This window comes from Myotis nattereri (assembly GCF_964212035.1).
Source record: "Myotis nattereri genome assembly, chromosome: 2".
Taxonomy (NCBI): domain Eukaryota; kingdom Metazoa; phylum Chordata; class Mammalia; order Chiroptera; family Vespertilionidae; genus Myotis; species Myotis nattereri.
This window is the reverse complement of record NC_138076.1, coordinates 90,339,325-90,407,264: the sequence shown is the minus strand read 5'-3', so window position 1 is coordinate 90,407,264 and position 67,940 is coordinate 90,339,325. Positions and strand designations below refer to the sequence as shown.

Genomic DNA, 67,940 nt, shown 5'->3' with positions numbered 1-67,940 from the left:
GTGTTTTCAATCTATTGCATCTGTGTAACATCAAAATATCCAGATGAAAAGCGAAAAATTGAGGATCCTCAAGAAGATGGTTAGAGTAACACCAAGCATCCAGCTGTGGGAAAATAAAGTGTCAAGGTGATTGATGAGTCACCTTTATCTAGACATTTTGAAGTGAAGTAGGAACTGCCAGAAAGCAGATATTGGCAGTCAATGTCCTAGAAATGAAATTTGGAAGTTACATCGAGCCTGAGAGCCTACAGAAAATGGGGTCTTCATATTAGACAAAATTAAAGCTGGCCAAAAAGATGAAAGGCAGACTAGAGCCTCGGAAGTCTGTCGAAGGAATGATTTTGAAATTTAGCAGGAGATGAATGACAATGTCACAGCTAAGATGAAACAGCCTTGGAAATGAAACCAACATAAGAAGCAAAGGTCAAGAAATATAGAAAGATAAAGTTCAAAGTACTTTGGTGATAGGGGCCTATAGGGAATATTCTGAAAATAAAATGCAATGAGACATCAAAGGGGGACTTTACAAAGTTTAAAACCTTATTTTTACCTGTGGTCTAAGATAGGATTTAAGTTTTACTGGTGCAAGGTACAGATGAAAAATAAATAAAATTTAAGTGCACTACATAGCTTTCTTAACTAAGTAGAAGATGTCAAAACTTTGTATAATAGGATTAGAGAAAAGAATGACCATCCCCTGTAGATGTTTCTTTAAAAAAATATATATATATATAAAATTGAGTTTTTACAGAGAGGAAGGGAGAGGGATAGAGAGCTAGAAACATTGATGAGAGAGAAACATTAATCAGCTGCCTCCTGCACACTTCCTTACTGGGGATGTGCCCGCAACCAAGGTACATGCCCTTGACCAGAATCGAACCTGGGACTCTTGATTCCGCAGGCCAATGCTCTATCCACTGAGCCAAACTGGTTAGGGCTGTAGATGTTTCTTAAACGCTAAAGTGCAGACACTCGCCTGGGGTCTTTGCTGCAGATTTTGATTTATTATGTCTGTAGTGGAGCCAGAGATTTTGCATTTTTAAGAAGCTCAGAGAAAGTGATGCCAGTGATGCTTGTCTTCAGAGCACACTGTCTGTGTAGAGCAGAGGCTTCCACATCTGGATTCCAAGGAAATTCTGCAGGGAGTACTGATATGCAGCAGGATATTGGAACCAAAATGATTGAAAAACTTGTTGTAGATTAATTAATGCAAGAAACAGAGAAATCAGGACATTCATGAAGATTTTTCAAATAAAACTTTTTTTTTCCTAAGCAGAATGTGGAAAAATATTGTAGATGTTTGTATAAAATATCTAAAGCAGCCATCAAGAAATTTTGAATGGGGTGATAGGTTTTTAATAAACTGTACAGTGTTTGTTTAAAAAGTGTTGATGGCCTGGAGTGCCTAAAAGAGAATAGAGCAAATGGGTAAATCTGTAGACACTTGAACACTTTTGTGGCTCCTTTGATACTATTCTAATTGTTTGGATAATAAATGTGGCTAGTGCCCTGGCTGGTTTGGCTCAGTGGATAGAGCGTCGGCCTGTGGACTGAAGGGTCCCAGGTTTGATTCTGGTCAAGAGCATGTACCTTGGTTGCGGGCTCGATCCCCAGTAGGGGGCGTGCAGGAGGCAGCCAATCAATGATTCTCTCTCATCATTGATGTTTCTATCTCTCTCCCTCTCCTTTCTTCTCTAAAATCAAGAAAAATATTTTAAAAAAATAAATGTGGCTAGTGACTTTTAGGCATTTAAGGAGCAGGGAACACAGACAGAGTGAGGATGGGAGGGAGGGAGGAGAAGAGAGAGGGAAGAGAGAGAGAGAATCTGAGTGCATGTCTGTATAACTGGGTATGTGTGTTTACTCAGAGAAGCCCTACCTTCAAGAACCCAGGGCCAAGAGATGCTGACATCCTGCATGAGTGCCATGCCTTCCTTCTATTACATTCAGGTGGTGAAAGTAGGATGCTCTGCAAGCACCTACCCTCTTACAATTCACCAGACCCTTCTGACTTTTCTAGACTCCCTTACTTCTTCAGGACTCAACACAATTCAGTCTGTGCTGCATCCAATTTTGTTCCTTTTAGTGGAATGTAATTAGATGCAAATGCACATCACAACTATTGTCAGAATTCAAATGAGTTTTGATGAGAATTAATATTTTCCACTCATAGAAGGACTGATTCAGAGCACACAATAAGGTAAAAATTCAAAATTAGGCAGAAACCACTTATTTTTCAAGCAGAAATAGCTATATTATATTCATCTTATAGAGATTAGAATTTTGCAATCCAGATATCAGAGCTTTATGCTATAATTGATTTCTTATCTGCCTTTCAAATCTTTCCTTCCATAACAATTGAATAAATGACTATGGGACAAAATTAATTGAATGCTATTATCTTCACTTTATAGTTTTAATTTCAGAACTTGTCTCATTAACACAATTATTCAGGAAAGCATTATGTTGAACAAACAACTGTGATATACTGTATGTATTAATCAGAACTTTTGTGTTTGTAAGTGACAAACTCTACTCACATGGATTTAAACCAAAGGAAAATGAAGTAATTGACTTATGTAACTACAAAATTGAAGAATACATTAGTAGCATTGGACCCAAAGAGTCTATTTTTCAATTTCTTTCTCTATCTTCTATTTCCTTTATGAGTGTTGGCTTTATTCATTCCTACACCAGACAGTTTTTTCCAATTGGGGAAGGTGTTCAAAGTGGCATGCACTTATGGACATTGGGGCTCAAGATCTCAGAAGAAAACAAAAGCACTTTTCCCCATACCCATGGCAGGAAAATCCTTGGGAAGATGTGGTTTCAGCCCAGCTCAATGCCCTTCTCTGTACCCATCGCATACCATTGGGCTGCAGTCCTCTCACTTGGGTCACATACCCGTCTCTGGTACTACAGTGAGGTCAGTATTGTCCCCGTCTTGACAGCCCTGCAGGAAAGGGTGACAGGCAATCTGCTCTTGTATTTCCACCCCGTTACCGGCCTAGCTTGAATGGTAGGTAAGATGAGACTCACAGAGGTGCTACCAAAGACAGGAAGAGAAGTATGTGGAAGGGGCTCAGGGAAGTTTAATGGACAAGACATGTACATAATAAAGGAGTCTCAAATTAGCAGGTGTGTTAATGTGTGTGCAGTAAGATTCATATCTATTGGTAGTGTACTTCAGATACGCTGTCAAGGGTATAGTAACCTGTAATGGACAGTAAAATTGGCTGCCTGCAGTGGGTTCTCATAGGAGATTAACAAGCATGAAAGCAGTTATTATTAAGTGCAAAGAATAGTTCATAATGATGTGTGATCTTCTATATAAAATTAACCTCAAATATTTCTGAAGCATGATTATGTGTTGTGTTAGCTCAGCTGAGCTCAAGAGAGCTGAGCTCTCAGGTGTCAGAGTAGCTGACTAAAGCAACAAGCCAAAATGAAAGTAACAATGAAGCTTCTAATCACTTACTGTGATGGTGTAAGCAAGAGGCTAACACCGGAGAAAGCACCGACTCCCCTCTGATCCACTTTTCCTAACAGAATAAGTGCACCTGGCAAGGTTCAAGTGGATCCATGCAGACGTGGGGGTTGCCTCATATTGAGGGAGCCCTGAACACAGCACTCCTGAAGCTTTATGGCGCCTGTGGTTTTATGGATCATATATCAACATGATTGGACTCATGTTTAGTCTGGGGGCTAGAAGGAGGGAAGAAAGGGGGTGCTAGAAGTGGAAAAGTACTGAATACCAAGTCAGCGTGGGGAAAAGTGTCTTCAAAGTGTCCCCATAAAAAGACCTCAAATCAAGGTGCTTGGGCTAGAAATGCAGTTATGTGTAAGAGTAGGGCCAGCCAGGAGGGCCGGAGCCTTTGAGTACACCTTCCTTCAGAGCCTGCGGTGCCCTGGCTTTGTGCTAAGTGTTGTGTGGCAGGGCAGGCTTCCTCCACAAGACTCCCAGGGAAAGCCTTTGTGATTGCTTATGGCTGAAAAATTGCACAAAGGGTTTTAGGTAGAAGCTAAACTCCTCAAATTTGTTCCTATTAAACATTTTAATAGAAATGTTTAAATGATAGCATTTTATAATACAAAAAAGATGTTTTTCTCACAGATCACTCTTATCATGGTGAGGAAGTTAAGAGTTGATATAAATGAGTTATTTCTATAGCTCCTGGTCCCAGGGATCCTTGTGCTAGCAGAATAATAAGAATTCTAAAAACCTCAAAGCTAAAAGAACCTATAGATTTCATTCACCCAAACTTTTTAAAACTTATATGTTACCCATCCCCAAGTGGTCTTCCCACTTATGACTGAATTCCAGTGACAAGAACCTAGTACTTTCTAAAGTAATTCATCACATTTTCTCAGACTCTGATGGTCAAAAAATTCTTTATGAGGCAAAATTTGTCTTCCTGTCTCTTCACCCACTGATTTTGGGACCATTTAGAACAACTATATTCTCTCTTACAACAGGCTGTTTTTCAAATGTTTAAGTTAATGGTCACATATCTTTCAGTCTAGTTTTTCCAGAGTAAATGTCTTTAGTTGCTTCATTATTCCTTTTATACTAAGGTTTTGAGAACCTTCACTCTCTAGTCCAGTGGTTCTCAACTTTGGCTACACATTAGAATCACCTGGGAATCTTTTTAAAATCCTGATTTCTGGGCCTCATCCTCCAGAAATTCTGTTTCTTTGTTATGGCGTGGGGCCACAACATTAGTAACAAAGAAACAGAATTTCCAGAGGATGAGGCCCAGAAATCAGGATTTTAAAAAGATTCCCAGGTGATTCTAATGTGCAGCCAAGGTTGAGAACCACTGCTCTAGTCCATCTCCTTTGAGCTACCCTGCCTGTCAGTAGCAGTATCAGTATGGAGCCCACAACCATTCAGGGTGGAGAGCAACCATCATCTCTGTTGTTTAGTTTTGTATCTTTATCACGGTGACTAAAGACCAGGCTAGCTCTTAGGAATTGCTTTAGCATAGTGTTAATGCATATTGAGCTTACTATAAAAGAAACTCCCAAGTTCTTTCATGCAAATCTTACATCTTTATTTCCATTTAGTCAGTTGGTTTTGGACTCAAAATTTTAGTGTAAACAAATGAAGCCTCACCCTGCGGGTGTGTCTCCATAAAAGAGCAAGGACCTATGAACCAGGAGGTCACATTCCTGGTCAGGGCACATGCCCAGGTTTCGCTGGATCCCCAGTAGGGGGCGTGCAGAAGGCAGCCTATCCATGATTCTTTCATCATTGATGTTTCTATTTCGCTATCCCTCTCCCTTCCTTTCTCTGAAATCAATAAAAATATATTTTAAACTTTTTTTTAAATGCAACCTTCTTTATATCTGACATTTATCATAAGGTCCCCATATCTTAATAGCACTACAGGAATCAATAAACAGTTGTAGTTAAACACAGACTTAAAAAAACAACTTCATATTTTAAAACAAGCCTGATGCAAAAGAAACTGCAGAACAAATGTTTGCTTAAAGAGCTATAAGCTGAACAATCAGGTCAGGAAATAGAACTTGGCCAGTCTCCCCAGAAGTCCTTGCAAAGCAGAGGGGCAGGCAGGCCAGAGAGCAAGGGGAGGTGGGGTGGGGGGGGAGGCAATTGTGGAGCTGGTGCAGGGGCAGAGCAGTGCAGGGGCTGCCTGGATGCCCTGCACCAGGTCCAGCAGATTGCTGCTAATGGATTCAGCTTCTCACTTGAATAATCCCACACCTCTAGTGGCCCCTTCAGGGTATGACTACAGAGTACAAGAATGGCTTTTGGGGCCTTGGTACATCAGAGGGTACTAATAACAGAAGAATTCAAAGTGCCTGATTAAATAATTGGATTTACTATTGGCAGGGGAGGTGAGCAGATTTCACGGATTCAAGCACAATCTGGTTGCTCAATTCAGATGCTTCAGAGCGTTCTGGAATTCCAGAGGGGCTCTGTGTAATTAACCAAACCCCAGAACGTATTGAACACGCCGCACGGCTCCTCGGTCAGATCGTGGACCGCTGTCGGAATGGACCTGGCTTTCATAATGACATAGCACAACCCAGGAGATGCTTGTCCCTGCGTCCAAGTTGGGTCTGGCCGTCGGCAAAGGAGGGAAACAGCAAAGCAGGTGCAGGAGCGGATGGGTGTGATATGGTCATAATCCAGGACGCCCATTGCCCATGGGAGCGGACAAGCCTCTTCGCATCCTGGAGACCCGTTTGAAGTACAAGCAAGAGAAGTGGTATTAGAGAGCATCGGAGAAAAAGACCAAGCTGACGCTCGCGGGGTGCGGTGACGTCACATCCCAAACGGGAGGAGGCAGTACAGAGTATCTGGCCTTGCTGCTGGGATGGCACAAGGAAGAAGCGGAGAAATGATCAAGAAGAGCCAGAGTGACGCTGGTGTGAGCACTCAGTTCAAACAGACGGTGCAGTATTAGCCCAGAGAGCTGCACAGGTCAGGGGCCCTCCACCGACGGCAGCGCACAGCGCTCGTCCTCAGCGAGCTTATTCTCACAGCCCCGCAAAGAGATGACTTTGAGGCCCCGCAGTGGTAGACGAGGAGTCCATGGCTGTGCCTGGAGCGTGGGAATCCCTGGTGGTATCCAAGAGATAACACAGTCCTCGGCAAAGGGGGTGAGGGCATCAGAAGCGTAAGCCAGCGGTCAGGAGCACCATGCAGCTGCATCGGCCCCCTCCCAGCACCGAACCAGCCTGCGAATGTTCCTCAGGGGTTCCTCAGCAGATCCAGGGGCCACACATCTCCTAGGCGAGAAAGTTGGCGGTTCCATCTTGGAGCACCTGGAGCCTTGGTCAGCGCTCCTTCAGCCACAGCCACCTGCCGCGCCTCATCGAAACACCTCTCCTCCAAGGAGCTCGGGGAGCTTCCCAAGCGCTGCTGCTGCAGTGGACAAACCCTCACCGCACCCCTGGGAGCGGTCCTCCGGCTTCCTGACCCGAGGCTGGGGCAGCCCCTACCAGGCGCGGCGGCTGCCCACACAGAAGTCCCACGTCCGCTGCCAGCGCGCCCCCGACTGCGCTGTGGTCTGGGCGAACGTCACAGGCAGCGGGTCACTTTCTGCCGCCAGACGTCAGGGCAAGCGCAGGCCCACAGCCCCGAATAGTAGCACAGTGACCCTCCTCCCCAAATCGTTGTGAGCGAAACGTATTTTTAACAGAGGTTTTTAGATTTGCAAATCTTTTAATGAAGAATCTTTGTTTTGTTCTGTGAAACATTATATTTAAATGAACAGATTTTTTCCCCCTAAAAACCAGGGAATTAGTTACTAAAATTTGCTGATAGTTTTTGTTATTTCAAATGTGGAAGCTCTAAGATTCTTTTTGGAGCAATTTCTGCAAATTCAGGCACTAGAATGTGCCTCATAGAGTGACATTTTAACTTGTGTTTTTGTTGTTGTTTTGTTTGTTTGTGTGTTGTTTTTTTGTGTGCCTTTATTTACAGTTGTTCCTGTTGCAAAGTATCTTGGAAGTCTTAGGTGGGATGTAACATACTATTTTTTTAAAAAATTTTAAACAGTATTTAAAGTTCTTAAATGTGCAAATTCATTAAATGTTTTATTTCTAATTTTTTATATCTTGACTGTCTGGCTTTATTGCATTAAAAAAAAAAGACCTGAACTATTATGTATTGTAATTATGTGAATTCTGAATAGAGAATTGTATTGCTGTCCAACAGGGGTTAGGAGGAGGCATTTTATAGGGTTTGTATAATTTCTAGCATGCTAATGGGTAATAAAAATGTGTTCAGTGGTTAGCATGCTATTTTCATATCTCCATTACCAGTTGCAATTGTGTATCTAAGACCTTCATGCTTGTTTTAGAAACAAAACAAACAACCGTTCTCTATTCTCTCAGAAATATAAATACTGTTATTTTTAATATTAAAAAGAAATTTGATATAACTTTTAATAAACACTGTGGAACAATAAACTGCATAAAAATGTAGTAACTATTTTTCAATTCCAAGGCATTCTTTGCTTTTTTCTTTTAAATATTTTTAATATTTGTCAAATAATCTAGATGAATGACGAATACATAAATCTAGTATTAACCACAATGTGAATTAAATAATTTTGATTTAATAAAAGGGCTAATATGATTTTCAATGTTTACTGTAGTGTGTCTTGTACACATAACATGCATTTTTAAAGGAAAGAAAAATGGAATTGAAGTTATTTTTTCTTTCATTTTTAATTGACCTGGGGGACATTCTGTTTGAAATGTAGTGAAGTTATAGTTTCTGGGTTTTTCTCCTTATTTTCCTTATAATACTTGAAATGTCTGTTTAAAAAAGCTGTTGGAAAATGTTACACATGTTGTTGTTTTTTTAAGTGTTCTTTTTATTTGACTGACAATTCATTTCACATTCTAGCTAATAAAATTTCCACAAGACATCTTGTGGGAGAAGAAAAAAAAAGTCCTTCCACTTGGCCCATAGGACACTACTATATTAACATGGTAAATATAAACTAATCTAGTAATCAATTATTTATTTTGTTCAAATATCTTTATTATCCAGATACATCCTAAACACATATTTCTAATTTAAAAAAAAACTATGACTAAGCCTTTTTTAGTCGCTAATTTCTCCTTTATCTCTTCACTTATCTTAAAATTGATTTGCTGCATTGGGCCTGAAGAATTATGTATGGCATGGAAACTTTATTGTATAATCGTGGTGCAATTCAGCATGGTCTTCTGTCCTTCATATTTCTTGCAAATTGATGATTGGATCCAAAGTCTCAATCAGACTCAAGTTTAATCCTTTTGGCAAGACTACAGGTGGTGCTAAGTTATTTCCCCTACCCCTTAGCTTTATTGAGATTCCATTGGCATAAACATTGTGTAAGTTTAAGGTGTACCATGTGTTGATTTGATACACTTATGTGTTGATTAGATACATTTATATATTGAAAAATGATTTCCATCATAGCCTTAGCTAGCATCACATCACATAATTACCATTTCTTGTTTGTAGTGAGAACATTTAAGATCTGCCCTCTTAGCAATTTTCAAGTCTATTATTAACTACTAGAGGCCCAATGCATGAAATTTGTGCACTGGTAGGGTCCCTAGCAGCTGCCGGCTGCCAGCTGGGTACTCCCTCCCTTCCCCCAGCCACCTGCCCCCCTTCCCCCCATCCCCCCCCCCGCCGCTGCTGCTGGTCACTGTCTGTGGGGGCCCGATTGCCCCCCACTGCCCCACCGCTGCCCAGCTCCCAAGCACTGAGGGAGCCTGCTGGTGGTCCCACCCCCCTCACTCCTCTGACACCACTGGTTGCCCTGTGATCAGATGGGAGGGGCATCAGGCCCCCTCCTGGCTCCCTCAGTGCCTGGGAGCCTGGTGGTGGTGGGGGGGATCAGCGGGGTGATTGGCCCCCACCTGGCGACCAGTGGCTCGCACCCTCCTTGGTCTGGTGCCACCCACTCACCTGCTCCACCATCCTGCCCTGGTCCCACTCTTGTTGGGGCCCATTGGAACCTGCAGTGCCTCCACTGCCACCCCCTGCCAGCGCCGCATGCCAATGCCTGCCATGTTCCATGCCTCCTCCTAGTGGCCAGCGCTTATCATAGCAAGTGGTCAAAGTCCTGGCAGAACTCCTGGTTGAGGGTTCAATTTGCATATTAGGCTTTTATTAGATAGGATAATCATTATGCTATGCATTTGACCCCCAGACCTTAATCATCTTATAACTGGAAGTCTGTACTCTTTGCTTAGTGCCGTGTTCTTTAACGAGAAGGCACATCTTGTCTGGACGTTTCTTTCTGTGATGTTAGCAGCTGATGATGCTCAATGCTTATAGATCTATTAATTCACTGGAATTTGGAAATAGTGCTATTTTAATTCTATCACTTATCACAATTTATTTATTGTAGAACTCTTTATAAAGAAACATTTTACTCACCTATAATTTTGTTATTAAGTGGCATAATTTACATGGAAAGCCAGGATGAATATTTTTTCTTTCCCTTTACTTACTAGTTTCCTAGATGATACATTGCTTTCCTATCATTCTTTGAAGGTGAGCAATTAGATTTTCAAAATATCATTATGAATCCATTGATTTAATGGACTTAGTCAATTCCAATTTTCCCTTTGAAGCTCAAATTGTTCCTCTGGCTAGTGGGAGCCTATTTAAGTTGGTTTCTGAGTATTTTTGACATAAATATCTTAGTCTTTGATATCTTTCTTGATATCTGGTATTCTAGGTTCATTTTGTTCATTTCTTACCTTAGACCTGAAATCAGTCATTTTCCCCAAGAAATTCTGTCTTTTTGGTGAAAAGGTTAAGATTAGGGTATTTTTAAGGACATGATCTGGGTATTAATTGTTTCTAGGCTTAATAGAATAAGTTATTATGTACCTTTGCATACTATATGCTATATAATCTCATGAGTTCATATAGACTTTTAATTCAAATTGAATTCAGATGTAGAGGTTTTTTCCTTAAGATTCTATATTATTTCTCTATCTTAATTTTTCACACAGAGAATCTGAAAATCCTGGTTCTCAAGGACCTGAGGAATGATAGAATTAAAAATTTTCATAAATACTTATTTTCTTTTCCCCACATTACACACATAACAGTCTAACCATATTTATAATAATACTATGACCACCAGTTACATTTTTTGCATGTGCTCCCCATTCTGACCCCATTTTTTCAATTTTATCATTTTTACACTGTCTGAATATATAGGTACTAGGGGTCCAGTGCACGAATTTGTGCACCTTGAAAAAAACTGGGCTGCGAGGCTGTGGTGGGCACAGGGGCGGGTCTTGGCCCATCCTCCATGCTCCCACCTGGCCCCTCCTGCCACTGGCCCCCAGTCCCCTGTCTGCCAGCAGTCCCGCTCTTGCCACAGCCACTCCCACGCACTGAAAGCGCTGGCCCCGCTCGCAACCACTGATGATGCAGAGCAAATGGGGCTGGTGCCAGCAGCAGGTGTGAGCTGCAGCAGCTGCCCCAATTGCCCCTCAGGAGCAGGGAAGGTGAAAAAGCCCTCAGGGGTGATCAAGGCTGGCAGCCGCCGCTCACACCTGGTGATGGTGAGGAGTGATCGGGGCCAGTGCTGGGCATTGGCAGCAGATGCGAGTGGCGGCTCCAGCACCAGCTGTGGATGTGAGAGGTGGCTGCTGGCCCTGATCGCCCCTCAGGAGCAGGGGGAGGTGGAATAGCCCTCAGGGGTGATTGTGGCCAGCAGCCGCCATTCGCCTTGATGACGGCGCCAAGCGATCCGGGCTGGTGCCAGGCTCTGGCAGTGGGTGCAAGTGGTGGCGGCTGTGGCGCTGGCAGCGGGTGCTAACGGGGCCAGCACAGGCAACAGGTGTGAGCAGTGGGTGGGACCATGGCACCTGGGAGCAAAGCATTTTCAGTAACCACTGGAGACTCACCCCGATGACAGCAACTGGTGCTCCGTCTTGGTCTGGTGCCCTGTTCACCTGCTCCACCATCCCACCACAGCCGATGCCCACCATGTTCCGCGCTCTGCCACCTGCTGCCAATGCCCACCATGTTCCATGCGTGTCCCATGGTGGTCAGTGCACATCATAGTGACTGGTTCTTTGGTAGTTTGGTTGTTCAGACGTTCTGCCGTTCTATCTATTTGCATATTAGGGTTTCATATATATAGATTGTATATTACTTTCTCTATATTTTATCTTCAGCTTCATTTAATTCTACAAATAAATGTGTATTTAATATTTACCACTCCTTATTTTGATGTTTAATTATTTGAAGTTCATTTTTTAGTATATATTTGATTTCTCTGTAATCAACTGGAAGTTCATTATTTTGCATATCTATACTAATAATAGAGAAATATGAAAATTGGCCGGGACACCATCATGTAATGAACAATCAGAATGGGGTCGGGGCTGCGGTGGAGAGCTCTCAGCATGCCTGTGCAAGGGATCTGAAGGGTGCGGAGAGGAAGGGAGAGCAGATAGGCAGTTAGGGGCATCAGGCCAGGAGGGGAGAGCAGTTAGGCAGTTAGGGAATCAGGCCAGCAGGGGAGAGCAGTTAGGGCCATCAGGCAGGCAGGCAGGTGAGTGGTTAGGAGCCAGTGGTTCCAAATTGTGAGAAGGATCCTGGATTGGAGAGGGTGCAGGCCGGGCTAAGGGCCTCCCCGCCGCCCGTACACAAATTTTGTGCACCAGGCCTCTAGTTCAGTGGTCGGCAAACTGTGGCTCGCGAGCCACATGTGGCTCTTTGGCCCCTTGAGTGTGGCTCTTCCACAAAATACCACGTGAGGGTGCGCATGTACAGTGCGATTGAAACTTTGTGGCCCATGCGCAAAAGTCAGTATTTTGTGGAAGAGCCACACTCAAGGGGCCAAAGAGCTGCATGTGGCTCACAAGTCGCAGTTTGCCGACCACTGCTCTAGTTCTTCAGTAAAGGCTTATGGTCCCACCTGCTGCTCACACCTGTTGCCTGTGCTGGCCCCGTTAGCACCCGCTGCCAGCGCCACAGCCGCCACCACTTGCACCCACTGCCAGAGCCTGGCACCAGCCCGGATCGCTTGGCGCCGTCATCAAGGCGAATGGCGGCTGCTGGCCACAATCACCCCTGAGGGCTATTCCACCTCCCCCTGCTCCTGAAGGGCGATCAGGGCCAGCAGCCACCTCTCACATCCAGCACCCTCTCCAATCCAGGATCCTTCTCACAATTTGGAACCACTGGCTCCTAACCACTCACCTGCCTGCTTACCTGATGGCCCTAACTGCTCCCCTGCCAGCCTGATGGCCCTAACTGCTCTCCCCTGCTGGCCTGATTCCCTAACTGCCTAACTGCTCTCCCCTCCTGGCCTGATTACATATATCCTAAGTTCTTGCCATGTTAGTTTACCTGTTGCCTCTATATTTGAAAGTCAGGTTAGCTGATTATTTAACAATTGTTCATAGTTTTCCTTGAGTATCTAAAATATGTTACTCCACTTTCTTCTGCCATAAGCATTGATGTTTAAAATTCTGGTGACAATTTACTCTTATTTTCCTTATGTATTATTTACTAGTTTTGCCTAGATGACCATAAGGTTTTCCTTTTCCTTTAAAATTTAATAGTTTATCCGATATGACTTACTGTGATCATTCGGAGTCATTATTCTCAGGCCCATGGCATACTACTTCAAAATGCACTTTCAATTTTTTTTTTTAATTTTAAGAGCTTTCTTAAATTTTATTTTTTAGTATTTAGTCTATTCCCATGTTTTATGTCTCCTCTTGTGTGACTCCTATTATATATATAACAAATTTTCTTTGCCTAATTTCAATATCTGTCACATTTTCTTGAGGCCTTTAAAAAAATCTACTTATTTTTAATTTAAGAATTTCCTCCTTTCACCATCTTTCCTCTTAAGTTATCACTGTTGTGTTTATTTGCTTTGTGTTTCTTCCAGTTTAGCCTTAATTTCTAAAAAGAATTTTTTTAATTTCTTTCCTGAGTCTTATAACCTCATTTATGAGGTGAAGATATTGGTATACTGTTGGCCCGATTAGATAACAGCAAACCACACCAAGATGTCATTTGGAAAGGAAAGTTAGGAAGAAATTTATTTGCCTCAAAGAAAAAAAAAGTACTGAAAGAGACTTATTTAAAACATATGAGAGCATATTACTTTAACTGGTAAATTTAAGTCCTTATGTTGTTTACCCATCTCATCTTCCCCCATTGAGTAGGAGGTAAACCAATTATATAAGAAAGAGAAGCTGTTTCCTTTAGACATCTGATACATTTTCTATAAAATGTTGATCTCACTAATTAATGCAGTCCCTAGTCTAGAAAAAAGAAGGGATCTATATGTCATGCCAGTTCAAACATTTGCACTGAGAACAAGAGAGAAGGTAAAATTCTGAAATAGTTTGGGTTCATTTTTATTATGCCAGTAAATCTAATTTTTAAGCTGTTAGTTGGAATTATGCTTCTCCTGATGAGGATAAAAAATAAGAGTGATAGAAGTGATTGTGGAGTGGAAGTAATTTTGAGGAGATCTTTACCATTCAAAATAATGAAAGAAAGGATATCTTTTTCTGAAATATTCTCTAAGAAGTATGAAGAGAGTATAATCGCTGGAAGAAATGAGATGAGCTAAGGATAAGGAAGAGAATAAGATACATAATTAAGCAAACATTTTGTATTTAAATATTCATTCAAAAATATTAATTATGCAGATATTCTTAAGTTAATTTTTAATACAATTTCTGTGCAATTACGACAGTTTCAAACCACATCAAGATGTCACATGCTCCCACACACTTGCTTCTGTCTACAAAATTCACTTGTGATATTCTTGAAATTCTACAAAGAATATGGTCAAAAGTTTAATAGCCCAAACAAAAAGGTAAAAATATAAATATGGTTATGTGAGAATCAATCCATACAGTATTACATCAGCTTCTATTAAATGGAAATACCTCAAATTTCATTTTTGGCCTCTTCTAGACAATTGGGGAATAAACAAAATCAAATGCACAATAAACAAATCTTCACTGAACACTTTAAACTAGAGGCCCAGTGCACGAAATTCGTGCGGGGGGAGGGAAGGTGGCCCTCAGCCCAGCCTGCACCCTCTCCAGTCTGGGATCCCTCTCACAATCCAGAACCACTGGCTCCTAACCGCTCACCTCCCTGCCTGCCTGATGCCTCTACCTGCTCCCCTGCCAGCCTGATCCCCCTCACTGCTCTCCCCTCCTGGCCTGATTGCCCTAACTGCCTAACTGCTCCCCACTGCCAGCTTGATCCCCCTAACTGCCTATCTGCTCTCCCTTCTTCTTCACACCCTTTGGACCCTTGGGGCAGGTGTGCTGAAAGCTCTCTGCCGCAGGCCCGCCCCCGCCCTGATTGGTTGTTACATGACAGCATCCCAGCCCATTTGCATATTCCTCTATTATTAGTATAGATGACTATACTAGGTACTGTGGGATAAACAATGATGTGTGAGGTGACTAATTCACAAGTACAAATAAAGCTATCACCTAAGAGAACCTTTTTGTACTAAAGTTTAGAGCAAATTTCCAAGCTCTGTGTGTGATTAACTGAGTATATAAGAATTAAATGGAAATCACATACTAAAAGTTGCTTCAAAAGTAGAGCTTTAATGTTCTTACCATAACAACAACAACAACAAAATGGTAATTATGTGAGGTAAAGGATGTGTCAACTAAACTTAACGTAGTAAACATTTTACCATATATAAATGCATCAAACGATCACATTGTACACCTTGAATTCACACAAAGTTGTTTGTCAGTTATATCTCAGTAAAGCTAGGAAAAATGTATTGAAGATATTGATTGAGATAAAGATGATTTCTATGTCTCCAAGAAGTTACCTGTCAAAAATGCAATCAAAGTTAAAGCAATTAAATATTTTGTACATGTTTATCATTTATTCATTCATTAATTTAATGGGCTTTTAATTACTGTGTGCCAGCAGCTAAAAAGAGAGTACTACTAAAACTGAAGATGTATCTGTGGAGGTCTGTGGCATGTACATAGTAATTAAAGATATGGCAATGTTCAGAGAGAGTTTCTGGAGCAAGACAGTCTTTAAAAAACATCAACACTTAACGAAAGAGTAGTGTAGGAGAAGCTGGCAAAGGAGACTGAAAGATTTGATTTGGCCTAAGAGGAAGGAAGAAACAGGAGAACAAGTATATATAAAAAAAAAAAAAGCCCAGTGGAGAGAGTTTTCCTGGAGAGTGTCAAATTTTGTCGAGAGTTCAGTCAAGATAAATATTTAAAAGTTCCATCAGACTTAGTGATAAGGGGATCACTGGGGTAGACCCTGGTCAAAGTTCAGAAAAAGAGCAGAAAAAATATATGGACTAGTGATGTAATTTTAAAATTGGATTGAGTATTTTTTGGTTATTGGGTTATATGAATTATTTATATATTTTGACTATTAACCCCTTATCAGATATATCATTTGTACATATATTCTCTCATTCCATTTTTAGGTTGCCTTTTCATTCTGTTGATTGATTTCTTTGATGTGCTGAAGCTCTTTGGTTTGATGTAGTCCCACTGCTTATTTTAGTTTCTGTTGCCTGTGTCATGTCCATGAAATCATTGCCAAAATCAGTGTCATGAAGCTTTTTCCCAAAAGGTTTTCTTCCAGGAGTTTTACAGTTTTGGGTCTCATGTTTGAGTCTTTAATCCATTTCGAGTTTACTTTTTGGTATGGTGTAAGATACGGGTCCAATTTCATAGTTACGTGCTGAGGTCCAGTTTTTCCAACACCATATTTTGAAGAGACTGTGCTTTCCCCATTGTGTATTTGTGGTTCTCTTATTGAAAATTAGTTGACCATATATGCATGGGTTTATTTCTCAGTTTTGCATTCTGTTCCATAGGAATAAAATTAACTAAGAAGGTAAAAGAATTTTATATTAAAAATTACAAAACCTTGATGAAAGGAATTAAACAAGACAGAAACAAATGGAAAGCCATCTTGTATTTGTGGATTGGAAGACTTAGTACTATATTGTTAAAATGTCTGTAATATCTAAAACTATCTGCAAATAATTCGATGCAATCCCTATCAAATTTCAAATAATTTTTTTTATATAAAGAGAAAAAACAGTTCTATAGTTCATATGGAAACACAAAGACCATGAATAGTTAAGTGGATGCTAAGAAACACCAAAGATGGAGGCATCACATTTCCCGACTTCAAAATATATCATGAAGTTACAGTAATCAAAATTGCATGGTGATGAGGCAACCTAGAAGGAACTCACCCACTTTCACTTACTTCCCATTTGTCAAACTTCATTCCGCGACTGTATCATGTTACAAGGAAGGCTGGGAAACAGCCTAGACTTTGATAAACCATTTGTTCAGCTAAAACTGACAGAGAAGTGAGAATGGTTCCTGGGAGGTAACTAGCAATCTCTAGCACATAAGACTTTACAAGACAATGGGAAACTGCTTATTCCATCTAGGTAGTGGATAATCTTAACAAATCTTACCTTGTCTCTTACTCACTGGACCTCACACAGGTGTGTTTTCTTGTCTATAAAATAGAGACAAGGAATGGGGATTAATGTCTATAAGGTGTCTGTTAGAGCATCTGGTACATAGTAAGTGTTCATCAATAAAGGGGCCCTTTCTTCTCCCCTTTATTAAAGTATGAAACTGGCAATTCTATCAGGAAGGCTGTATTGTGTAGCTACCTGAAGGCTTAGAACCCAGATGTGTTGGGAATTTCATCTCCTGGCGGGAAACACACACGTAGAGGCAGCATCTGGAGAGCTTACAGTAAATGACTTTGAATGCAGAGCTCACAGATACTAAAACTAAAATCCATAAGGCAGCAAGATGTATAGTACACCCAAAGCCTGGTAATCAAGTTAGAAAAGCAGTTATCCCCCCACATACCTGGCTGGAATCAGAAACCCCTAGAGTTGATTAGTTGAAGAGCAATTAGGCATTTATGCCTGTATAAAAAAGACATCCACCCAGAAGATTAAAAAGAAATAAATGGAGTACTGAAACTTTTCTAACCACGAAAATGGAATTTAATGCCCATTTGTCACTTTCCTGTCATTTTGCCTCATAAAGAACTTGTGAAAAAGAAGGATCTCTTACCCTTTGAGACAGCATGGAGGGACCTGGAGAGTATTATGCTAAGTGAAATAAGCCAGTCAGAGGAAGACAAGTATCACATGATCTCACTCATATGTGAAATCTAATGAACAAAATAAACTGATGAACAAAATAGATCCAGAGACATAGAAGTATAGAACAGACTGAGGAATCTCCAGAGGGAAGGCGGGAGTGGATGGAAAGAGATTATCCAGGGAATTTATATGCATATATGCATAATCCATGGACACACACAATAGTGTGGTGAAGGCCTGGGAGGGGTGAGTGCGGGCTGGAGGTGGTCAATGGGGGAAAATAAGAGGGGGCATCTGTAATACTTTCAACAATAAAGATAGATAGATAGATGATAGATAGATGATAGATAGATAGATGGATAGATAGATGATAGATGATAGATAGATAGATAGATAGATAGATAGATAGATAGATAGATAGAAACTTTCAGTCCCCAGGAGCTGGCCTATTCTGCCATCCTGAGCAGCAAGCAGGCCTCCTCTGCCATGGCTGAAAGGGAAGGCCCAGGTCTCCAGTGGCTAACTCCTTAGGCTCTGTTCTAGGAAGGGATTTGGGGAATCCTAGAGTCAAGAGTTTTATAACTATTGACACTATACAGATATCTAAACAGGGCCTTTCAGTTTTAGAAGGTGTTTTATATACTTTCTTCTAGAACCCCACTCCTTCCTCTGACTTGCCTAAAGACACACAATGCCCAGGCCACCATCCCCAACACTCCCCCAGAGATGTATGTGAACGCCTGTGCATGCGTAAGAGAGTGTTTGAGTGTAAGTATGTGTTTATTACCTTTGGAGTTCAAATGCAGCAAACTCTAGGTGGGTGTCTGGGGTAGAATTACTTAGTATTTGAGGTTTTTATTTTAGTCTTGGAGAAATATTGGACATTTGAATGTTTCATATTTGAATATAGAATGGAGACTTGCTGTGGCAATCATGTTTATCATATAGGAAGTTTAAAGTCATGCTTGCTTTTATTAAACAACTTTTTCATTGTAAATTCACTTGTTTTCATATTGAAATGAAAAAATATGCTGGAAAGAATACAGTTTTATTCCAATTCCAGCTCCTCTACCTCTTCACTTTTTGGGGAAATGATGTGACTTCTCTGTGTCAGCATCGCTCCTCTGAACCCGCCACCTGGATGGAAGTCCATTGAAGCAGACACATTTTCCTCTTTTGATTACTGATGATCCCCTATATTTAGAACATTTTGATCCCCTATATTTAGAACATTACTTGGCCCATGGTGATATATATGGGATGAATCAGTTAAATGGGAATAATTAATTCTGTCTCATGGGATTGTTATGAAGATTAAATAAGATAATATATGCAAAGCACCTGACCCAAAGTATGGTTCTTAGTTAGTGCTTGGGAGTCTCTATATTTGCATGCTGTTGTGCTGATTAAAAACATAGCTTAAATGGCTCAGCTGGTGTGGCTCAGTGGTTGAACATCAACCTATGAACCAGAAGGTCACTGTTCAATTCCTGGTCAGGGCACATGCCAGCATTGCGGGCTCAATCAGTGATTCTCTCTCATCATTGATGTTTCTATCTCTCTCTCTCTCTCCCTTCCTCTCTGAAATCAATTTCAAAAAAGCCACATGGCTTAAATGTAGTCTTATATCTATTTTTTCAGAGACTATGATTACTTACTGCCATTGGGAAGAGATTAGTAGAACCTGCACTCATTTTTATCTGGGACCTCTACAGGTCAGCATTCCACTCTTACTGTTCTTGCCGAGGTGATCAGTAACTTCCATGTTGCTAAACCAATGGCACATTTCAGTCGGTCCTCACCTCACGTGACTTATCAACACCATCAGCAGAGTTGGTTGCTCTTCCTAAGCTGCTTTCTTCACTTGGTGTCAGGATACCCACACTTTCTTGAGTTTTGTTCTATCTCACTGATTGCTCATTGTTGATCCTCTTTGCTTGGTCCTATTTTCTTCCCAACCTATTAAGCTGCCCCAAGTCCTTGGGCCTCTCCTTTATCTGTATTCTCTCCCTGTATTGGTCAGGGACCTGATGGAAAAATCTAGGTAATTTGAGGTGGGTTTAATAATGGGACTTTTTATAAAGATGTGAACACAGTTTAGGAACATCAGCCATCAATAATCCAGTATTCCAGAGTTACAAACAGGGGGGAGTTGGAGGGAGTAGAAGCAGGAGTGGTTCCTAGAACCCGGCGAGGGTAACTGAGTGTGCGGGTGGACTGATGGGAGCTGTGGCCTTTGACCTAGGGCAGTGGTCAGCAAACTCATTAGTTAACAGAGCCAAATATCAAAGTACAACGATTGAAATTTCTTTTGAGAGCCAAATTTTTTAAACTTAAACTATATAGGTAGGTACATTGTTATTAACTTAATTAGGGCACAGCTAAGCTTAGGAACAGCCACACTCAAGGGGCCAAAGAGCTGCATGTGGCGCACGAGCCGCAGTTTGCCGACCACGGACCTACGGTGAGAGGACAGTGGAGGATTGTTCTAGATTAAACAAGACTTAGACAATATAACAAGGAATGTGTGAGCATTAATGAGATCCTGTATTTTTAAAAGTCAGCTATAAAAAACGTGCATTAGGACAACTATGGATACTTGAATATGGATTGCTAAATAATTGATATTATTGAAACCATATTAAGTTTTAAGGGTGTGATTTTTAAAAGGCACACATTTTGTCTGCTAAACAAAGGCCAAACTTGGCTCTTGTTGAGCTGGTCTGAGTTCTCTCTGCCTCACTTGTCACTGATGACCCAAGAGCAGATCCACATCTTGGTAAATAATACCTATGCTGCAGCAAACCACCAGGGATCAGAACCCAGTGCCTACAAGGCTCCCTCCCTTCGCTGACCATCTAATCTTTCTGTTCCCACTCATGTCAGTTACATTGTTTAGGTAGCTCTGGCTGGTAAACTCAAGAAGGCCGGGATCTTTGCCTATTGTCTTTATTGATACTACAAACACTTAGAAGAGTGTCACATAGTAAGTGTTAAATAAATATCTGCTGGCTAAGTGCATTGCATATAGGAAGCCAAGTGACAATGGTATACAGTAGGTCCTCAGGTTACGTCGGAGACCCATTCCTATGGCGCGACTTGACGCAATTTTCACCGTAAGTAAGTCGGAACCCACCTACATCACTCACACGGAGCACATACACAGCAGTAATGAAGTGAAACAGTAAAAAAATTTAAAAGAAAGATAACAATTCCTGACCTTTACTTGTGGTAAATAAATAATATAAAACATAAAGCACATATGTACATACGTTGAAATGATGGAACTTTTTTTTTTATAAATAAATGGGAGATGGCGACATAATCGTGAAACACGTACATTGAGTCTGATGTAACCCGAGAACTGCCTGTATTGATTTTATATTAAACTAGAGGCCTGGTGCATGAGATTCATGCACTGTTGGGGGGCATGGCCTGCTGTGGAAGCGCTGCTCATCCCAGTCAGTCCAGCAGCTGTGGACCTGCCTTCTGAGAGGCTGCTCCCACTAGGGAGCACACTGACCACCAGGGGAAAGTTCCTGCATTGAGCGTCTGCCCCCTGGTGGTCAGTGTGCATCATAGTGACTGGTCAACTGGTCATTCTAGTTGTATCACTATTTGGTCACTAGGCTTTTATTATATAGAACTAGAGGCCCGGTGCACAAAAATTTGTGCACTCCGGGGGGAGGAGAGGTCCCTCAGCCCGGCCTGTGCCCTCTCGCAGTCTGGGACCCCTCGGGAGATAACGACCTGCTGGCTTAGGCCTGCTCCCGGGTGGCAGAGGGCAGGCCTAATCCCTAGGTGCAGCCCCTGGTCGGGCTCAGAGCAGGGCCGATTGGGAAGTTGGGGCGCCACCCCCTGTCACGCACAGAGCAGGGCCCATCAGGGGGTTGGGGAGCTCCCCCCTGTCACGCACAAAGTAGGGCCGATAGGGGAGTTGGGGCACTGCCCCCTGTCACACACAGAACAGGGCAGATCAGGGGGTTGGGGCGCCGCCCTCTATCACCCACACAGCAGGGCCGATCAGGGGGTTGGGGCGCCGCCACTCTCACACTCAGGGCAGGGCCGATGGGGAGGTTATGGCTCTACCCCGTCACACACAGAGCAGGGCCCATGGGGTGGGAGGTTGGGGTGCCGCACCCTGTCACACACAGAGCAGGGCCGATCAGGGGGTTGGGGAGCTCCCCCCTATCAGGCACAGAGCAGGGCCGATAGGGAGGTTGTGGCCCCGCCCCCTGTCACACACAGAGCCGCAGGGCGATCAGGGGGTTTGGGTGCTGCCCCCTGTCACGCTGATCCCGGTGCCGGGAGGCCTCTCGGCTCCGCTGATCCCGGTGCTGGGAGGCATATTACCCTTTTACTATATAGAATAGAGGCCTGGTGCAAGGGTGGGGCTGGCTGGTTTGCCCTGAAGGGTGTCCTGGATCAGGGTGGGGGTTCCCACTGGGGTGCCTGGCCAGCCTGGATGAGGGGATGATGGCTGTTTGCAGCTGGTCACACACCCTTCAGGGTGGGGGTCCCCACTGCGGTGCTTGGCCAGTCTGGGTGAGGGGCTGAGGGCCATTTTCAGGCTGGCGGGTGACTGAAGCTCCCAACTGCTCCTTTTTTTCTTTCTTTTTTTTTAAATTCTGGGCCAGCTTTAGCTCTGGCTCCAGCTCTGAGGCATCTGCTGCTGAAAGCAGGTATCTGGTTTGTTTAGGTTCTATAATCAAAACACTGTATCAACTCCAGCTCTGAGATCCCGGCCTGCTGAAAGCTGGTTTCTGGGGTTTTGTTTAGCTTCTATATTTGTAACAATGTTTCAAACTGCAAGCTCAGAGGCTGGTAGCAGCAGGCGGGAATGTTGCAGTCCTCCGTCACTGAAGCAAGCAAGCCTCATGTTCAGTTTAAGCTGCCTGGCTTCCGACTGCCATCTTGGCTGGCAGTTAATTTGCATATCGCCCTGATTAGCCAATGGGAAGGGTAGCGGTTGTGCGCTAATTACCATGTTTCTCTTTTATTAGATAGGATAGTAATGTGTAACTCACTTATTAATTCTACTTAGTTATAAATTATCCCTTGAGTTTTCGTTTTGGATAATCATATCAACTGTGAAAAATGACAGTTTGTATCTTTGTTCCCAATCCTTGCAGATTTTATTTTTCTTACCATGCTGGCAGTATCTCCAGTACAATGTTGACTAGAAGTGCTGGTCTCAGGCTTTATTGCCTTGTTCCTTTTTTCAGAGAGAATGCTTTTTCTGATTACCATCAGGAATAGCAGTCTCTCTGGGATTTTAGCAGATACTTTTTAAAAAATCAGATTAAGGTATTTCCTTTCTATTTCTAGTTTTCTAAGAGTTTTTAAAAATAATCATTTATGAGTGTTCCCACTCATTTTACACCTACTATTTTGAGGAATATTCTTCTAACACCATTGAGAGAGAATCTGCTTTCCAGTGCCTCACAGTCCAATTCACAAATCCTTATTAATTTTCAATGAGGGAGGCTCATGTCCTGCCTTATATTTTGTGCACCATAAAGCATGCCAATATGGAGAAGCAAATCAATTTTTTAACTGGCATTGTGTCACCCAATCTTAATGTCACACTGCATTACATGTGAGTTGCCAGGAATAAGACATTCCATGCTATATAAAATGCATTAAAATGTGAAATATACATGCATATTCCAAGTCAGCTGACTTATGGGGCTTGGCGGTGAGACCCCAGGTCCTGAGGATCTCTTTCTTTTGGGGTATGTGAGAATTTCATTTACACACTAACCCTGAGGTCTCAGCACCAGGACATAACGATGACAGCAGCAAAGACTCAGAGAGAGATTGATTTTTTGGAATAAAAATTCAACTAATTTATTTCTTGAAAGGGGGTCAGCAAGCTGGTCTCCCCTAATGGCTAGAGGAAGCTTAAGAGTTCAGCAACTCTGAAGGCTTCAGAATTCTCTGGACTGGGCTCTCTTTCATTTCTTGTCATTCTCCACCCCCCACTGCACCCCTTTACCCTTCCAGTCCTCGCTCTGACATGTGCTTTTTCATCACTGTCAGTGAAAACAAGTGTGGTGCGAATCATCACACCCAGGAGTTGGCACACAGTTGACTTGCCTGAGAGTCTGCATTTTCATTTAATGCTGAAAATCAGCCTTTCTGCGAATGATTGGTGTGGGGAGGGGGAAGGGGAGAGAATGTGGAGGAAGGAGGACAGAAAGACAATGGTTTCAGTGACTCAGAACTGGTAAAGTGAGTGTGCAGGGTGAGCGAGAGCCCTTGGTAGAGTTACCTTTGCACCCAAACAGTCCCTCAGAATGGTAAGAAAATGGAAAGGGAGCCAGCTTATCAGCACATTGATATGCAATGAAAGTTCCCTTAAATACCGCTCAGTTCCCTGTGCAGAAGGAGCTGGGAAGTAAAGCCGCTGCCAGAGGAAGAAAATGATTTGCCTCAACGCTCTCTTTGCCAAGCAGGTTCTTTCATTTCAGGGGTGCACACCATAATCTTGTCTCGAAGGCACTGAAAGAGCCGCTGGTGCAGTCAGTTCCACAGAACACCCTTCAGTTCAACAACCAGCGGGAGGAAGAAACCCAGATGTCAGTAACCGTTGTTTCGTGAATTGACGGTTACTTCAAGTCGCCCAGATCCATCCTTGGCTTCTGTGCTCAGTTGCTGCCAAGTCTGTGAAGTGTGATGTGTGGAAACTTTAGGTGGAGGCGGACCCTGAGGGAAGGTGGCCCATGACATGCCAGGCGACAGAGAATGAGGCACCATGGCCAACAGGTGCTTCTTAGGCTGGGCATGACCTTGCGGCAAGGGCAGCCATTATTCTCATCACAGGCAGCTTGCCTCTAGTTTGCACAGCGGTGAGTACCCTCAAAGGTCATCATTAGCTGAGTGCCTTCTGTGAGAAAGGCGCTTTACAATTATTACATTTTTTTTTTTTTAACCAATCAGCAAGGTAGGAGTTGTCATCCCTCCCTGCTCTTCTCTCGCTTAAGGATTTTAGAGAAGTCATTTATTCTACTAACCAGCAGGGAGAGGCAGAGGCAGGATTTGAACCCACCTCTGTCCATTGCCAAAGTCAAAGTTCTCTTTGAGATACCATCTGTCCCTCATCCAGGCATAATGTGGTGGCTGAGAGCATAGGTTCTGGAACCTGACAAAGATGGGCTCAAATCCTAGCACCTCTACCGACCGTGGGGCCTTGGGCAATTCACTTAACCTTTCTGAATTTCAGTTTTCCTGTTTACAAAATGCATTCATGGAACCAATGAATACAAAATCAATTGTCTAAAGCCTGGGGCATTATAAATGTGGAAAAGGCTGTTTTGTTTTTCTGTAACCATTATTCTTAGTAATATCAGTAAGGATAGTGACTTGAAATTGTTTTAAACTCATATTATAGTTACAAACCTTTCTCTTTGCTTGTCCTTTCCACTTACAAATCCTTGGCAAGTCTTTGAAAGTATAACACAGGTGTCAATATTTAATTGCCTATCTCTAAATTTTAGTGAACATTTACTAGTTCACGATGCATGAGGCTTCTACTAAGCTCACTTTATTAATTTGACTTATTTTATTTTTTGTTAATCCTCACTCGAGGATATTTTCCCATTGATTCTTAGAGAGAGTGGAAGGGAGGATGAGAGACAGGGAGAGAAATGTTAATGTGTCATCAATTGGCTGCCTCTCAAATGAGCCCCAACAAAGGCCAGTAATCAAGCCTGGAACTGAGGCATGTGCCCTTAACCAGAATCAAACCAGAGACCCTTCAGTCCACGGGCTGATGCTCTATCCACTGAGCCAAACCAGCTAGGGCTCATTCGACATTTAAAAAAGCAACCAGCTATTAGGTTGCTTCCTCATGCTGCCATGCTCTGCTCCTGCACAGGTTGGAGGTGGAGTGCAGGAACCAAATGGTTTCAGCCAAGGATTTCTGATGACTGAGGTTCCGAACACCAGGGCTGGGATTTCCCAGAGCCACCCTGACCTGGTTTTACTGGTGGCAGGAGAAACAAATTGAATCTCAATGATTTGACAATAAGAGTAAATTATAGAACTGAGGTTATTGAACAAAATTAAAATTTTCCATGTTAGACAATATAATATACAGATGATGTATTATAAAGAGAGAGAGAGAGATGGGGCGGGGGGACCCATGAAAACAGGTTTCCAGTAAACAAACATGTAAACAGTTGAAGTTCATCATGCCTTTTTGTCTGCCAGTCATCTTCAAAGCATGCTGGTGATGCCTTTCGTGGAGTCCGGTGAAAGCATTTCAAAAAGAATGTTTCTTTAAAGCTAGTTTTGTATCTATAAAAATTTCACACTTCAAAAGTTTGAGTATGCCTGTCAAGGATTTGTTTCTATTTGCAAAGTTCTAAAGTGATGTTAAAATGTACAGCGTTTTTTGCTTCCTGGAGAGCTCTGCTTCTTGGGCTGAAATGCAGCCTACTGAAGACCCAGCTGGCATCTTCTGTTCTTACGTTTTGACTATTACAGCTCTGCCCGGATTTATCACAGCAGGCATCACATCCTCCTTCTCACCTCAGTCTTTCTGATTTGTGGGTCTGGGGCTGGGGTTGGCCTACCGGAACCCGGCTGCCACTGATCACACAGAACGATGCCAATGACCAGGTCGAAGGGATTTTCAGTGGGCTTGCCCCGGTTACCGCCTCCAGCCTGCCCATTGGAGGGGGCGGGAGGGGGTAGTCGTGGAAATGCTTCCCAAATGGCTCTGCAGGAATCACTTTCCAGCTGACTCCATTTGTATCCATAGTTCAGATTTGCTAGGTTTCTTTTGCAAACATCTTCACCCTTATCACATTTACAAATGAAGGAAAATACAGTTAGAACTAGAATTCAAAGGCTTCTCCAATTCCAGCTTATGGCTGAATCCTATTAAAGAATCCTCTCTGTTTAAAAAAAAAAATTTCTGCCCTAACCGGTTTGGCTCAGTGGATAGAGCGCCGGCCAGTGAACTGAAGGGTCCCAGGTTCGATTCCGGTCAAGGGCATGTACATCCCCAGTAGGGCATGTGCAGGAGGCAGCTGAATCGATGTTTCTCTCTCATCAATGTTTCTGTCTATCCTTCTCCCTTCCTCCCTGTAAAAAATCAATAAAATATATTAAAATAAAATAAAATAAAATAAAATTTCTGAGCAGCGTTCAAAGCCAAATTCTGCGGTTGGAACTACAAGCTGTAGAGATCAAGGACCCTATCTAGTGGGAAAATCGGAAGCTGCTACTGCAGTTCCTGAGGGAAATTAGAAGGATGGTTAACATCCAGGCCAGCTCTTCCCGTGAGTCCCAGCGGCCTCTGCAGAGCCTGCGCTGCAGACCTCAAAGGAATCGCCATTGTCTGCGAGCGCGGGCGGAGAGGGCGGTCCGGACGCACTTCGCGGAGGGAAGCCGAGTCTTCCTCTGCGGAGCAGGAAGATGCACCCCGCACCCCTCTCCGGAGTAAAGGGAGCCGCACCCAGAGTCCGGAGCAGCCGGCCTGCAGGGAGCCTGGGCCATCGGAGGGTTCAGGAAACCTGGGGGCCTCGGCGGCGTTGGGCAGCTCAGGCGCCCGCGGGGAACCGGCGGGGCTGACGACAGAGGGACATTCGCTCCTTCTGCTGTGTGGTTTGCTCTTCTGCTCCCGAAGGCAGGCCCTGCCCCTGGGAGTGGGTTCCTGTCAAGCCAGAGGCCCCCCAAAGCGTCGGAGGGCAGTCCTTTCTTCTTATCCACCACAGGCCTGATCCCGGGCCGCCACCTCACACCCAGAGGCCCAGGCAGCCCGCCGGCCGGCCCTGAGTCTCCTGGCTCTTCGCAGGCTGCCTCCCTGTTAGGTCCTTTAACTCCCCTGCAGGGGCTTTGCCAGCCACTGAAGCAGCCTTGACCTCCCACCTCACCACTGCTACCCGCATGGCACTGTGGTTATCTCCCCGGTGGCTGGAACCTGGTGCAGGGCATGGTATCAAGTAGGTTCTCCGTGTTTGTATGAAGGGCTGGGAGGCGGGCTGATGGAGGAGGGAGGTCAATGGGGGGGGGGGGGCGGGAACTGGGGACGGGGACATTTGAAATACTTTCAACAATAAAAATAAATTAAAATAATAATAATAAATAAATAATAAAAAGGTCTTCAAAGACTCCTCTCTGCTGGCCCAGGTACAATGCCTGTCTCTCCACTAGAGATAATAACCGGGGTTGTTAAAGAAATCACACGGTCCAAGGTGCTCGGCAAATGCCAAGCCTTATAGAGGTCTCCTTCAGTTCCATTTGCTTCGTTCCGTTTACTGTAAGTGCCCCTCCTTTTCCAAACCTTTTACTAGGAGAGAAGAGGCATGAGGTGGGAGAGGGCCTCACGGGGAATCGAAAATGTGACGAGGGCCCTTGGAGGCCCAGGAGAACCTTAAGGATCTGTTAGAATTCACTGAGCGTTGTATAGCCACAGGCCCAGGCCTCGGAAGGTTCTGATTTAATTGACCTGAAAGGAGGGGGAGACACGAGTAGGAAGCAGCTCTCGAGGTGATTCTCACTCATACCCAAGGCCGAGGACCCTGATGGAACCCAGCCCAAGCCGCACCCAGGAGGGCAGCAGTGGTAACTCTCCCTCGGGCACTGTGCGCGGGGAGGGAGCCCAGCCGCAGACCCCAGGCAGCGTCTGTCCCTCAGCAGGACTGCGTCTGCGAGGCCCGTTCCTTACAGGTAAGACTGCATCCACACCATACTCCATCGAAGGTGCAAGAATGGTTTGTGGACGCCACAAGCTGTGCGTCAGGAACTAGTGCAGCATCCAGATCGGGGCAGAGCACCTGGGATGGGGAAGGTGGACCGGCCTGGATGGAGCGCTCTGGGCCTGTTGCCCACATCCTTAGAGCCCCCGCTGTTGCAGCTGCAGCTATTTCCCTGCTTCCAGCGGGGCATCTAAGATTGGCGTCAGCCAGGGAAATGCTGTGAGCGTTCACACTGGGCGGCAGGTCAAAGCAGAAACCTGGACAGGTGATGGGTACAGGCCAGACAGACACTGGGATTAAGGAGAAACCCAGAGCTCCTGGCAAGGGGGGATTTAGTTTACATTTAAGAGGACACAGGAGGCTTGTTTTGTTCCAGATGGAGTACAGCTCAGAGATCTAAAAAGGAGTGCGAAAACCTTTGTGGGCAAGAAAGGGCCACGTACTAAGCCTGACAAACTCAGGGCAGACCTGCTTGGCGGCCTTACAAACCCAGAGACAGGAAGTAACCACACAGGATGGTCTGAAAACTTCCTAATGGAAAGCTAGGCGTGGTGAGTAGTCATGACAATGGTCAATCTTTACCTTAACTGAGCTTGTCTTTTTGCATCTATGATGACATACCTTTGGAATGTCAGAGTAATCCTCTTTTTTCCAGACCCCTCAGGGCACAGTCTCCCACCAGAGCACTCATTGTTATCTTGTCCTCCCTCATACTCTATGTGCTGTAAATGTTAGTTGTTAATTATCCTATGCCCCCAATGTAAAAGAAGTATGTCTCTTCATTTTACACTTTATCCATTCTCAGATTTCCCCTTTTCTTTTTCCCACCTCCCTAATAATCACCAGTGGATTTCATGTAACCCCCTTTGATCCTGATGTATAAAATAAGCGGTAAAACTACCATTTTCCAAAGCATTTTCTCAATCTGTTGGGATTTTGCTTCCTGACAATTGTTGTTAGTTTGGCTCAAAGAAAACTCATAAAAATTTTCTACAGCTTTGACGTTTCTTACATGGACACCTTTGAAGCAAAAGCCATTGTCCTGTGTCATTGCAGCTCACGGCAGGGTTCTCAAAGACGCCCGCTAATCAGAGGCTTTGAGGTGTACAGGAAGAACAGGCCACTGCTATTTTTTGAAACACCTACTGAATACACATTGATAAATTCCAAAACAGATGAACAAATTGGTGCATTTTATGTTTACATTTAACAAACAAATGCTTTTAACACATATCAAGTGTGCAATGTAAGATCTTTGTAATGTTTACAAGATAATCATAGGAGAGGATATAAGTGGAGAGGTCCGATCAAGGGCCACAAGTGTAAAGTGGTGTAGTGAGCATCTTTCAGGTTTGTAGGTGTAGCGCTATGACTGGGTGCCTTGTCAGCTTGGGCTGTTGTAGCAAAACAACATTGACTGGGTGGCTTAAACAACAGACATTTATTTGTTATCTTATTTGTACAGAGGATAGAGAAATGCTCCAGGCAGATAGGAACTTTTCTGGTCTGAGCAATTAACACAGCCATAAACCAGAGACAGAGATATCTGTGTTCTGAGCAGCTGGGAGATCAAAGACAACTCTCACTAGCAAGATAAGGGGGAGAGGAGGAGGGGGCACCAGGTGGTCTTTGAGCTTTGAAACTAATTCTATGTAGCAGAATGACCAATGAGGAAAGCATGGGGTCCTAAATCAAGGAAGGGTCCAATTAGAAAGGGTCAGGTTCAGACAGAGAACTGGAGAGAGAGAGAGAGAGAGAGAGAGAGAGAGAGAGAGAGAGAGAGAGAGAGAGAGAGAGAAGGCTTTTCTCATTTGGGGGCCTCTTCCCAGGGGGACCCCTGTGGGGACACCCCTGCCCAGATAGAGTTTGTATATGCTGCCAATAAATTTATACATTTTTTAATTAAAGAAGCCTTTTCTTCACATGTTTATTCTTCAAACTTCATGAGGACAAGAACCCATGGCAAGAAAAGTCTGCACCCCTGAACCCCACATTTCAGGAGGAGTAGGGGCAGCAAGGAACTGACATCCAGTTTTCCAAGGGCCAAGGCCACGTGGTCTCACTCAGCACTGTCCTTCCAGTACCAGCATATTGGGTGCTTGTCGCATGCATTCTGGGTGAACACACTTCTGCATGAATGCATGCTCTGCACCCCTGGTTCACTTGTGGCCCCAGGGGTTGGGCTCACACTCCTCCTGGTGTCACTTCCCGCCCCAGGGCTGGTGAAGAGGTCCATCTCTGTCTCTGTGAGCCCTTTCCCAGTAGATGGTCCTCTTCCTCAGAGGGCACCAACTCTAGGATGCCGAAGCATCATTTAGGGAGCCTGTCAGACCCCCGAGGCCGAGGCCTGGGCACCTGCTCTGCAGCAGGTGCTTCTGCAGCAGCTGGCCTTTCGGAAGCAGCGTTTCACTGTTTCCCTTCCTTTGACAGCTCTTGTGAAGGGATCTGACCAACCCTTCACTACCAGGACTAACTGACTCAGAATCTGATTATTTCTTGAGCCCACAGTTCTGGGTCCAGAAAAACAAAGATGTATCTGGAGGATGCATCCGGCCTGGGTTTTGGGTCCAAATTGACCTGGGTTCACCTTGCCTCTTATTTGGGAGTGGGTGGAGTTAAACTATGTGTCCCCATTAGTAGAATGAAAATAACACACTCTAGGGTGGCTATGAGGATTCCACCAGCTAACAAGAGAAGTGTCCAGCACACCCGGAAAGCCAGCAAATGCTAGGCTGGGGGAGCGCCCTGCTGGCTGGGCTCAGCCAACCCCGTTTGCTAGTGGTCATCTTCTCCAGCGCCCCCAAGGTGACCCTGGCAGGGGCTCCCATAGCACGGGTCCTCTCTGTCCCTCCAGCTGGGAGAGGAGGTGGCTCCTACACAGTGCTAACCTCTGGTTCACCCTACTCATGTGCTGGCCTTCTGAACTCTCCCATTACCTGACAACCAATCCCCTGTATTAAAGTCCCTCTGTTTTAAACATAGAAGCAGTTGCTATGTTTTTGTCAGATTCTGATGAACACAGAGAGGAAAAGGGCTACAGAATGAAAGGAGTGAGAGGAACTGGCCGGACTCGCTGCGGGGGGAGCCGGTGCAGCCTCACAGGACCTCACCCACAGAGCAGAGGAAGGGCTCTGGGAAGACCAACCTGGAGGTTTGCAAATGACACGGAGGTTAAGGCTGCTGAGGGGGGTCCGCTGGCTCCTGGCACCTGCTGAGTCATCTCCTCGCCTCTCTCCAGACTCCACGAAAGCCATCAGGGGGCATTGGATTAACTTTGACCAGCGGAGGCAGGACCTGGGAGAGACCAGCAGCGCCTTCACTCGTCCTCCCTCGAGGACACAAAAGCACTGGCCCTGTGCTTTGCTGCGGAGCGGTGGCCGGAGCGGAACACTTCTCGGCCGTCTGCTCCCCACCTGCCCTTGCTCCCTTCTCTTCCTTCGCTGTCTTTGCCTGGGGGGCCTGGACCGAGACGGAGGGTCCGGGGTTTCCTGCGTGAGCAACAGGGCCGAAGCCGGAAAAGCAGGTGGGGACCAAATCGGCGAGACTTCAGAGTGGCTATTGTCCAGATTGAACGCGTCAATAAATTGCCTAGACCGATGCTGACACATGGTTAGAACTCTGTGGATTGTTATTCCTTCAAGATGTATGTACAACTTCCCCGCAGCCCTTTCTGCTCCTCCCCCTTTCAAGTTACAAGCAGTCCTCAGACACTTGTAACTTGACTGCTGCTGAATTCCTCATTTACCTCAAAAGTCCGATCTGGTCTTGGTCTTTGTCCATAAAAAAACAAAAACTAACAACAGACAAACAAAACCTAGCAACTACCAACCCTGGTGTTGGGCGGGAACCCCCTTGTGCAATCTCCTCTGGTCCTCCCTGGCCCTCTGTACCCTGGGAGTCCAGGACACTGAAGTCAACACTGTCACAGGTTTCTGCGTTGGACCATGTAAAGGGCGCCCTTTCTGCACAGCACCTCCTGTGCTTTGCTGGGAGTGGCCAGCGCGGAGCATTTCTGAGACATCTGCTTCCCACCTGCCCTCGCTCCCCTCTCTCTTCACTATCATTACTTTATTTGCAAGTACATTATTGCTTGCAACTAAAGCATCACAGAATCAATTTTACAAGTGGATCAGAAGCTAATGCTTTTTAAATTAGTAGCTCAATTCAGGAATAGCTTAACTTCAAGGAAGTAATTTGAATATTCTCTCTTGCAGACATCTCTCATCACCAGATCATTAAAGTAGTTTGCCTGAATGCAATTACTCGATTTATTCATTTTATGTTATTATTAGCAGAAAAGATACTTTGTAAGCCAATTAAGTAGCAGGCAACAAGATTAGAGGGAACTGTTTATTTGATTTAAGTGTTAAGACAAATGCATTTCATTGGCACTTCTCTCCATGTAAAGTACTGGTTATAAATAATTCCTTATTAAAATAAAAAATTAAAACAAGAAGCACAATTTCTGGTACATGGTAGGTGCCCAGTAGTGACCATGCCTTTGCTGCAGTTTCTAAGATGAGACTATACACTTGCATCTCCAACCCATTCATACATATACTCATGCAGGCACACACATGAAATTTGGACACACTTACTAATCTAGACAGATTTCCTTTACCTCCCACCAATGCTCACCTTCATTACAATGGCAAAGATTGTTCTTGCTTTCTTAATCACGCTGACCAGAACAGGGTGAGCGTGTGAACGTGCTGCCCTCTGGTGGAAATTATAAGATTTGCATGCTTAGCCAAATTCAAGAAATTGCAGTCAACACCCGATGAGCTCAGTAAATACTAGCTAATGGCGTTGCGGTTGTATTTATTTAATGACTGACAGAGGAAGAGAAAACTATGAAGGATGCAGAAAAGGAGCAGTAAGAGGGGTAAAATCCCAGAGAGATTGAGACAGTGATGGGCATAGAGTAGCCTCCAGTGAATATTTGTTGATTGATTAGAAAGATAAGCCTGGGTTATAGATGATGTTGATTCATAGACAGGTGGGGGACTCAGTGCTGGCAACTGAGGTGAGCTCACTATTCTGCACCAACACTGAGAATCCTGCCGAATCTTGAAAACTTTCAATATTCACTCCCTGTAATTGCTTAATCCAGTCAGCACTGTTACACAGTGTGAGGTGTTTTCTCCATCAATCGGAGTTAGAATAGCCAACCATTTTCTTCTCAAAGGGAGTTAAAGGATTTAGAGATAAAATGTGCATTCTTGAACAGTGCAACCTATGTCACGGAACCTCGATTGAATCAGGCATCAATATTCGATGCACGGTAGCAATTTTACTCAGAATCTAAGAAGAGGGAAATAACATGCTTTGCTGGAAGGGGCAAGTGGGGAGCTCAGGTTTTAGTCAGAAGATAATGTAATTATTGGTCAGATTGACACGTTGGCCAATCTTCCTGCATACCTTGAAGGTTTTACTGCCTCTCGCTACATCTGTTCCTAATTTACTTGTCACAAACAAGAGGAGAGAGGCTGTCACTACGTGAGAGGTGAGGCAGGCTGCTAGTGGGTCCCCTTCAGAGTCTGGAACAGTTCTTCGGGCTGCCTTTACAGCTAAGACGTGAAGAGGAAAAGAACAGCAAATCTTACACAGGGGCTTTTCCTGCAGAGTAAAAGTAACAGATTTCTTTGGAGTATGACCTCTCCCCCAATAAAAGATTCCATTTAACTCTTGGGAAAAATAAAGGAAGACCCAGAATGAAAGCCACTCTGCATGTTATATTAATATCAGAATTAGTCCACACATGAGAAGAGCTGGGAGAGTGAAAGCAGCTGGAAAGTTATGGAAACAGCTGGAAGGGCAGCTGCAAAACACCTAAGCAGATATTTTGCTCAAGTTTGGTAGGAAACTGCTACAGTTCTAAAAAATCTCTGGGAAATCTTCTACCCAATCTGGTGCTTGCCAAGAAGCCTAGAAACCAAATGGGCCTTGTGTCTGGTTTGGCTCCAGTGATGTCCTGAGGGTAACTGGGTAACTGCCTCTCCTCAGTTCCACTCTGCAAAGCGCAGGCAAGTTCTTCTCATTGGAAAATTAAGCACAGGCTGTGCAAGGAAGGGGATTCTGGGCAAGGAAGGTCCACGAAGAAGTAGACAGTAGTATGGCAAAGCGGATCCCTGACAACACAACCTTAAAGCTCCTAAATTCCTTGATTTACTTCCTCGTGATCTGAGACAAGTTACCATTCATTCATTCAATAAATACTAAGTACTTTTACATGCCAGATGCTGGTAGGTGATGGAGGCAGATTTAACTGAGTGGTAGAACTAATTCCTGCCCCACACGAGCTCATGCTGCACCAAGACTGGCTGCATAAACCAACTATTAGAACGCACAGAAGTCAGTAGGGGTGTTCCTAAGCAGTCTAGGTCTCCTCCAGGCGTGTGCTGGGATTGTACTGCCCACCTGCTTGGGAGCTGGGAGAGGCTGTGTGAGTCACTCAGAAGTGTGCACAGAAGTGAGGTGTGCGTTGTGCTGGGAAGGTTTGGGACAACCTTGCACCGTACTCTCTTCCCCCTGCCATGGTAAGCGTATTCGATGGAGCGTCTGTCAGCCCGAGTCCCTGTGCAGAGCCCCCAGCCAACTCGCAATGGATCTGCAGTGTGACCGCAAGTGAAATATATGTAACAAGCCAACAAGAGTTTGAGGTTATTTATTACCATCGCAAAAGTAGCCCATGCTGACTGAGATCAAACACAGGAGAGCACGTAGTGGGCGGATTGCTAAGAAAGGAAGGATTGTGGGTCTGGTTTGTCTGATACTCTGAGTGATCATTCACCACGTGTGGCTTTGATTGAGCGGATCTCTGCAGAACATCAGAGAGAACTGACCAATGAAGGAGATGCACAGAGAGCAAAACGGACCTCCGAGCAGGCCCCTCCTCCTGCCCAAGGCATTCAGCGGCACAGTGCCTTCCCTGGTTGGACTTCAGATGATGATGAGCTGACTGGTACAAGACTGCCGAGGAGCAAATGAGAAAGCATTCTTTAAAATTTGTTTTAAAAATGACAATCAGAAACAAGAGCAGAATTGAAACAAAGGGATCCACAAGGTCCCAAGGATATCTGTCCAGTTTTAGGACTGGTAAGCAAGCAGGATATTCTGGGGAGTTGATAAGCCGCTAGCTCAGTGTATCCATAAAACCTATATGCTGTGGGCATGAATTAATTAAAGGACAACACTGAAGAACTCGCATTTTATAACAAGATGATGACAGTTTAAAATATGGTTTTAAATTTTATGAATGCCTTTATTTTTATCAGATAAGCCAGTCATATATATTTCTGATACATATTATTTATATAAATATTTAAATAAATATGTATTCAACATTTGTAGTATACTGCATTTGTATTATACATGCTATTTTCTAACCCTCTTTTTTTCTCTGTGTATACTATAAACATGCTTTCTCTACATGACTTAAAAATAACGCATTTGTACTTATAACAAAAACAATATATGGGCTATTTATTGTACAGATAGACACAAAAGGGAGCATATTTATTGCACAAACTTTTACATTGGAGTTTTGTCATTTGTTACATTGTGAACATCTTTTCATATTGTAACTATTGTTCTAGGGTATTATCTTTAATAACTGTGCATATAAGCTAATTTATTTAGCTAATTCTCATTTATAAGAAATTTATGGCCAAATGTTTGTGCACATCCATGATTTCTTTAAGGATAAATTACTAGAAGTAGAATAGCTGGATCAAAATGAATGCCAAGTTTAAGGATTTTGATACGAATTTCTGAACTATCCCCATAAAAGTTATCCCAATGTGTACTCTTACTGATAGGGCACAAGAGTATCTTTTTTCCCCTTCAACTTTCCCACCGTTGAGTATTAAGGAATGTGCCCGGTATCCTGGTGTTATTATTCTCAGAGTCTTTTCCGACAAGTGATAAATGTTATTTTAGGTTAAAAGTGCTTGATCCCCAGTGAGGTATGCAATTCGGAGTAATTCCATTCTTTCCATTGCACGGTTCTGGGTCTCTGGGCTCTGGGTCTGCCTAGTAAATCCTTCACCTAGTTCCTCAGGACAACTCCAGTCCCTCCTGAGCGGGAGGGGCTGACTCCTCACCCTGCCACACCCCTTCTTGGAAGCTCAGTCTGGGAGGCGCGGGAATGTGAAAACCCTGCCTGGAAGGTGTAGGGCAGGGCAGGGTTTGTTGTGATTGCCGTTTTGCGGAAGAGAAACCAAAGGCTTTCCCAAGATCACACAGCAATACCTGAAAAATACGGAAACAGAACGCAGGTTTTCAACCTCCAGCCACATCGGGAGCTTTTTCAGGACCTCTTACGCCAGAGAGAAATAAAAGGGCCTTTGCAGTGGTGGAAATGGAGTATCTGATATAGGGGCACGGAATTGCACCCCAAATGAAAAGAGAGTACTCTACTGTCCCGCAGGTATTTCTCCTTTAACAAACAGATAACAATTTCTGATGAACACAAAATGGTTACATCACTCATTCAACACATATTTATTGAGCACGTATTGTGCAACAGTGTGGAAACAGCAGTGAGTACGAGAGGCGAACATGCCTGCTCTCCTGGAGCTCATTATGACCTGGAGAATATGCTGATTTCTAGCAGTGTGGCTCCTCAGGTCCAAATCTCAGCTCCATCACTCAGTGGATACGGATGCTGGGCACATACCTTAAGCTGTCGGTTCCAAAATGTCCTCACCTCTAAAATGGGGATCACGATCACTCCTAATTGGTAATGTTGTGAGGATTAAATGAGATAACACAGGTAAGAGCCCAGGATACTTAGTCACTGCTTACAAATGTTAACTATGATAATTATTGTAATTCTCACATGAAACTTGTACAGAAAAAAAGCAATATTTCCCTGATTAATTACAATAGCTACTAATATTGAGTGGCCATTTATTGAGTGTTAATAAACCACGTGTGGACTTAGATGCTTCCATTTTATCTCATTATGAAGTGGCAGTGTTTCCTAAACTTTCTTAGTAATATCCTTCTGAGTTGCCACTTAAAAAAAAAAATCATATTCCTGTTTCTTTGAGTCAGTATCCCTCAGAATATACATATTTTAATGTAAAAGGTAAAATAGACAAAAGTAATTTAACATTTTAGCCATTTTAAAAGGACCCCTCACTGCCCAGAGAGTTCCTTGTCTGGGAAGGAAAGTCAGAAATGCTCTAATATTTTTGCAAAAACCTAGAAAACAGTTTTCCCCTCCACAGCTCTCCTCCAGTGCCAAAAGAAGAGATTTTCTTCATTTCATTTTCTCTTCTCCTTTCCTAACACCATGAATGAAGCCAAGCCAGTCACACAGAGGTTGCTGGTTGTTCCCCACAGCCACTATGGCAACAGAAGCTGGAGCAGGCAACACAAGCCCACTGAATGAAAAACTGCATTTCTCGGCTTCCTGTGTAGCCATGGTAGCCATGTGAGTAGATTTTGGTCAATGAAGGTAAATAAACATGAAAGGAGTCACACACTCTCTTCTTTCCCACTTTGCTGTTGGCTAAGACAAGGTTGCCTTGCCTTGAGCCACCTTTGCCAATGCAGGCAAGAGCAACAACCCTTGGACATGAGGATCAACAAAGTGAGAGGGGCCTGGGCCCTGGATGGTCACATGGAGCATCTGCTCAGATCATCTTCCTCCACACTTATACACAGGAGAGAAACAAATGGGCACACTATTTCAGTTATGGAAGCCAAACGGATACTTTGACTAATATAATACCCTCCTATTGGAGAGAGAGGGGAAGGAGAAAAATGGTAGGGAGAGGAAGAAGGTAGAAGGAGAGGAGGTGAAGGAGAAGATGAAAACAACAAGAAACAAATGGAGAGGCAGATAGTTCATCTCATCCCAACTCCCATAGCACTGTCAGGTCTTGCCTTCCCCTGGGGCTTTGGAAAATCACAAGAAATTTTTCTGTTGCTGGTTATGTAAATGTTTGAAAAAGAAACGTAAGTCATATACATGTTTGAGGTTCATGGTCACATGGGGTGGGAAGGGCAGTTGTGAGACTCACACATAGTTTTGGGGGCAGTGCCAGGTGAGCTGGAGACATGATAGTTGCAGGAACAGTGCACTAATCACAAGAAACGACAGTTCACAAACAAGCTAAAGTGGCATTCAAGAGCAAGGCTCCTGGCTTTGAGAACGAGATGGCTAAGTATGAAAACCTTGAACTCACCTCCTCTTATTGACATCAAAACTACAACTACATATAGAATAGTTATCTCTGAGAACAACCTGAAGACAATCAGAACAGATTTTTCTACAACCAAGGATATAAAGAAAACCATATTGAGATGGGTAGGAGGGGCAGAGACTCAATGTAGTCAGGATGCACCCTACCTCTCATTCCCCGTGCAGTGACTCACAAGCAGGAGGGATACCACAACTGTGGAGGTCACCCCCTAAACAGCAAGAGGCCCCAGCCCCAGCCTGGGGGACCTACACTGGGAAGAGGAGGCCCCATGACACCTGACTTTGTTAACCAGTGGCACTTACATCTGGGAGAGCCAAAAGGCTATAGAAAACCAAGGTTGTGCTCTTTCCAAGTCCCAGCACAGAGGCAGCAGTTTGAAAAACACCTGGGTCACATATGAAGGTGATGCCTTTATTAATTTTAAGGTGTGTGATGGAGGGGCAGGGATCTGTTGGAACTTTCTCTAGGGACAGAAGTGCTGGTGGATGCCTTCTCCCACCCCCACTTCTTTGCTTTCCTTCCACCTAGCTGGTCTGACACTGTCAGGCACCATTTCTGACACTCTCCGTTAACCTTGCTAACACTATTCATCCCATTCTGGAGTTTCTCTGAGGACTCACCTGCCTTACCACACCTAGTGGATGGCCTCAACTAGCATGGGTGCCCCCCTTTCCAAAGCAGCTCCTGTCTCACCACACCCAGTGAGCAGCCTCAGTTGGCACCAGTGCAGAGCAGTGGCCTGCAACAGTCTAGTCTGGGCCTCACAGCCAGCCATATCAGAGGCCTGTCCTGCAGAACAGTGTTCCAGCAGCAGTTGTAGTCACACCCATTAGCCAACTGCACCAGGGGCTTCCCTGCACACCAGTGTGCCTTCAACTGTTGTGGCCATGCTTCACAGCCAGCTGGGCTAGGTATCAGCACTCCCCAACCCCGCCACTGGTGAGTCTATAGCAGCTGTGGCCCAACCACAACAGGAAGCCACACTAGCCCAAACAGAGAACACCTCTGGAGCACCTGGTTGTGGTGACCAGGAAAATCGCACCACTGGGCCCCAAAGGGCATTTTCTGCATGAGGCTACTTTTCAAGACCAGGAGATGTAGCTGATATACTTAATACATAGAAACAGACAAAATGAGGAGACAAGAGAATATTTCCAAACCACAAAACAAGACAAAACCCCAGAAAGAGGAATAAACGAAATGGAGGTAAGCTGTCTACTAGATAAAGTTTTCAAAGTATAGTCATAAAGATGCTCATCAAACTCTACAGAAAAGTGGATCAATCAACTCTGCAAGAACTTCAAAAAGAACCAATTAGAACTGAAGGTAATGTAAGAACTGAAATGAAAAGAGTACAGTAGAGGGAAGCAATAGCAGATCAGATGATGCAGAAGACTGAATCAGTGATCAGAAGACAGGATAGTGGAAATCACTTAATTGAAAGAGCAAAAAGGAAAAACAATTAAAAAGAATGAGGATAGCATAAGAGACGTCTGGGACAGCATCAAGCATGCTAACATTTGCATCATAGAGGTTCCAGAAGGGGAAGAGAGAGAGAAAAAGACAGAAAACCCACTTGAAGAAGTAATGGCTGAAAACTTCCCCAACCTGGTGAAGGAGACAAACTTCCAGGTCCAGAAAGATTAACCCAAACAGACACACACCAAGTCACATCATAATTAAAATGTCAAAAGTTTAAGATTACGAGAGAATCTAAAAAGCAGCAAGAGAATAATAACTAGTTATGCACAAGGGAACTCCCATGAGACAATTTGCTGATTTTTCAGCAGAAACTTGGCAGGCCAGGAAGAAGTGACATGACATACTCAATGTGATGAAAGGGAAAAGCTGACAACCTACATTCTCTACCCAGCAAGGTTAGTCAGAATTAAAGGAGATACTTTTAACAATAGAGGTAAATTAAAAAGAAATAAAGAAAATAACAAGCCAAACCATAAAATAAATAAACAAATAAAGACGATAGCTTCCCAAACAGCAGAAGCTACAGAAGTTCATCACCACTAAACCAGCATTAAAGGGAATTCTTTTTTTTTTTTTTATGTGCACCTTTTTTATTTTGTGTCCTCAGTGCCTGTCACAGGTCTGACACAATAAAGCTGTTGAGTGACTGCAGAAGTGCCAGGCCAAGAAGCAGTGCTCAGAGGACCATGCCTGGCCCCGGGGGTGCTGGGCTCCAACCCCAGCAGGTCCAGGGGTTCCCCAATGTGTGGATGGAGTAGGCAAAGAGGGAAAGACTCGGAGGCAGCGTTCAGTTGATCAGCATGGTTGGGTTCTCTTGCCTGGTTCTATTGCCAGGTTCTGTAGGTTCTCCAGCCAGGTTCGGTCGCCAGGTTCTGTCCAGGTTCTCCTGCCATGTTCTGTCTAGATTCTCCAGCCAATTTCTGTAGCCAGGTTCTGTCCAGGATCTTTTTCCATGTTCTCTCGCTAGGTTCTGTCTCTAGGTTCTGTGTCAAAGGGAATTCTTTAAGTGGAAAAGTAAAAGCTAAAACTAGGAGTATGAAAATATATAAAAGAAAAATTTTCACTAGTAAAGGCAAACATATAATAAATGTAGTAGACTAACTACTTATGATACAGAGAATAAACCAATAGTTGCCAGAGGGTTGAGTGGTGGGGATGTGGGAAAAACAGGTGAAAGAGATTAAGACGTACAAACTTATAATATAATTAAGTCATAGGGATGTAATGAACAGCATAGGGAATACAGTCAGTAACATGGCAATAACTTTACACAGTGACAGATGGATACTAGATTTCTCATGATGATAATTTCATAAGGTATATAAATTTCAATTCACTATGCTGTATACCTGAAACTAATATACTATTGTATGTCCACTATACTTTAATTTAAAAGAGCTTTACATTCCAGAATGAAAAAAAAAAAAAGAAACATAAGTGTTCATGGAAAGACTATCTTTTTTTTGAGTCCTGATACAATGTTGCAGTATGTCATTATGAAAAAAATTTAAAATAAGATTGTGTTCCTAAATTTATCTTTCCAAGAATTATATAATTCACTCCTAATTACCCATATTTCTTTTATATTTTGAAAAATAATGAGACTTATTCTTATAGTGATTTATGACACTTGTTTTGGGGTAATGTACTCTATTTTGCCATTAATCTTATTTGAATGTGCTTAGAAAGATAAACGGATAGGGTATGTAATATATCCCAAGGCAAATGTAAATAATTTGGAGATCATCCTTAAAAAGAAAACTCTATTCACTGGCAACCCTCCAATGAGTCCTCACCACTCCCCCTGCTGGCCACCAGAGCTCCTTAACAGACTGCAGCCCCTTACACTGGTGGGCTCCTTGAATCATGGCTCCTGAGACTTGCACCCTTGTGACTTAATCAATAGAAAGCAGCAGACAAACATGGTGCTCGTTCCCAGCTTAAGCCTCAAGCTTTGGCAGGTTCCGCCTTTGCACAGTTGAAGCCCTGAGCAGCCATGTAAGAATTCTGGCTACCTGGCTGGAAGGACCATGCTGGGAAGGGGAGGTCCTGTTGCCCCAGCTCCCCAGCTAAGCCTAGTCCCAGCCTACTCACCAGTTGAATGCAGGCTCAGCAGTGCCACTTACATGCCCATCAAAAGCCCAGCTAAATTGTAGAATTGCGAGCAAATAAAATGACCATTGTTTTAAGCCATTAAATCTTGAGATGGTTTGAACATAGTAATTGATCAGTGAAGCCCTAACTTTTCTTAGATCTTACAGAGCTCCTATTAAGGTTTCTAAGTGGAATTTCTTATAATTCCATTTGTCACACCATCTTCTGCTCTAAATTCTTAACCAGTCAGGGTTGTCATATGTAGTTGTATGGGTTGTGCACTGTACCAGGGCACCTGCCAAGGGAGCCAATGGGGACTGCTTACCTATCCTTCACTGAAAGGGGACACTTTTTGTAAGTTACATGAATATGCTTTATTGGCTCCCTGAGCGCTGACAAAAAGTTCAATTGAATCAAATCCAAGTTTGTTGACCCGGTCCCCAAGCCTCCTTTAACTAACTGCCTGATGCCATCTTCGTCTCCCTGCAACTTTTTCCAACCCAATCTCTCATTATTCATCTCCAGTCTTCACCCAGAGGGGTTAACCTACCTGTACCCTCAGACGTGCCCACTTTGCCTTCCAATCAGCAGCAGCTCCCAAACTGGGTTGTGCCTTCTAAGGGAGGATGCAAGTGCAGAACACCAAGCCTCTGTGTACTCAGGTGCCAGGACATTTTTAGCCTTGCAAACCTCAGAGGATTTGTTTGCTCACAGGCATGTGGTGTGGGGGTGGGGGTGGGGGTTCCAAGCCTGTTAAAGCGAGCAGGGGCAGCAAACCCATCCGTTAGCCCATTTCCGTCTCCAGATGTGGAGGGCACAGCCCGGGGCCGTGGGTTACTCTGGACAAGGGTCCAAAGGCACAGGACACTGCGTCTGGGGCAGGGAAGCTGGTCTCCAGGGGAGATCCTTTTCCTCACAATTCATAGCACAACCATGGAGCAAAACGTTCCAATATGCTGTGCAAACGGACCAACACGACACGGGATACACGTGGTTGAACGCTGTAATCTTACTCTTCATTAAATATTCAACACTGACGATTAGATCTCTTCCTTTTCTCAGCTTCCCTTCTTCCTCTGCATTCCCTCCTCCTTCAGGCCGCTTCTCCATCTTCATGCCAACTCATTGCTGTGTCCCTGCTGTCCTGTCAGGGACACAGCCAAGGGGTTTCTAGACGTGGATGAGTGTGCATATTGTTGTCTTTGGCTCGGGATTCTTTATGGGAAGTGAAGGTGCAGCCTGGTGGGACTGCCTGGAGAATCGTGTCCCCCTGCGCTTACCCCAGGGCATAGCACAGCAATAGTCAACATGCCACGTGCGGGAGGGAAGCGACTAGGTGCTCACCTTACTTCCTGTGGGAAGGGGTTGGACTGCCTGGCCCTGTGCCCTCTCAGCAGCAGGGCCATTCAGGACAATCAGGATCTCAGGAAACCCTGCGTAATTAGGGCAGTGGGCTAACGGAGCCATTTCCAAGCTGGTCATTGCTAAGGGTGGCGCATCCCTGCCTGTGATCTCTACAGATACCCAGGATGAGAGGCCTGGGTGCAAAACTTTTGACTGGGACAGGAACTAGACAATCATATGCAGGATGCTACAAAATAGAAGTAGTAATATTCATTAGAAGCCCACTGGCAATGCTACTGAGGAGGCTGGGTGGTCACAGTTCCTGGGTTCCTCAGGGAGAAATTCTGCCAGCACTTGTCCTTCTGGGTGCTTAGGTATTGTGCCCATGTGAAGCCAGAGAAATGGGCTGGATGGAGGCCCTCCAAGCAGACTAGTTTCTCACTCATCTGATCTAGAATTTAGGAAAGTCTCTTAACCTCTGCAGGCTCACCTCTTCATCTGTGAATTGAGGTTCAACAATCTTGGGTTTCTCTCCCAAGAAAGCCATAATGATACAGTAAATTAATGCATGTGGGGATGCTTCATCAGCCCCAAAGCACTCGGCAAATGTAAGGTGTAAATGCTTCCACATATCTGGGGTCATCGAATCACTGTGTCTGGGAGAATGCCACCGACACAGTGCACTCAGTACAGATGTATTTATAATGTCCTCTTATAGCTATATCCTAAAAGGAAGGTTATTGTTCCAGAACAGGATATAAACATTTTTTAATTTATTTTTTTAATCACAGACCTCTTTAAATATCTGATAAAACCACGAACTCTCTCTCTCTCTCTCTCTCTCTCTCTCTCTCTCTCTTTCTCTCTCTCTCCTCCTTCCCTCTTAAAAAAAAAGAACAAAACTGAGCCATGCTAATACATACATCCAATTACATTTCACATACAGTCTCTGGGGGCTCTCAGCCTCCGCTACATCCACCTCAGCTTAAGATAATGCCTGTGAGAGACTTACAGGCTTCAGCTCCCTGAGCAAAGAAACAGACTGTGTAGGAAAATGAGTGCAACAACGATGCTTAGCATTTGCCTGAAAAGAATTCTAGAGGGAACGTCCCGGAAATTCTAATGTATTCAAATGATGCTCTTGAAAAAATAGTGTGTCTGATCATAACTAGTCTATTTAGCTCAAGCTGAAAAGAACAGGTCTGCCCCGAACATGTGCTACCCTCAGCTGCCTGAGGCTTTTATGCAGAAAGTTGTGGTCTGGATACCTGAATCCTCCCATCTCCACAAAGGGCTGCTATCCAGTGACGGCTGAGAGATTTTGTTACGGCAGGTGAGGCGCCTGCAGGGCGCTCTGATGCCTGCTCAGGGCCCAGCTTATCGGAGATCTGCAAGCCAACTGCCAATGGCCCTGGCTGTGTTCGCCCTGGCCCAGCTCAGGGGACTGGATTTTACCTCAAGCCACACACTGCTTTTGGCTGAGTGGTGTCCTTGCAAAGTAGGATTTCGTTTTGGATACAGGAGTTCAGGACCAGGGCTAGCTCAGCCAAGTGGAAACGTGCAAATTTAATGCCAAGATCAAGTCAAATTGAGACCACATCCAGAAACGAAAATGAAAAGGAAAGAAAATAGTTAAGCAGGAAAAGCAATGTCACGTGTTCCCCATTTAGCTGGAGCCCTCGATGGAGGAGCACAGAGGGTATTTGCCCCAAATGGTGCTTAGAACCAGCCGGGCACTTGCTTCTAGGCTCGGCGGGCACTCATTACCTCCTCTCCTCCGCGGCTTAAGGCATCTTGGTTATTGGGTATAAACGCCCACTCCCATGAGAGAGCCCCTGGTTGCCCGCCTGACTGAGCCGGCACTCGCTCCTTGGCTTCCAGCGACCAGAGGCCTCCTGGAAGGCGAGGCCGGGAGGCCCGCATGCTGGCTCGCCCACCCCCAGCGAGATCAAGTGGCGGCGCGGGCAGCTGGAAGGCGCCCACGGAGAGAAACCGAGCACCATGCTCAGAAAGCTGCACTCCGTCTTCAGCTCCAGGGCGCAAAGGAAGGCGGAGGTGGCCGAGAGTTCCTACTGCGAGGGAGGCCCCCCGGTGCGGCTGGTCCGCAGCAGCTCCATGTACGTGGTTGGGGACCACGGGGAGAAATTCAGCGAGTCCTTGAAGAAATACAAAAGCACCAGCAGCATGGACACCAGCCTGTACTACCTGCAGCAGGAGGGCGACCGGGCGTGGATGTACTCTCGCACCCAGGACTGTCTGCAGTACCTGCAGGAGCTGCTGGCCCTGCGGAAGAAGTACCTGAGCAGCCTCAACGACCTGAAGCCCAAGCGCGCCCACTGCTCCTCCACCTCGTCCAAATCCTCCAAGGGAGGAAAGAAGGCCCCCGGCCAGCCCCCCTCCAAAGAAATCAAGGTAAGTGCCGCTGAGAAGTGCCGCTGAGATGAGAGTGGTTGCAAGAGCCGCCGATGCAGTTTGGAAGCTGGCTCGTCCAGACACAGCTTCGTTCACGCGCACATTCCGAACAGCGGCTCAGTTGTCCTCAGAACTCTCCATGGCCACCTCCCTGCCGGGAGAACGCTAGTCCCTGTTGATTTCCCGCGCGGAGGCAAGGGGACGCGCCGCTCGCGGGGGCGCGGGGCGCCGTGCGGGAGGGCTGGGCTTTGGTGGCAGGCAGCAGCACTGTGTGGCCTGGGACGGCTGTCATTTGCCGCCCATTTCATGGATGAGATCATACTTGCTTGGTGTTTGGGTGACAGCAAATCATTCCCCAACCAATGATTGCGGTTATTGTTATTACTGCAATCACATCTGGGAGTCCCAGTGGAAAGTGAAACCGTATGAACAAGATGTTTCAAATCTCTAGCTGCTCAGCCCCGTATGAATCAAGTAACTGCAGGCGTTGCTCCCTGGGGACCCCGCACCTGGGCATTGTGGGTCTCGGCACAGCCACAGAGCGGCCTTGCTGGGCATCGCAGGCTGCAGGCCACACAGACTGAGCAGGAACTCGGTGGAAGAAATAGCGTGCATTTATCCGGTCATTTTTACCCTCCCCAGCCTTTGGATTAGTACCTTTCTTTGAGCATTTCAGTGATACCGGAAGACAAGGGGTAGTGGCTCCTGAGTCTGACAGGAGCCCCATTTCTGTATTTCCTCAAATTTTTGTTCAATGCTTGAGGTTTGAGGCTGTTTTGTTATATATTTCCTTCAATCGTTTTCCTGCGGGTGGGGCTTTGGGGGTTCACAGCAGGCCTGTCTTTCCCACATCCTGGCTGGCTCCCAGCGTGCCCTGTGGGCCACACAAGCCCAGTATTGCTGAGTGACTGATTGGATCACTATCAAATCTCCAGGCCTGGTCATTCAGCTGGTTTTAACTGTCAGCACTTTATCCCAGGTGGGAGCAGTTTAAATAATCAATTTGACTCCCGAAGTATGGCATGTTGGGGCCCATACAAAGGTCCTACTCTTAGGTCCTGGGACTGAGCCTGTGCCAGCTAGCTGTAGGTTTGTGGGCCAGTCACCCGTTTTGGGGGCCACTTCTGATGACAGAGGGGGTGGCAATGACTTCTGGACTCCCTTCCAGCTTGAGTGTCCTGGGGTTCTAGGCTCTGGTTAGGGTCCCTCTGGGCACTATGTTTCCTGCAGAACGGAGTCCTGTCTTTGTAGAATGGAGCTCCCTTCCTCCCTGCCCCCTTCCTGGTCCGGCCGTCTGAAGGCGAAGAGAGGGTTAGAGGCAGAACGAGCAGCTGTGGCCGAGCAGGAATGGCTGTGAGGAGGGTCACGGGCACAGTACGATTTCCTCGGGAGCTGCCTCTTACCATGGTGTGACCAGAAAGAGTTTTAAAAAGGGCTTCGAAGTCAGTCAGAACAAGGCCTGAATTTTAACTCTGTATCTGCAAGTGAAAGCTGTGTGCCTTTGTCCAGTTGAGTTTCCGTCTCTGAGCTTCTATTTCGGGAGTGTGCGAATGGAAATAAGAGTCCACCTTGTGAAGAGGAAGCAAGATCCTGCCTGTGATAGGACCTGGCAGGCACTAAGCAGTTCAGTGTTCACTGACCCTGGAATGGAAGGCGCAGCCTGTAGACAATGGCTCTCCTTCCTCGCTCCTAAGGCAAGGGCTGTCTGCTGGCGTCCTGAGAAACATCGGGTGCAGGCTGCGTCCTCCGAGGGTAGCCTAGCAAGGTGGCTTGTGCCTGCCTGGCTCTCTGCACAGCAGGGGCAACGGCCCAGGAGAGAGCCTTCCTTCTGGAATGTCATCACCTTTCTGCATTGGTAGGAAATGATGTTCAAAGGTTTGGGAAAACAGCGTATTTTTTTCTTGACCCTCAGTTATGTGCTGAATTGTCTCCCCAAAATCAAGTTTCAACCCTAACTCCTCAGAAGGTGATGTTTTAGGGAAAAGGGTGATTACAGATGTAATTAGTTAAGGTGATTGTGAATTATTAGGGTGGGTTCCTGATCCAACATCACTGGTGTCCTTATAAGAAGGGAAAATTGGGACACATGCACGCAGGCAGGGAGAATGCTGTGTGAAGACTGTACTTACGCTACCACACGCCAAGGAAATGCCAGAAGCTGGGAGAGGGGCTGGGGGCCTCCCTCCCCAGCACTTTCAAAGAGAGCACAGCCCTAGTCACACCTGGTCTCAGACTTCTGGCCTCCAGAACTGGGAGAGAATACATTTCTGTTGGTCTAAGCTGCCCAGTTTGTGGTACTCTGTAGTAGCAGCCATAGAACATGAATATACCCCTCTGTAGCATCAGCCTTTTTTCTTCTCAAATATTAGTCTAAACACATCTCTGTTTTAGCATTTATCATGTTCTACTGTGGCTGTTAGCTTGTGTATCTCCCTTGGGGAACTGCAGTGAGCTTGATGAAGCTAAAACAGTATCTTTGTCATTTTCTTAACCCAGAGTATAGTGGTGAGTACTTACTGGTCAACTTATGGATGCTTTATAGACGAAAAGCCTGCTGTCTTTCATGCTGTAGATCATGGGCGAGCTGGCCTTCATGTAGGGAGTGAGCAGTATTCCCTGTGGTTCTGGACACCATGGTGAGCCCTCCTTTTCTCCCTCCCTCCCTCCCTCCCTCCCTCCCTCCCTCCCTCCCTCCCTCCCCATAAATACCAGCTACAGAACCTAAGTTCCCCTGTCTCTCTTCAGGGGAAAGATAATGACTTTTAAATGGTTTTGTTTAAAACTCTCAGTAAGAAGTAAGTTTTAGATGCTGACCCAGTTTACCCAAACACACAACCAAAACAAAAGTTCTCTGTTTGATACTCTGATACTTTTCAAAGTGTTCTGTACTGATTTTTAAATATTGGTCATGACACATTAAATTGATTTCACACACCACTCCTGGGGCAAGACTCAGAGTTTCTCACAGCCTAGAGTGAGGCATCCCCACAGGTCCCGCTGAAATGCCCACGCATACCTAAGGCATGATGCACTTGGGTGCCAAGGCGTCTGTTAGCCTCACTCCCAGGAAATGTGGAGAGCCTGGAAGGGCACCTACATGGGGTGATGGAAGGAGGAAGTGAAGTGAGCCTGGGGTGGGGGTGGGAAGACCCCTGGGTTCCCATGACCATGATGGGTCCTGACCAGGCCCTGTGGCAATCTGCTCCTCCGTCAGGATAACAGGGAATTATAAAAATGAATAAGACACAAATTTTGCAACATTTTAAATCAAACCAAACACAAATTTCATATCTGAGGAGTTATATGTCAGTGTTGGGCATGGGGTGCAATTTGGGACTCATTGTTTAAATAACCAAATGTTAGCATTTCCAACATAGAGCAAAATTCATGTGGAGGAAGGATGGCATATTTGAAATAGTCCTGGAACTTCTGAACCTATAGGGCAAGGCCACCGGGCCCCATGCCCTGGGCACCTGGGGTACTTCTGCCATCGAGGAGGAATAGTGGGGTCTCCTTCACACCCACCTCCCCTGCTCCTGTGCTGAAACCCAGGCACAATTAGGAACAATCAGCAGTTATTCCTGACTTCTAATCATCCTCCAAACACCGTGTGTTGAGTCCTAGCCCCACACTGCCCATGGAATAGCTGGAGCTCAGAGACATCAGGTGCTCTGTAAGGCTGTGACCTGATGAAGAGGGAGCCAGCCTCTATCCTGCCAGAACTCACACTCCTGTTCATGTATCCATGGCACCTTTCCATTGGAAAACATATTTGAGCTTGTGTAATATATCAGGTGCGGGAGCCTGCACTTCAGGTTGAGGTGAGGCTGCTTCATCCCGCACAGCGGGGCCAGGAGAGTCCTTCCCCTGCACGGCTTCCATGCCCCAGCGAAGCTCCCCCACGAGGCGGCATGGCCTGGGTGTCTGTGCGGGAGAGACCTGGACCGGAAGCACCACAGACAGGCACACTTTAGGCCCTCTCCTCTCCACAATCCATGAGTGAAAATCCCTCCCTCTTGACACCTTCTCTTCACATGGCTAACTCTGATTCCACTTTTACTCTTGATCTCCGTAGCACTGAAATACCGAGTTTGTACTACCTCCTCTTGCACTAGGAAGAAAGCTGGGGGGACAGCGTGAGCACTGCTGCAGCAGGCACTTGGTAATGTGTCGGTATTGTGTCCTCAAATCATTTCAACAGAAATATGTTCACACGTCCCAATTCATTCTTCGAAGTATCTGAGTGAGCCACACACCAGCAGAATAAGGTAGCAACAGAAGCTGGAAAATCAGGAGAAAAAATCATCAACAGAAAATCAAAAGAATATGCAGATCATGCAGTTAATTCAGCTGCTGTAGATGAGCTTTGGATTTAACTCTGCGCTTTCTGGAAGCTACAATAAAAAGAGAGCTGGACTTGTTTCAAAACTCTGACTATCTGAGAGGAAGAACCATACCCATTACTTAAGGAAAGTGAGATTTTTCCCCAGATTTAAATTTCAAAATTCTCATATGAAACTTGATACAGGGAACCATGTGTGATGTGGCTGGTAATTCCCTCAATAATATTTTAGAAACAATTTTATCAATACATATATTACTAATTCATTCTTCATTCATCAACACATATTTATTGAGCATATACTATGTGTCAGGGACTATTCTGGATACTAGTGAGCAAGTCCAAGTCCCTGTCCTCACGGGTGATCCCTCTTGGGGAGAGTGAGGCAATGCACCAGGGCACAGAGTTTCGGTGGCACTGTCTCGGGGCCCTGCTGGGACAACCAACCAAGAGTGCGCATCGCACAGGTATCAGTGGGGCCCAAGGAGTGGTACGTAGCTTCTGCTGGTGCCCTCTGGACCCAACAGAGAATTCAGATGCCAGAGTCATGGATGGACCACATACCCTTCCAAGATTTTGTCAAAATCCTCTGACTATGAAGCTTATCCTATGAAAGAAAAATGCCTGTAAAAATTAAAAAGTTGTCCTAGGCTAGGGTGTTTCTTTCAATTTCCCCCTCCCTTCATCCCAGCATCTTGAAAAGATGTGTCTGGGACCTGGCTGGTGTTGGCCTCTGCATGTTTCTCCCTCACCTCTGGTTCCCGTGGTAATTTCTTCAAGATGCTGGGAGGGTCTGTGGGCTCCTCATGAGCATCACTTCTCTTACCTAGGCTTTCATTTCTTTTCTTTTTAAATAATGGCTTTAATTCACTTGCCATAAAACTTACCCGTTAAAGTGTATAATTAAGTGATTTTTAGTATATTCAGTGTTGTGCAACATCACTACTATCTAATTCCAGACATTTTCATCACCCATTTTAGCTTACTTTTTCTTGTTGTAGGAAAATAAACTTAATATAAAATTTAGCACTTTAAACATAGCACTTCATGGTTTCTTAAATGAGTGCTTTTTAGTGTCTCCATATTATGGGCAATTAAGTTCATTACAGTTAATGAATTCTTAAGAAATTAAGTGGTTTTCTTTGAATGATTTTATATACATTTCTTTTAAATATAAATGTATACATTTTCAGATTGTTAATTATCAGATAATAACCAGAATTCTTCATACTAGACTTCTTTGAACTTTTTCAAATTTCCATTTATATAAGCCCAGAATAATTCATCCAAAAGACTATTAAACCATCCTATATAATAAAAGCCTAATATGTTAAGTGTCTGGTCGTCCAGTCGGCCATTCAACCAATCAAGGCATAATATGCTAATGATATGTGAAGGCCGTTCAACCACTCACTATGAAGTGCACTAACCACCAGGAGGCAGACAGTTGACCGCTCAACTAGTCGCTATGATGTGCACTGACCACCAGGGGACAGATGCTCTGACCGGTAGGTTAGCTTGCTGCTGGGATCTGGCTGATTGGGACTGAGCAAGACGAGCCAGACATACCCTGGAACCCTCCCGCAGTCCCTCTCCATCTGGCCAACCTCCCGCAACCCTCCCCAGCCCCGATCGTGCACCAGTGGGGTCCCTCGGCCTGGCCTGCACCTTCTCGCAATCTGAGCTGAGGGCCCCCCCCCCCCCCGCCACACACACACACACACTCCCTGAGTGCACAAATTTTATGCACTGGGTCTCTAGTAATTAATATATTTTTAGAATGTTATATAAATATATAGTTTTAGAACTTTACATAATATATTGGTAATAAACTAGAAAATGAGTTCCTTAAGAGATCATGGGTGCTCTAAAAATGATTCATTTAGGAATTAGGAGAATCTATATATATAAAAACCTAAGTGACTGAACAACCAAATGACCGGTTGACTGGTTGCTATGATGCGCGCTGACCACCAGGGAGCAGACGCTTAATGCAGGAGCTGCCCCCTGGTGGTCAGTGTGCTCCCACACTGACCGATGGGTGCTCGGCTGACTGTTGGGCGCCAGACGCAGGGCTTATGGTTGGCCACTGCAGCCCGGGGACCACAGCAGAGCAGCAGCAAGCCTACCGAACAGTGGTGGCAGGTACAGTGGGGCCAGGATGAGCAGGGGCAGCAGGCAGGAGTGGCAGGCAGTGTTGGACTGCTGGTTTTGGCCTGATTCCCAAAGGCTATGCCGAGGGACCCTACTGGTGCATGAATCTGTGCACTGGGCCTCTAGTGTTTCTATAAAAGGTTTGACAATTATTAATTTTTTAAAGATATAAAATAGTCTTTTAAAGTAAAAGACTTAAAATTTATTTTTATATTAACCATTTAAATAATTTCAAAGTGTACATTTCAGTGGCATTAAGTACAAACACAATGTGGTGTAGTCCACCTCTATTTCCAGAACTTTTCATCATCCCAAAGAGAAATTCCATATCCATTAAATAGTAACTCCCCACTTCCCCTGCCCCCATCCCTCTAATAGGTAAGCTCTAGTCTACGTTCTGTCTCTATGAATTTGCCGATTCTAGGAACCTCATATAAGTAGAGTCATACTGTGACTGGCTTTTCTCACCCAGAGCAATATTTTCAATGTTCATCCATGTTGTAGCACGTGTCAGAACTTCCTTCCTCTGTATGACTGACCAGTTTCGGTATTGATGGGAGGTAAAGAGGACACATTCCAGATTGTGCTCTGACTGACCACTGCTCCCTCACGGAGGACAGCTCCTCCTATTTTAAGGCCAGGTGAACCGGTCACCAGCCAGCATCCTCCCGCAAGAACTGGGCCACATAAGAGAAGAGCCTCAGGGAGGCTGGCCACGGGGCCAGGGCTGGCCCAGGGAGGCTGTCCGGGGTTGGCTGCGGTGCCCCATGGAACGTTGCCCAGACGGTTTGGCCTGGACAGTTTTCGAGGCCAGGTTACCAGTCTCCTGTGGATTACCTGGTTCTGAGCAGCTTGGATTCCTGATTTGTCTGCCAGGATAAAGTAGCTGCAAATGTATACCCCTCCTGCACCACCACCTCACTCTCCCTCTGCTCCAACTGAAGGAATTCACCTGCTACATTTTAAAAGAACCAGTGGAATTCTGGAGCATGCCTGCCAAAAGTGATTGCTTTTAATTTAAAGTAGTTTTATTCTGACAATAGTTAGCTTTCAGAATAAATTTTTTTATAGAAGCCACTCAATCTTGTTTCATGAAATAAGACCATGTCAACAGCATATAGAAGATTCTTTCTCCTCTATGGCAGGAGAGTCTGAATTCAACCTAATTAGCCACATATAATTGCATATGGGAAAGGAAGCAGGTTCTGGATCTGTATACATGGCTGAGAAATATTTTTCAGATCTGATGGGGAGACTTTATGCAAACACAGTGATATTAAAATGCAGGCTTTCTGTGAACATCAGTTACTGGGTGGGGGTGGAGTCTCTATCCCATGGCCTATGGTTTGCAGAGCTGAAAGGCAGTAAAAATTCAATATGAGCTGCAAAGAATATTTCATTATGCTTGGAAGAGCTTTTCACAAGATGATGGACAGTATAAGAATGATTGACAACAGAGCATATAATTCCTGTAGCCCCTCTCAGACCGCTAGGTGGGTGATTATATTTTCGAATCTATCTTCCAGGCACCTGCTGGAAGCAATATTTCCTCCTCCCTTATTCCTTGCCATCACATTCTGGTCACCTGGCTGACTTACTGTCTTTTTTAGGCAGCAGAAAAGCACTTCCCCAGGAAGTCATTTCTCATGTTCACACTCTAATTCAGTAGATTTCCCTCCTCCCTGTGTCTGAGCCCCATCTCAGCACTCAGCACCCAGCACTTAGTACTCAGCACACAGCACTGCAATGGTCAGTTCATTTGCTATTTCTGCTACTGGTCATCAGTTCACTGTGTGAAGGCACCTTGTCTTATTCATCGTTTTATCTCCAATTTCTAGTAAGGCTCCAGGCACATCGTAGACGTTCAATAAACCAATAATCTGAGAAGCTCCAACTATAATTTAAGAAGGAAACTTACAAAGCTTGATGGAAGATCTGGAAAAAATAATACCTCTGTGGTTTCCAGTGAGTGGAAAATTATCTTTTATTTTTAATGGAGTAAAATACAGTTTGAGTATATTCATATGCAATCAGGTCCTGATAATTAAAACATCCAGTCTGTGATGGATCAGAGTTCACCATTTGAAGGACACATTTTTAGGTAAACATTTTTTTCTAATGATAAAGTTGCATTTCTTCATTAGGTAAAATTTGTAAAATACAGAAAAGCATACAGAAGAAAATAAAAATAACTTAGAAACCTATCATTCAGAGATAATGACTATAAAATATGTAGGTATATTTTATTTCCATCATTTATTTTCTGTACTTTTGCATATATGTATATTAGGAGTGCCAGATAAAATAAAGGATGTCTATTTAAATTTGAATTTCAGATAAACAATAGATTTTTTAGTATAATTATGTCCATTCAATATTTGGTATGTATTTATACTAAAAATTATTCATTGTTTATGTGAAATTGAAATTTAATTGCCATTCTATATTTTTATTTGCTAATTTTGGCCATCCTAATGTATGTATATGTATTAATTGACTAAATTTGGTCCATACCATATACTTTTAATAATCCCTTTTCTCAGTTAATACTTTATATTGTCGGTTCTTTCCCATCTCATGAACTAGTTTTTGGAAAACTCAAGTTCTAATGGCAAAAATTGTAACAATGTACAGTCTTTAAACAGTTGTTAAAAATTATAAGTACACACATCTTACTCTATGTCTATAAGGCATTTTTCGCAGTGATTCCTGTAAGTGTGATTAATGGATAAAGAATAAAAGGTCAATTATTTTTAAAGATTCTTCTTTATATTGCTTTCATAAACATTTTAAAATTTACACTTTCATCAACAGTGTGTTAGAAAGTCCTCTTTTTTAATTTTAAAAAATTATATTTATTGGGGTGACAAAATTGTATAGGCTTCAAGTGTACAATTCTATGCTACATCATCTGTTTATTGCATTGTGTGCCCACCACCTGAAGGCACATTTTCCTCTGTCACCATATATTTGACCCCCTTTACACTTTTCAACCCCCTCCACCTTCCTCCCCTCTGGTTACCATCATACTATTGTCTGTGTCCAAGTTTGTGTTTATTTGTATTGTTTCTTCATTAGTTGCTTTCAGTTTTACATTCCACATGTAAGTGAAATTATATGGTTCTTGACTTTTTCCATTTGACTTATTTTGCTTAGCATGATATTCTCAAGATCCATCCATTTGTCACAAATGAGAAAGCCCTTCACATTGCTCTTTATCATCACCAAGTATTGTCATTAATTTTAAAAGTTTACTGATATAACTGCATTATTTTATGTGCTTTTCTTTGATTATTGCTTGAGCAAAGAATGACCCTTTTATTTTATTAAACCAATTTCTTATTAATGGATTACCCATTTATGTCTTTGTAAATTTTCTTTTGGCTCTATTAAGGATTTATTATTGACTTATGTAAAATGTTTTTATACTAAGTATATGAATACATTGTCTGCCATGTATGTTAAAAATACTCTAAATGGGTGGTTCTCAACCTTGGCTGCACATTAGAATCACCTGGGAATCTTTTTAAAATGTTGATTTCTGGGCCTCATCCTCCGGAAATTCTGTTTCTTTGTTACTAATGTTGTGGCCTCACCCCATAACAAAGAAACAGAATTTCTGGAGGATGAGGCCCAGAAATCAGCATTTTAAAAAGATTCCCAGGTGATTCTAATGTGCAGCCAAGGTTGAGAACCACTGCTCTAAGTTATTATGTATCTTTTAATTTAATTTGACATTATCTGATGTACAAATACTACTGATGTTTGTGTAGTCAAACTATCAATTTTTGTCTTTGATAGTTCTTCCATTACTCTCATGCTTAGAAAGTCCTTCTATGCCTCAAAGTCAATTGCATATTTGCCATTTTTCTCCATTTTTAATAGTTCCATGAAAATAAAACATCCCAATTCTTTTGTCTATCAGCAAATTATTTTGACATGTAGTGGGAAGTGAGAATTCAAAGTGAATTTTTTCCCAAATAGCAAAGTCTTCCAACACCACTTACTGACAAATCTATCCCTTCTCTTATTGGATTGTGATGTTTCACTTGTTGGATGTAAATATTTTATACTATGTTTCAAGGGTGTTAGTTCAATTCTATCAGTTTTGCTTCTAATGGTTTGATAAATGATAAAAAAATTTTCACTCAGTGTTTTGTTGAAGTGAAATGACCATTTAGATGGTGTTTAAGAAGCGGAGTTACCAGGCACTAACAACAACAAAATGACCTGAAGATTATAAAGCTGGGAGGTAAAAGACGAAGCCTCTCAGCCTGTGAGTTTAGAACCTCTAATACCAAAGGCAGAAGGTGTGTAGCTATGCTTCCTAAATGGTTGTCATGTTTTGACAGGTAATACCCAGGCTTAGTTATACTAGAGTTTGTGGCAAACTTCTCCCTTCTTTTTTATCTTTTTGAGCTGATTTTTTCAGCTCCATTATCTGCTTCACTGATTTCCAGCCCCGTCAGCTGTGGCCAGTCTACCATTTAGCTTATCTATTGAAACTTTGTATGTGGGTATATGTATGTGTGTATTTAAGTTTCAGTGATTATATCTTTTCCCAAGTTATTTCTCATATCTACAATTCTTGTTTCAATAACGCACTTTTTTTTTTCACAAACTCCTATTCAACTATGGATACATATTTTCTTAGGTGTTCTAAATAAAAGGGATAAGGTAAATATCTATTTGTACTTGGCCTTGAAAGTCTATCAGAAGGATGGTAGAAGGCCAAGTGAATGAATTAGAGCTTTCAAGGTTTGTCCTTAAAATCTTCTTTTAATGATATTAAATTGCTTGTTGATAAATTTAAGCTGTTTTGCCTTTAATTTCACCCAGCTGATCCAAGAGAAAATGATCTCTTCAATCCAGGCTATCTCAATTATATTGACATTCAGATTTCCAGGTATAATTAGTTCAAGAGAGTATTATCAGTACTCCATAAAGATAAGGAGTACACACACTGCCAGTTTGGTTCAGCTGGTTGGGCATGGTCCCATGCACCAAGAAATTGCCAGTTTGATTCCTGTCAGGGCACATGCCCGGGTTGCAGGCTCAATCCCCAGTAGGGGTATGCGGGGGTAGGGGGGCAGCCCATCAATTACGTTTCTCTCTCATCGATGTTTCTATCTCTTCCTCTCCTTCTCTCTCTCTAAAAATCAATAAAAACATTTTTTAAAGAAATATAAGCAGTACAGAGTTCTCAGAATTTGTCAAGTTAAATCCAAAAGTATACATTAACAACATGCAAACTGGTTGGAAAATGTAAACATTAGGTAATGGCATGTATACAGCATATATTCGTTCACTCAACAAATATTTATTACTCCATACCAGCCCTCAGCATAGGTGCTTGACATTCTTAGATGAAAAGATAATTCATCTGCCCTGACATGGCCCGTACTATAATCTGAAGCTGCAATTCTCAGCATCACTCTTGGAACCACACTGGTGTGTTGGGGTTCCTTGGAAGAGAAAGAGGTAGAAGTGTAACCAAGAATGTTGGGAGTGTGTGTGTGGTACAGCTTGTCTCTGTGTACAAGGGCTGGCAGTGAGCACTTAGCAGCAGAGTATTTTCTGTGAGTGTTATTTGCCAAAGCTGCCTCAGAGAAGAGGTTAAGTACCACTGGTCTTCTCGGGGCTATGAAGGTATCTGTTCACACGAGCAGGACACAGAGCATAGAGAAACGGCGCCTGGGACTGTTTGCTGCAGAGAGTAGGCGGGCCCTCTGAAAAGGTGAGGAAGGTGGCCAAGAAGGAGAGGTGAGAAGGAGGCTAGGTGTTTAGTGGTGTTCCTCTTGGCTTTGGGTGGGTTTGGAATGTCCCCCTACCCTAACCTCTGAAAAAAATATTGTTGTTTACAACTGGAAGTTTATTTCGTAGAAACCAAATCTCTTGCAAACAAATACTGACAGATCCCAGAAGAAAACAGATTGGAGAAGGCCAGGTATCCATAGGTCAAGTGAAACCAGCAGGAGAGCAGCTGATATGAAATGCAGAAAAATATCACAAACTGCTCTGGGGGACTCAGAAGCTAAAGTGAGAAGTAAGTGGAGTTTGGAAAAGTGCAAAGATTTCCATCTGGGCAAAGTAATCTGAGACTCAGGCCTAGAGTGAGGGGGTGGGACAGGGAGGCCTGGAAAATGATAACCCTAAGGCCACGAAGGTGAAACGTGAAAGGCAAACTGGAGTGGAGTCGGCAATGCAATACAGATGCTTTCAGAGCAAGTGCCTTCCCCGTGGGGCTGCTGCGGGGCTGATGAGGCAACATGAGCTCTGTGAAACCCAGGCCTCACCAGGGCAACAGGCTGCAGGCTGCGTTACATGCAGGCTTTCCAAAGGAGTCTTTAAAACATTCGGGCTAGAAAAGGTCAGGTTGGGAGGGAAGCAATACACTTTTACCTGGAGTTCTGAGTTCAGCAAGGGAGGACTATTTTGGATCTCACCCAGGGGTCTTGATCACTGACCTCCCATTTTATACCACAACCTCTTTGTTAAGTAGGTTTTCCTGTCATATTAGCCTGAGCCCTGAACCTTGAGCCTCAGTTGATGCAGTCATTGTGCTAGTGGTATCTGTGAGTGTTGACCAAGAGAATGTCCTTGTAGAGGTGAGAAAAGGCCATGGAAGCTATGGGAAGGCGGAAGAAGCTAGACTCAGCCATGGTCCCTCCCCCATCTTGGGTCCCTCCCCCATGCCTGGGTGGCTTCCGCCGTGGCCGGTTCTCTATTGAGTGGTGGTTCTTCACTGCTGTGCAGTGGAATCACTTTATTATCTAAAGTAATTGGTCTGGGAAAGGGCCAGGTGTAGCTATTCTTTAAGAATAGATCCAGGAGATCCTGATGTCTAGCTGGGATTGGGCCGGACTGTCATAGAGTCACCCCAACAGGGTTAAGAGGAAGGCATCCCTTCACTGCCTCCCAGGCCATGCGCTTAGACTTGGTCAAGGCTGGTGCTTTCATTTACAGGGAAGGAAGGCGGGACTAAGTAAGGAAGGGAATCCATTGTTTATTCATTTACATTTATGTATATCCCTACCTCATTTCATGAAGGGCGTGGAGGGGTTGGAGGGAACTGTTTACACAGGTTTGTATGGGTCAGCCACAAATAATGTCACCAGAGTGTCCCAATGTCTCACTCTCAGCCAGACCAGGATCCAAAAGCTCTTAATAGAAATAAATTTTATAATGCTAATGTACTGCCTGACTCAACAGAGACCCCTGAAGTGGGATCTAGATAATGGGACTCTTCATTGTTGTCTAAGGAGCTTGCCAGTGTCTCCAGGTGTGCCCAGGAAGGCACTCTCTACTAAGCATAGTAGAAGGGGCAAGGCATGGGAGAGAGACCTGAGTCTTGAATCCTAAAGCTTGAAGCTTTGGAAACAACCAACATGTTTGAATATTTGGAATAACTAACAAGTGTGTAGCTGAAAGGGCCTTGTCCATCAGTGTTGATAGAGAGTTCAGTGGCTAAAGTGGTTTATTTTTTTAATTTGTGAGGATGTTCAGGAGATCCATAAGAGACCACAATAAAGGGCTTATGTGAAATTAACTAATGGTAGTGTGCTTGTTGTTTTCTAGGCCTTTGATAGTTAAAACACCAAAGAGTCTCTTCTAAACCCTTCTAAGTGAAAGTAACTGCTTTGGGCTGCTCTTAGCTGATTGCCAAAGTCTACTTCCTGGAGGCGTTGAGGAATGAGCAGCTTACATCAATTGGAGGTTGACCCAGATGAAAAAGAATGTGATGCCCACATGCAAGCCTGAGACGCTTGTATTAAGCCAAACACTGATGGTAGTTGCTGCTGGAGACTTTGAGACATCTTCTTTATGCAGAGATGGATTTTGAGATGCAAAAACCTATGCACCTGGCATTCCTCTTAAGTAATATTCATTCTTCCTTTGCGGCTCAGTCCAGATGTGTGGCTTTCTTCAATCTTTGTTTTTCTCTCTTTCACTTCACAAAAATAATCTCTGAAATGTTATGTGTGATGGTAGAATTAAGAAAGTGGTCACCGTGGAGAAGAAGCTGTCTCAGCCAAGTCTTTTTTTTTTTTTACTTCAGTATTATTTTTATTAATTTCAGGTGTGTTGCATAGTGGTTAGAGCCTAACTGTTAGACAATCATATACTTTACAAAGTGTTCCCTCTGATATTCTCAGTACCCACATGACACCATACATACCTAATACAATATTTTTACTATATTCTCTATGCTGTACTTTATTTTACATCCTTATGACTCTTTTGTAACTGTCAACTTGTACTTAATCTCTTCACCTTTTTCACCCAGTCTGGTAATGATCAGTCTGGGGTTTTTTTTTGGTATCTATGAGCCTGTTTCTGTTTTGTTTGCTCATTTATATTGTTCTTTAGATGCCACATATAAGTAAAATCATATGGTATTTGTCTTTCTCTGACTGACTTATTTCACTTAGCATAATACTTTGTAGGTCCATCCACGCTGTTGTGAATTATGAGGTTTCATTCTTTTTATGGCTGAGTAATATTCCATTGTGTGTATGTATCACCCCCTTTTAATTCACTTGCCTATTGATGGGCAGTTGGGTTGTTTCCATATCTTGGTTATAATAAATAATGTTGTGATGAACCTAGGGGTGTACCTATTCTTTCAAATTAGTGATTTGGGTTTCTTCAGATATATATATACAGAAGTGGAATTGCTGGGTCATATCAGCCAGTTTTGGTAGATGAATGGGAGTCAGCCAGATGAGACAACCACAGCAGAGGGACCAGCAAGAAAAAAACACATGGAGGATAAAAGAATATTGATTGCCTATATTGATGAGCCCTCCTGTCATTTGACTGCAGGGAGGATGCCTGGTGGCCTGGCCTGCTGTGTGCATAGAGACTTTCAAACAGTCCTTCATCAGTCCCGCACCACCCTCCCAGCCCTGTTGTATCTGGTGTTGTTAAGTCTGGAGCATTTTCAGTTCCCAAGGTTCAAAATGACCCCTCCTCAGCTGCTTCCCCACCCAGGAAGCTCTGGAAGGCCAGGCCCTCTGCTCTATTACATCAATGACCTTCCTTCCACTGCTTGCCAACTGCCAGACGCTTTTGGAAATCTGTCTTTTGCTGATGGCCTCTCACTGTTCTCTTTGTCATTGGAGTTTCTACTTTCCTCCCTCCTTGCTTTCATTTTAGTGGGTTCTTTGAAGAGGGAAGGATGACTTCATTTGGATGGCTTTCCACTTTTAACAAAAATGATTTAGGTGTATATTGTGGTTCTTCAATATTTTCTGTTAAGAAAAAAATTCTTGGTTTAAAAATGTTTTCTAATAGTACAAAATACATATATTTCACCAAAATCTTGTACATACATTTCCCAACATGCTAGTCTGTAATTAAATCATATTTATTGTTAATACCATCCCACTTCCAAAATGCCCATATAAAACAAAAGAACTCTACACCTCTACACATGGTCAAAATAGCCCAGGTTAGCACATATTGTCTTTTTTCAGTTCTCTATTTACTAAATTCCTCAGGGAACTTTTCACTGGTTCATGGTTGATTCTTGTGTGGTCAGCTCCCTGTTGAAGTTTCTGTGGTGCTTGAACTTCCATGATGCCAGTCACTTGCAACCCTTGGTGGGCTGTTGTGATGATGAATAAGATCCTGGAGGAGAAGGAATCAGGACAGAGCCCAGAACCCAGTTAGGCACTCAGTATATTCTTATTAACTATACTAGAGGCCTGGTACACAAAAATTTGTGCACTTGAGACAGGGTCCCTCAGCCCGGCCTGTGCCCTTTCACAGTCTGGGACCCCTCAGGCGATGTCCACCTGCTGGCTTAGGCCCACTCCCCGTGGGATCAGGCCTAAGCTGGCAGTCAGACATCCCTCTGGCAGCCCGGGAGCCCTCGGGGGATGTCTAGCGGGGGATGACCAGCGGGGAGCAGATCTAAGCTGCAGTCGGACATCCTTAGCACTGCTGAGGAACCCTCTCCTGCCTCCACTGCTGTGCTGGCAGCTGGCAGCCTGGCTTGTGGCTGAGCAGGGCTCCCCTTGTGGGAGTGCACTGACCATCAGGGGGCAGCTCCTGCATTAAGCATCTGCCCCCTGGTGGTCAGTGTGTGTCATAGTGACCAGTCATTCCCAGTGGTTCTGCTGTTAGGGTCAATTTGCATATTACCCTTTCATTATATAGGATAGAGGCCTGGTGCATGGGTGGAGGCTGGCTGGTTTGCCCTGAAGGGTGTCCTGGATCAGGGTGGGGTAGCGCTGGGGTGCCTGGCCAGCCTGGGTGAGGGGCTGAGGGCTGTTTTCAGGCTGGCCACAGCCCCTTCAGAGCGGGAGGGGGGGTCCCACTGGGGTGCATGGCCAGCCTGGGTGAGGGGCTGAGAGCCGTTTTCAGGCTGGCCATGGCCAGCTGGAAGTAGGTATCTGGGATTTATTTATCTTCTATAATTGAAGCTTTGTAGCCTTGAGCAGAGCTCAGGGCTACAAGGCAGGCGGGAAGCTTGGCTTCCTCCATTTCCGGGGGCAACTCAAGCCTCCTACTCACTCCATCTTTGTGGCCACTGCCATCTTAGTTGGGTTAATTTGCATATTCGCTCCTGATTGGCTGGTGGGCATGGCTGGTGGGCATGGCTGGTGGGTATAGTGAAGGTATGGTCAATTTGCATGTTTTTCTTTTATTAAATTAGATATTTTATTTCTTGCACTTTTCAAACAATGATACTAATTTCTCTTCAATTTATTCCATGAATTGGGCCCAATTTTGTTCACTTTAGGCACTGACAACTTTTAGGGATTAGTTCCAACATATCTTGTCCTCTCTTTCCTGCTGTGAGCATCTTATCGCCTACCTAAGGATCTGTATCATTGCCTAACTGGGTGTTCATCAGCAAGGAAGGGCAAAGAAAAACTAAGTGTTTCTTCTGATGGTTAATAACCATCTGTGACCAAGAGAGGCCGTTCTTTTCATCCTTTCTCTCTCCTTCCTTGAGGTAATTGAAATCCATTGACCTATAGCAATGTAGATGTGGAGCATCTACCTTCCTTCCACAGAGTACTTATACAAATTTCCCTTGTAAACCCTGTGGATTTATAACTTCACACACATTTAGTTTCAGCAACATTTAATTCTATTCAGCAGTTATGACTGACATGTGTGAGGACGCTATACAGTTGGCTCAAGCAACTCTTTCTCCTCCCCTTCACCTGCAGCAGAAAGCAACCCCCAAGAAATACTGGCAGTTCAGCGCGGATGTGGCAGAGGCCATCGCCTTCTTTGACTCCATCATCGCAGAGCTGGATACAGAGAAACGGCCACGGACTGCTGAGACAGACCCCCCAAATGAAGATGTGGACTTTGATGGTGAGTGCCATCCCTGGGGGCAGAAGGCGGGTGGGTTGTAGTCTCTGAAGAGGACTTATAAGATGGGCTATCAGGAACCCTACCTCCCCATGACAGGGAAACACATCTGCAATCCAGAGCCTGGCCCTGAGCTTGTACTTCTCTTGGGGGTGCTTTGCTCTAGTTGTCTCTTCTGCCACTGCCTCAGCCTGCCCCTTTAACACCTGAGGCCATATTTGGGCAAAAACTCCTTTCCTGTGGTCTGTTGCCACAACTGAGACAGGGTGACACTTTTGTAAGAGCCCATGAGCTAAAGTAATAGAAAAATGGTTAAATGAAGGCGTTGGATAGGGAGTTGCCGTTAAATGGGTATAGAGCAGTGGTTCTCAACCTTGGCTGCACATTGGAATCACCTGGGAATCTTTTTAAAATCCTGATTTCTGGGCCTCATCCTCCGGAAATTCTGTTTCTTTGTTACTAATGTTGTGGCCTCACCCTATAACAAGAAAACATAATTTCCGAAGGATGAGGCCCAGAAATCAGAATTTTAAAAAGATTCCCAGGCGATTCTAATGTGCAGCCAAGGTTGAGAACCACTGGTATAGAGTTTCAGTTTTGCAAGATGAAAAAAATTCTGGAGATCGGTCACTTAACAATGCAAATATACTCAACACTTCTAAACTGTTCACTAAAACATGGTTAAAGTGGTAAATTTTATGTTATTTGTATTTTACTACAATTTTTTACAAAAGAAAGAAAAGAGGGCAATCAAATTATATTTGAAAATTTAGCTTCTGACTTTCCCTTAGCTAGTGTGGCCATGGGGCAGCACCAGCTGTTAGACACAACTCTGACCCTTCACCCACTTTGTCATCCCTCTGCACCCCTCCCCCCAGCACTACCTCTGTGGCCCTCATGAGCCACCACACCACGAGGATGTGTAGGGCAAGAGAGGGCCAGGGAGCTTGTCCAGGCCTAGCATGGAGCCTGGAGAGGGAGCGAGGTGAGGACTGAGGGTGATACTTTTCTCCCTGTCTAGGTATGTCATGGCTCTCTGCTGGTGGAGAGCAAAGAATTCAACCATGTACATGAGTTGAGCCCAATTCTAAATTCCATTACTCCAGTTTTTTAATCTGTGACTTGCCTCCCATCAGGTAATTAATGATGGTTTTATTTAGGTCTCACTGAGGTATCAACTTTTGGCACTAATACTAAATTGTTCTTAATTATTTAATTATCAAAATATTATATTCTTGTTCTTCTGGCCTTGATTGACCTTAATCTGTGAGGTTTCTGTTCTCACTGAGTTCTGTGGAATTTCCCAGGTTACTCCTGCTCTCCAAGCTCATTGTACCCTGCAGGGCAGCTGTCTGCCCTCCTCTCTCACAAGCCCCTTCAGTCCCTGACAAAGGCTGGCCCACTCCCGGGCAGTCAAACCTAGGAATCCAGGACATTGGTGAGAGGACAACAAAAACCACTGAGGACAAGTGTCATCTTCATAGTTGTTTTGAAAATGGCTTTATGGTTTTTCTCTAATAATAATTGTAACATATTATAAATCAATTGAGTAAACAATACATCGAAGCATAAAGAAGAAAGTAAAGAATATGGTCTGTAATACTATTACCCAGAGATAGTAATCACTATTAACATTTTGGTGTATGTCTTTTCAAAAAGGTTTTAAACAAAAATACAGACTCAGTTTATTTTTTTAAAACAAAAATAGGATCTCATCTGCTCTTTTCACCTAAGAATTTACAATACAACATTGGCATCTTTCCAAGTTAGTAAATATAGACCTATGTTCTTATTTTTACATATTTTTAATTGATTTTTAGAGAGAGGGAGAAAGAAAGAAAGAGGGAGGGAGAGAGAGAGAGAGAGAGAGAGAGAGAGAGAGAGAGAGAGAGAGAGAGAGAAACACTGATGAGAAGTTTCAGTCAGCTGGCTCCTGCATGCCCCATACCGGGGATTGAGCCCCCAACCCAGGCATGTGCCCTGTTTGGGACTCAAACAGCGACCTCTTGGTTCAATCAGCCGAGCCGCACCCGCCAGGGCTTTCTGGTCTTCTTTTTCACCGACACACAATTTTCCACTGTATTCCCACACCGTGACTGCAAAGTCAATCAGCCCCTTTGCTTGCCTCTCCAGTCCTTCCTAGGAATGCACTGCTGTGTATATGCATTTGTTTTAAGTTCTCAACCCTGTTCACGCTCTCTGTTGCCTCTGCTCCTCCCAGTGGTGAGTCCTCCTTTCCAGGGACCCTGTTTCTCTCTTCCAGTGGCCACCAGCTCCCGGGAGCACAGCTTGCACTCCAACTGGATCCTGCGGGTGCCACGCCGGCACTCTGAGGACATGGCTGTACACACCATACACACGACAGACGGCCAGTTTCGAAAAAGCACGGAGCGTAGGACCATTGGCACTCAGAGGAGGCTTGAGAGGCACCCCATTTACTTGCCCAAGGCTGTGGAAGGGGCATTCAGCACCTTGAAATTTAAGCCCAAAGCCTGCAAAAAAGAGTAAGTGCTTGGGCCACAGAGTATAACCAAAATGTTTTCATGTCCTCCAGACTCCTGGGATTTTAAGCTGCCTTGAGCCCCCATCCTATATGCTAAAAATTACTCTTGTGTATTTTTTTTTGGATGGAAGTCTTTAAAAATGTTTTCTATTATGTACACTAGCCTGGTTCACTGTTGTCACCACTCCTAACTGTGCTTCAGCTCTGGATCTGCCTCCCTGTCCTTCTGGCCTACTTAGTCCTCCTGCTCTGTGCATCCTCTTTCCTTGTTTCCCCTAAATGCCACAGACACACTGCGTACTGCACATGTTTAATGAGAGCTTGGGGTTGAAGAGTGCATGGCACCGAGCTGGAACCAACATCAAACCGATCAGATGCCCTGCCTTAGAGAGGCATTGGCCAGGCTCAGGGGGAGAGCTTCCTGCTGGCTGGACCCCTCTCGTCAACATTTCTCAACCTCTCTCTCCTGGTCCTTCTCTCCCAAGACTAGTGACATCTCTAGCCCCAAATTCCCGTGACCTGCTCATTCAGAGCAGTAAGTGCTGTCTTGCTCTGGCCAGCCCAGGCCACACTGGGGAACCCCACCTTGGGGTTCCATCTACACTCATCCACCCATTTCTCTTTGTTTTTACAAGAGCCATTCAACTCTGGTGGATTCAGGGGTGTTTCTAAATAGCATTTTCCTCCCATAATAATGAACCACGTACAGAATGTATTAAAACCGAGGCCCAGCCCTCATCACCCACTTTCTCCTTCAAGCCCAGCTTGAGGTCCAGCTGAGGTCCATTCACAGTCCCCATAAAACACTGCTTTGTCCTCCACGAGGCCCAGCACTGGGGGAGTATCTAATGGCCTCCACCGGAGTGCTAAATCAGAGCATCCCTTCTCTGTGCAGCTGGCCAAGGCAAACGTAACCTTCCTGCTGCCTTCCTCCTTCCAGCCTGGGGAGCTCCAGACGGATCCTCTGCAACTTCTCCAGAGAAGACATGGAATGGGATGCGGAGCTCTTTGCGCTGGAGAGGCTGGCGTCTCCCGGGGAGGACTACTGCGAGACAGAAAACCCCAAAGGACAGTGGCTGCTTCGAGAGCGACTCTGGGAACGGACAGTGCCCTGACTCCAGGCCCTTCAGCCTGGCTCAGGTTGGGTCCGTAAGAAGCTATCTGCTTTCAGTACAGAATGGGGTGATTGGTAGAATTAAAAATAGGAACTGTAACAAAGTCAAGTCCATGAGCACTCTGCTGGTGCCCAGTTAGTGCCAATTGTACCACAGCCTCCCAGAGGACTTGCTTTGCAAACTTCGGGAGCTGGTCTTTCCCTACACAGGCAGGTTAGCTGGTAGTGACAGCCTGGCTGGTCTTTAATAGCAGAAGGAATGGAAGGCCTTGAGCGGGAGTGTCGGGCTCACTCCCTGGCTCCCCTGGCCTGTTCTAGCTTTCCATGCATCTGCCAAGTGGCTGCTAGTATCATGCTTTGTACAGGAAGCAATCTCACCCAGGGATTTCTGGGCCAACGTTGTCAAAGAGGAAGTTTCTCTACGAGGCTCAGAAACACTCAGAGTGCACTGAGGTTGCCGGTTTTTGGTGCAGAACGCAGTTCAAGAAGCAGTTCCTTTCACTCCAACACTTTTCACAATGTTCTGGAAGTTTCTGCTAACTTAAAGGAGTTCAGTGCCCTGGCAGTGGAATGGGAGAAAGAATGTGTCGGGCACTGTT

General features: G+C 44.4%; 1 protein-coding gene across 1 annotated transcript; it reads left to right on the top strand.

Annotated features, from left to right (window-relative positions):
- Positions 1-45,483: 45,483 nt before the first annotated feature.
- On the top strand, positions 45,484-67,342 carry LOC308513768 (uncharacterized protein C13orf42; the record flags this gene model as incomplete). Its single annotated transcript, XM_081083905.1, has 4 exons — positions 45,484-45,894; positions 63,577-63,727; positions 65,988-66,228; positions 67,168-67,342. The coding sequence occupies 4 exons, from the start codon at positions 45,484-45,486 to the stop codon at positions 67,340-67,342; spliced, it is 978 nt and encodes a 325-aa protein (XP_080940031.1).
- Between the last annotated feature and the right edge of the window lie 598 nt (positions 67,343-67,940).